Source organism: Pogoniulus pusillus, chromosome 3 (assembly GCF_015220805.1).
Source record: "Pogoniulus pusillus isolate bPogPus1 chromosome 3, bPogPus1.pri, whole genome shotgun sequence".
NCBI classification, from domain to species: domain Eukaryota; kingdom Metazoa; phylum Chordata; class Aves; order Piciformes; family Lybiidae; genus Pogoniulus; species Pogoniulus pusillus.
In genome coordinates, this window is record NC_087266.1 from 47,284,249 (window position 1) to 47,347,116 (window position 62,868).

General features: G+C 46.2%; 1 pseudogene; it reads left to right on the top strand.

The window, feature by feature from the left end:
- Nucleotides 1-28,456: 28,456 nt before the first annotated feature.
- LOC135188606 (uncharacterized) lies at nt 28,457-54,889 on the top strand (annotated as a pseudogene).
- Nucleotides 54,890-62,868: the final 7,979 nt, after the last annotated feature.

Below are 62,868 nucleotides of genomic sequence, written 5' to 3' on the forward strand. Positions count from 1 at the left end.
AAGCTTCACTTTGTTTGAGAGCAGGAATATTTACTTTGCTGTATATTACACATTCCCAAAACCATCTGTTTGGGTTTTTTTTTTAACCCAGTGCAGATATTAAGGGCTGAGGGAGATGTTTTTCCACCTACAGGACTAAAGGTGGTGCTTGGATACTCATTTCATTTAATGTTAATGTAACTTTTCTTATCAGGGACCTTTGCATTACCTTGGCAGCTCCTAGCCTGGCTCCTGCCCTTCACAGCCTCTGTGTATAGATCTATTTTTATCAGGTGTTCCTTATGTGTTTGGCCCAAATCAGTGTGAGTGCTTCTTTTCTTCAGTCCTTTCAACTCAGCACCATCCAAGAAATAAAGAAAAGTGATTAATCTCTCATCTTTCTGTTTTACCCTGTGCCACTGGAGAAGCAGCACTGGTGTAGCTTCCTTTGTAATCACTGCCCTGCCATGCCTAAGGGCAGAGACATCCCTCTATAGCTAGAGCAAGGCAGCTATCTGTCATGCTGCACATATAAAAGCAGTGGTGGAGGAGTGGTCAGGTCTCCTTTTGGAGGGACTAAGTGACACCTGCACAGCACGATGCCAGAAACACAGCATCAACTCATGGTGTGCCTCATTGGCTTGCAACCATCACCAGCTCTGAGGAGATCCATCCTGGGTTGGTGAGAACACAATCTTTGTGGAACTCAGTGCCCCAGAGGGACCCTGAGAAGTAGGTGGAAAACATCTCAATTCTCTACCTTGTTGCCTTGCTAGTGTGACTGTGTCCTGAGCTTGTCATGCACCAGGAACTGAGGAGCAGCTGCCTGGTCCCTGCAAGGCTAAGACAGAAGCTCTCAGGCTCCACTTTGTGTGTGAGGAGAACAGATTTCAGCACAAGGACAAATGTAACCTGGAAATGTTGCCATATCTATGCAGCTGCCTTTGAGTTCCAGCTTCTGTCCCTAACCTTTATGTAGCTGGTCATTAGCATTTCATAGGCTCATGTGCTGCTGGGATAATTCAGTCTGGAGTTTCAAAGTGATGGCTCAACACTGTGAGTATGAGGACTAGAAACTGGGAGGACCATCCCAGACAAGCCAGGAAGGTGGCAAGAAGCTATTTTTGTGGTCAGGGGCAAAATCCAGAGTTCCTCAGTAAATAGGACATTTCTCAAAGCCAGCTTTAACAGGTTGGTCCTTGGGACAGTGTACAAAAAAAGTTGTCCAGGGGAAACTTGTAGTAGAAAAAGAAAAAAGACTAACATTAGGAAAAATCTCAGAGTCACACAAGCTGCTGTTAAAATGCTTAAGGAAAGAGGACTTTGGTGCTTTCAAGGGAGCCAAGAGTGGAAAATGGATTGACATTTCTGTGTTTCTTTTTTGACACTGCTGAGGGCTGATTAAGTGATAATTGGCCTAGAGAGTGCAGCAACAGCCACTGCTTCATCCTACTCCTTTGCCCCCTCAGGACTTGTCAGCACTGAATAAAGAGCAGAGGTTATGTTAGAAATGCCTGCAGTTTTGAGACTCTGCAAATTAAGAAGGTTGTGCTTTTTAAATGCTTTTATGGCTGATTGGAGGAAATTCAAAGTTCCAGACTGGTTTTCATCTTTTCCCCTGGAAATGAAAGGAGATTGGGTTGCTCTTTATCAGCAACATCTAGAGCCCACAGAACCAGTGCCTGGACCTTAGTTGTGTCTCCATGTCTACAGGCTCAATAGTAGAGGAAGAGAGATGTTCTCCACAGACAGTGTGCAAAAAAACCCAGGACACACATCAGTGCAGCTGTCCCAGAGAGATGTTGAGGTGCTGGAAGGTGTCCAGTGAGGGGCAACAAGGCTGGTGAGGGGCCTGGAACACAAATCCTATGAGGAGAGGCTGAGGGAGCTGGGGGTGTGCAGCCTGGAGAAGAGGAGGCTCAGGGGGGACCTCATTGCTGTCTACAGCTACCTGAAGGGAGGCTGTAGCCAGGTGAGGTTGGTCTCTTCTGCCAGGCAACCAGCAACAGAACAAGGGGACACAGTCTCAAGTTGTGCCAGGGGAGGTCTAGGCTGGATGTTAGGAGGAAGTTGTTGGCAGAGAGAGTGATTGGCATTGGAATGGGCTGCCCAGGGAGGTGGTGGAGTCACCATCCCTGGAGGTGTTCAAGAAAAGCCTGGCTGAGGCACTTAGTGCCATGGTCTGGTTGAGTGGCTAGGGCTGGGTGCTAGGTTGGACTGGATGATCTTGGAGGTCTCTTCCAACCTGGTTGATTCTATGATTTTGTAATTCTATGAGCTGAACTTGCCTCACCTGATTTCTGGTGTCTACAGTACAAGATTTTTTCTCCAAGGTCACTGGTGAGTTTTCACAGAGCTGATGGAGAGAATTGGGTATATCTGCCATGAGCTTTGGCTCATCCTCTCCTGACCACGTTTAGATTTCTCTCGTCTTAATGTGCTTTGTTCCCCACATAACAAATGTAAACCACAGCTGCATGTACCTCTCTGTAGCTCATCAGAGATGAGTCATATGGTCCCAGTTACAAAGCTTTGTCTCCTACCTCAAACTGTGTTGTCTGGGGTCTTTTTTTTCTGAGAGGTTCTCTGATTTGGTCTCTCATGCATCAGGCAGGACAAGAGCCCACAACCACCCTGAGCATAGTGCTTGCTGTTGCATTCTGCCCCACCAAGTTAGCAAAGCTTCTGAGAGGCAAGGTGAGACATGGTGCTTTAGGAGCTTCCTAACACTGCCTCTGGCTACTGGAGAGTATGCAGAGCACTGGATGCCACTGCCTGCTTTATTTACATGTGATAAGGGCAGGGAGTGTAACTTAACAGGCCACCGGGAGACATTTTCATTTGAGTCCTCAAATCCTTTCAGTTGTAAATTTCAGTGTTAGGCTGAAATGTGAACAACAGAGTCAAGAGCTACCTTTAGCTGCTGTAGTTGTTGGCTCTCACGCTTGGGAGATGCAAGACTGCACAATTTGTCTGATGTTTCTCCTGAGTTAGAAGAACATCATTTCAGAGTCAAAACTCAAGATAGGTTTGTGGTAACAGTGTTGAGATTCCTGAGATAGTTCCGTGCTAGTGCCCTGCCCGTCTGTCTGATGGACCCTGCTAATGTTACTCTTGGCACCCTGTGGCTGGCTGGCGAGTGGGTATAGTCCTCTCGATGAAGCAGAGCTGAAGGGCAAAAGGAACCTGGGGGACACAATTCAGTGGCTGAATGCCTGTGGAATGCAAAAGGAATCCAGACATCTAATTCCCTGGTAGCTTTCAGGAAAATCCCTGCTTTGCTGTGCTGGTAGGTTGAGCACGCAACCCTGAGCAGCTGGCATCTCCCCTGAGCACCAACACAGCTGAGACACCGCAAGCTCACTGGCTATTTCCCTTGCAAATGCTTTGTCACACAGCAGAGATGTTGTTCTGAGGACCTGCTCTTCTCGGGGCAGCCCTGTGGGGAATGCTCTTGGAACTTAGGAAATAATAACAATGAAAATAAAGGAAGGTCGATAAAGTCCTTTGTTTAACAAAAGAAAGAGAAAGAAAGAAAAGAAAGAAGAGAGAGAGAAAGAGAGAGAGAAAAAAGAGAGAGAGAAAGAAAGAAAGAAAGAAAGAAAGAAAGAAAGAAAGAAAGAAAGAAAGAAAGAAAGAAAGAAAGAAAGAAAGAAAGAAAGAAAGAAAGAAAGAGAAAAGAGAGAGAAAGAGAGAAAGAAGGAAAGAAGGAAAGAAGGAAGGAAGGAAGGAAGGAAGGAAGGAAGGAAGGAAGGAAGGAAGGAAGGAAGGAAGGAAGGAAGGAAGGAAGGAAATTAAACAAGAGAGAGAAAGAGAGAGAAAAAGGAGAGAGAGAAGGATGGAAGGAAGGAAGGAAGGAAGGAAGGAAGGAAGGAAGGAAGGAAGGAAGGAAGGAAGGAAGGAAGGAAGGAAGGAAGGAAGGAAAAGAAAGAAGAGAGAAAAAAGAGAAAAAGAGAGAAAGAGAGAAGGAAAGAGAGAAAGAGAGAAAGAAGGGAAGAAGGAAAGAAGGAAAGTAAACAAGAGAGAGAAAGAGAGAGAAAAAGAAAGTAAACAAGAGAGAAAGAGAGAGAAAAAGGAGAGAGAGAAGGAAGGAAGGAAGGAAGGAAGGAAGGAAGGAAGGAAGGAAGGAAGGAAGGAAGGAAGGAAGGAAGGAAGGAAGGAAGGAAGGAAGGAAGGAAGGAAGGAAGGAAGGAAGGAAGGAAGAGAGAGAGAGAGAGAGAAAAAAGAGAGAAAGAGAGAAGGAAAGAGAGAAAGAGGGAAAGAGGGAAAGAGGGAAAGAGGGAAAGAGGGAAAGAGGGAAAGAGGGAAAGAGGGAAAGAGGGAAAGAGGGAAAGAGGGAAAGAGGGAAAGAAAGAAAGAAAGAAAGAAAGAAAGAAAGAAAGAAAGAAAGAAAGAAAGAAAGAAAGAAAGAAAGAAAGAAAGAGAAAGAGAATAAATTGTGGCCATTTTAGACAGTATGGCATGTTGAGTTGTGATCCTGCTGTTGGCAGACGGCAAAGGGGACAAAAGGAATTCGCCTTTCTGAGTAATTCTCTCTCTAACCATGTCGATGAGACCCGTCCTGCAACCCACAGGCATCTCCCAAAAAGCAGTTTACTCCATCTTGGCCTAGTATCTATCTAGGAGAGGCAGACTTAAGTCACTCTCTGTGGGGCCCTGCCTTAGATGCTAACACAGAAGGATCACAGAATCACAGAAGGTTAGGGGCTGGAAGGGACCTTGAAAGATCATTTAGTCCAATCCCCTGCCAGAGCAGAATCCCCTATGCCAGATCACACAGGAATGCATCCAGACAGGTCTTGAATATCTCCAGAGAGGGAGACTCCACACCAGCTGAATTTAAATGACCACCTTTAGGTGAGCTGAACCCACCCCTCATGTGTACAAACGTTTAGCTCACACAGCTAAAGCATATGGAGTGTTGTGTTAACTATTTCAGTGCTCTCTGTACACTAAAGAAGGCAAGTCTGGTTAAAATACACAAAGCAAAAAAAAGGACCTTTTTGTTCATGTCACCATCCCACTGCAAACACCACAGATATCATTACATACAAGTAGCTCAAGTGGCCCCAAGGTGTCACAGATCTACTCTCACCTCTAGCTCCAGAGTGTTCAACCAGCGGCCATGCCTCCAAAGTGAAGCTTAGCCGTCACTCAGCAAGGTGCTGAGGGGTGCTTGGTAGCTCCTAAGCCAACAGCTTCCCTAAAGAGAAAGAGATTCTAGGAACAAGCAACTGATGCTTAGCCAGGGCAGACAGATGCTAATGACTTCCAGCAGGGAGAGAAGTCAGGATCAAAAATCCCCTAAATCTCCTGACCTAGATGAGACCTTGCTCATCCCGGCTGAGAATGGTAGCGCGATTAGCAGCCCAAGACAAGAGTTACTGTAATGAGACAGGTCTGTTGAGTCTGAGTGTGGTTTTTTGTATGAAGCATGGTCGTCAGGGTGCATGTTGTAGGAAATACCTTTTGTATTGAACAGGTTTGCACCAATAACTCCACTAAGTGGGAAAGCATTTTACCCTAACAAGAGTTAATGACTTGCTGGCAGTTCAGCCAAGTCATTATTGGTGATCTCTGCTTGTTATCAGGATGGGAGAGGATGGCCTCTGCCCACCAAAAAAGCCATCATCATCCCTAAAGACACTAGCCTTGGGGCAGGAGTGTGGAAAATGCTTCCTGAATAAATTAATATCAATAATCCTGGGAGCGATTTGAAGTTAAAGAGAAGCTCAGGGGAGCCCAAGGAAGGGGAAGCAAATGAACTGAGGTTTTCTCTCAAGGAGGAGTACTAAAGATGTGAGGCTTAGGTAAGAGGTAGATCCTTAGGTACGGCTCATTAGGTGAGAGTGAAAGTCTTCCTGGAGGTGATCTTAAGATAAGCAAATAAGTGCTTCAGCTTCTGTCTTCCCCCCCTCTTTGTAAGTCCTTTCAGGGTTTTGTTTGCACTTAAGGCTCTGTAAATAAGCAGACGTTTCTGCTGTGTGTTAGACTGATGTTTTAAGGATGATGAGTCTGTGTCTGAGGCACCTGGCAAACAGCAAGCTGCTCCCTGATGCATGGCTGCTACGATCTAACTTAACCTTAAACACCGCTGCCCCAGCTGTGTGCTGAGATTAATTTCTGTGGGCAGTTAGGTGGAAATAGGGGGTGTGATGGTTTGGGTGTTCCCCCACACACACACACTTTTGGAAATCACCCAGACTAGACTCAGCCAGCTCTGGAAATTGAATGAAGCTTATTAGTGACAGCTTAGCACAATATACAAGCAGATGTTTACAGTATATAGAGAAATAGAGAAGGGAAAAGGTAATACAGAAACACAACAGCCCTCCCAGAAACCTGAGTCCCCAGGAGGGGCTCCCAACCACCCCTTCACCTTCCCCCTACCCCTCTCAACCTTACCCCAGTGCCAAGGAAGAATGGAGGTTAGGAAGCAAAGTGGATTAGGAAAGAAAATGCAGGGTGAGGTTAGAGAGAGATGCAGCTCAGAGCTCGCCAGCAGCAGAAGAGAAGAGAACCTTATCTATGTTTTGCTTTTATTCTTATACATCTCAGCAAGCCTATGAGTGAAGTAGCCATCACCACTGTTTTCCTTTCACAGCCTGTAATCTAGTTCTTCTCACCAAAACATTCTAGCTAGCTTCAAGCTAGCACAGAGGGCTCTCCTATGTAAGTGCAGAGGATGCACATATAGGAACGAGCAGGTGAAGGATCTGTTCAGAAGAAAACATTCCCATGGTCTGTATCATCCAGCAAAACAGTAACAGGGGCTCCACATTCCCAGGGTTTTACTAAGAGATGCATGTTAGTAACAATCATTATCATAGAACCACAGAATCACCCAGGTTGGAAGAGACTCCACTGAAATGAGTGATCACGTACAAGTATAAAATGATCTGATTTTCTTTCTCTGCAGCAGTTTCACAAACAGCAATGCTTTGTGGTGTCATGGTTTAGCTCATCAAGCATATCTTGCTGTCTTTAAGGTGGCCATGACTTCCTGAGTCTGCAAGAATGTCTCTATATGATAGGCCACACCTTGAGTGCTGTGTCCAGTTCTGGGCTCCTCAATTCAAGAGAGATGTTGAGGTGCTGGAAGGTGTCCAGAGAAGGGTGATGAAGCTGGGCAATGAGGTCAGGAACACAAACCCTGTAAGGAGAGGCTGAGGGAGCTGGGGGTGTTTAGCCTGGAGAAGAGAAGGCTCAGGGCAGACCTCATTGCTGTCTACGACTATCTGAAGGGAGGCTGTAGCCAGGTGGGGTTGGTCTCTTCCGCCAGGCAACCACCAATAGAACAAAGGGACAAAGTCTCAGGTTGTGCCAGGGGAGGTCTAGGCTGGATGTTAGGAGGAAGTTGTTGGCATTGAGAGTGACTGGCATTGGAATGGGCTGTCCAGGGAGGTGGTGGAGTCACCATCCCTGGAGGTGTTGAAGAAAAGCCTGGATGAGGCACTTGGTACCACGGTCTGGTTGACTGGACAGGGCTGGGTGCTAGGTTGGAGTGGATGATCTTGGAGGTCTCTTCCAACCTGGTTGATTCTATGATTCTACTCTAATTTACAGACACAGGGAATGTATACAGCTCATATGAGAACACCTCTGGAAAAGTACCATTGTTCATGTCTGTGTTGTGAGTTTGTGTGTGCTGTGTGATTTTACACCCACATCACGATCCCAGCCAGACAGAGCTTCAAATTAATCCTAGTTCCTTTCTGTCTCTTTTGGCAGGGACATATCAACACATGTCAGATGGAGTTGTCCCACATGATGTAACTGGTGAGTTTCAAATCCACGTCTGCAAAAGGTAACTGGATTCATCTTCTTAAAAGGCAGCAGAAACAGTGAGGGGGTTCATCTCTGATCTCAGCCCTCATGTCTCAGGCTCACTGTGGTGTGGTGAGTCACTTGAACACGTACAGCCTTAGAGTAATTAAGTGGGTGTGAGAGTGTCTGAGGCTCCTGAGCACCTGTTGGTTTCAAAGTCAGAAGCAGAAAAGGTTTATTAAAAGACATGACATAGTCCATTTATTTTGGTCGAGAGTTTTCAGCTGTGCAGTTTGATTTGCCTGTGGGTGACAGGTTAGACTGGACAGTTCCTTACACAGCCTCGGTTTTCCAGTAAGGTATTGTTTGTTACACAGCTCTGCTCCCACTTCAACCTCCTGCACCAGCACACAGTTGCTTTATTTTCCATTATTAACCTCTTCTTTTGCCAGCAGTAGACAAAATGCAGGGCTTTGTAATTCATGTGCTGCTGTCTCTCTGACTTCCCTAACAAACACATCCCACCCCAGGAGCTGTCAGGCAATCCTAGGGATGGAGTCTCAGCCTGAATCCACAGCACAGAGCTGACTTATTATTTACCCTGAGTAGGAACACAGGAGAAATTGATTAAATGAATGATTGTTATTACTCAGGACTGACTGGAATTCAGATACAGGATGAAGAAAAGCCTGGATGAGGCACTTAGTGCCATGGTCTAGTTGATTGGATAGGGCTGGGTGCTAGGTTGGACTGGATGCTCTTGGAGGTCTCTTCCAACCTGGTGGATTCTATGATTCTCAGCAGCACTTTGTGGACATTGTGTCTGTCAAGTCACATTCCCACTGCTACTCATGGGACAGGTTTGCTACATTGCCCAGGGATTCTGGCTGTCCATCTGAGTGGGTTATCTCTGCTACTGGCAGTGACATTTAGGGCCTAATTCTGTATAAAACACCTAGGAGCTACCCCAGGTTTTTCAGGATCAGTCCCTGGGTTTATGAACTGGTCCTATTTTGCCTTTGCTCGGTTCCTCTTTGTGCAGCCCTGCAGTCAGAACTAATCCAAGAAAGTAGCACAATATGTCAGGTTTCGTTATCACCTCAATGCCTGATAAAAGGTGAGGATTTAGCATCCCAGTACTCACAGTTTTCAGCTTTCATCAGCCTTTGTACACAAAGCAGTTTCCAAAATGTTGCTGTCACTCTCCCCTGCAAATAAGAGAAGCCTCCAGCAAAAGTTATAAAGTTTGTTCAGGGAAAGATGGCAATCACAAATGTTAGGCTGGGTTTAAAAGACATGGAGTTTATTAAGGAAACTGCCTTCAGTTTAATTGGAAAGAAGGAGAGGGATGGAGGAGGTGAGAGGAATGAGAAGGAAATTTTAAACACAAGTGTTTCAAGACCTCTTGTTCACGGGTTTAGCTTTTGCCTGTTGAGCTTAAACAACTTTCCATTAACATTCCTTATTGAGTGCTGTAAATGGAAAAAGCAAATAAACATTATTCCCTGGCCTGATGTGTTGTCAGGAATGTTTTTCAGTGCTTTTAGTTGATATTTTTCTTTGCTGTCAGTGAGAGGAAAGGTGCCAGCAGCACTGCTAGTGGCCAGCCTGATAGGACTCTGTGCTGCACCCCTGTGAAAAGCAGGCAGGAGGAAAAGCTTTATTTCACCTCCATGTGCCTCAGGCTGGGGACTGATGTATAGGCTTCTCAACTACATCCTACAGTAAATCAAAGGTTTTCAAAGGCAAGCCTTCTATCATCACATCCTGCACTCCCTTTCCTGAGCTGATCACTCTGATTTGCAAAGTCAGCAGGATTTTCTGGAGTCCACCATTCTCATCATGCAAATATTTGTGAGTGATGGATTATGAGTCAGATGCATTTCAATTAAAAGACAGCATAGACAAAGGTAATCTGCTAGGTAGGAGGTTGAAAGACAGAGCTTTGATAATTTGGAGGAACTAATAAACAAAGACAGTTGATCTCAGGATTTGAATGTGTGTGTGTGTGTGAAATGTAACCAACCACAGGAAACACTGGAGACTTCTATTCCAAGAAAGTAGAAGGAAAAAAACAAGAAAAGAAGGACTACAAACACAGGGGTAAAGAATTCTAAGAACAAACAAGAACAGATAAAGAAAACTGGAAAAAATTAACCAAGGAAACTCTCTTAGTAGTTACAGAGATTAAAGCAAAAATTTGCAAGGTCCAAGTGAGCTACAGGCTCCAAAGATCATGACAAAAGGGTGAAAAGTTCACTGGTTATAGGAAAAAAAATGGGGAAGTAAGAAAGGTGATCACTATGGAGTGAACATAGAAGTCTTATAGCTTTCTTTCCAAAACCTAAATTAATGTGTTGCCTTAGGTGTCAAGAATGTGGGGAGAGAAGCAGTGGTTAATGCAAATGAGAACTCATGGAGCTCTGGTGCTCATGAAATGATGAGCAGGTAACCTTCATCACAGGACTTTGATAAGAACTCTCAAATGACACCCATCTGACATGAGAGAAAGGCCAGAATGACCAGAAGCCATTGAAGTGAAGAACCTATGAAAAAGACAAATGTAATCTTAAAAATATCAGTATGTCCAACAAAAAAATAGGGAATCACAGAAACATTCCATTTGGAAAAGACCCCCAGGATTATCAAGTCCAACCATTGTCCTGACTCTACAAAGGTCAACCTTAAACCATATCCTCAAGCACCACATCCAGACAACTTTTAAACACATCCAGGGTTGGTGACTCAACCACCTCCCTGGGCAGCACATCCCAATGCCTGACCACTCTTGCACTGAAAAAATGTTTCCCAATGTCCAGTCTAAACTTACCCAGTTGCAGCTTGAGGCCATTCCCTCTTGTTCTATCACTATGTACCTGTGAGAAAAGAGACAGCAGCAGCCTCTCTACAGTATCCTTTCAGGTAACTGTAAATGGGGATGAGATCTCCCCTTAGCCTCCTCTTCTTCAAACCAAACAGCCCCCAGCTCCCTCAATTGCTCTTTGTAAGATTTCTTCTCCAGGCCCTTCACCAGCTGCTTTGCCCTCCTCTGCACTTGCCCCAGCACCTCCACATCCCTCTTGTAATGAGGTGCCCAAAACTGAACACAATTCTTGAGGTGTGACCTCACCACAAGGGGAGCACAAGGGGACAATCACCTCCCTACTCCTGCTGGACACAGCATTTCTAATACAAGGCAGGATGCCATCAAATCAAATATGGCACTGTAAAAGACAAGGATTGGTAATTATGTTGTTGTTGTTGTCGTTAGAGCAGGTGACCAGCAGTGATCTTACCTCAAGTATCTTCATATGGCTCAGTTTCTCTCCTTTGCACACATGTCCCAGTAAGTCCTGACACAACCACCTGGCAATTGTTTGTCACCTTTGTTCTGCTTCTGCTGTATGAATGATTTTATGACCAAGATACTAACCATGACTTGCCTGGGTAATGGCTGGTGATAGCCGTGGAGTGACATTTCATGCCTGTAACTGCAGTGAAAATAACTTTAAAAGCATCCCTGCCTCTCCCTATGCATTGCAGATTACAGTGCATCTGAGGCATGCTAGTGACAGTGGGCTTGGCTGGTTACCCCTCAGGCTATTGCCCTTCTCCTTTTCTCCTGCTCACTCATCACACCCTGATATGACATTGCAGGAAACCAAAATCGACCTTGGCTGACTTTGCAGACTGTTTGAGTTGATGACATATTGACATAAAACTCTCCTAAACCCTTTGCTACCAAAGGTTAGCATGAGAATTTGTGTTAGCTCTTCCTTAATAGCTTCATCAGAGCAAAAGACAAAGGGTATTTGCAGACTTTAGACTTTAAATTGAGACACTTGAGAGCAGACCAGGAATAGTTATGAAAGCACTACAGATTAAATTAGTGGCTGGCACAAGGTTTAGGGTAAAGGTAAAGCACAGGACATTTATCTGCAAAGACTGATCTTTCCTGGCATGCCAGGCTTCATAAACCAGCAAGTATTACAATAGAAACCAAGAGTACAATTTGAGTCCATGGAGCTCCACCTGGGGATGTGCAATGGAAAAAAAAAGTGAGCCTATGGGTAAAGGTAAAAGGGAAGGCACAGGAAGGTGACATCGTAGTAGGAGTCTGCTACAGACCTCCTGATCTTCATCCTGAGTGGATGAAGCCCTTTACAAACAAACAGGAGAAGCTTCATGCTCACAGGCCCTGGTTTTCATGGGAGACTTCAACCACCCTAACATCTGTTGGAAGGACAACACAGCAGAGCACCAGCAACCTAAGAGGTTCCTGGAGTGCATTGAGGATAACTTCCTCCTCCAAGTAGTAGAGGAACCCCCAAGAAAAGGTGCTATGCTGGACCTAGTCCTCACCAAAAAGGAGGGGCTGTTTACAAGGTCTTGTAATGGCAGGAAGAGGAGTAATGGGTTTAAACTGGAAGAGGGCAGATTTGGACTAGATCTGAGGAAGAATTTCTTTGCAGTGAGGGTGGTGAAACACTGGCACAGGTTGCCCAGGGAGGTTGTGGATGCTCCCTCCCTGAAGGTGTTCAAGACTAGGTTGGATGAGGCCTTGAGCAACCTGTTCTAGTAGGACGTGTCCCTGCCTATGGCAGGGGGTTGGAACTAAATGATCTTTGAGGTCCCTTCCAAGCTAAACCATTCTATGATTCTCTGAAAATTCAGCTGCAAGAAGCACAGGGCCTCATCTAAGGAACAGAGGACAGTCTTGTGGAAGCAGTGATGAGTTCCCATTGCAGGTGCATGGCAAGAAGAGCTAAAACTGTGATTCTTGCTTGTATAAACAGGCAGATGATGACTAAGAAACATGGTTCACCCCTGTGCAAGTATATCTGGTGCTGGTAGGTACAACCTCAGAGTAGATGTCATAAAGGAGGAGACAATAAAGAAAAGCAATTAAAAAATTGCTCAGAGCCTGGGAAAAATGCCTGCAAATGAGAGGTTGAAAGTTTAGCACAGAGAGGACCAGGAAGTGAGTGGACTAGAGTATACAATTACAGGGAGACAGTAAAAGATGTTTCCATCTAGTTACAACACAAGATGGGAAGAGGTACTTGTAAGAAGCGCAGGTCTCTGACCCCAGTGCATACATGATGCACAAGCATCCCAGCTATATGGTCTAAAGGTACCTTTTAATCCTAAGCTTTGTGAATCTTTGAATCCATACCACAAAGACCTTTCTCCATTCAGGGTCCCCATACCTCACTGGAAGACAGCAAAAGCCCTCTGGAAAGCTTTACACTAACTTCAGGAGCTCTGGGCCAGAGCTGCACCATGGCAGTAAAATACAGAGGGAGGTAGTAGCTCTTTGGAGAAATACTAAGTAGTGGCCTTAAAAGTATCTGTGCTTCTAGGACTGCAAAATGAAGATCCTGAAAGACAGACCAGTGATGTTTTTTCCCAACAAGAAAGACTTGGGAGACTTCACCCCACTGCCAGCAACCCTTACACACACTGCATGACATGCTGGGGCTCTGCTGACAAGACTATGAGCTGCTCTGAGCGAGTTAGTTCTTCACGTCAGTTTTCTGGCAGGCAGCTTAGGCCAATGTCTTCTCTACATTACCTTTGATCTTCAGTTTCTTACTTTCATTTTTTCCTTTTGCCAGGATTTAGCTTGCTGCATTGCCATTTCCTCAGGTAAAACCATGTGGGCTCTGCTGTACTGCACAGCCAGGGAGATGCGTTTTCCTTCTCGGATCTTGCACAAAGCCTGAAGGTCAGAGGAGTTGTGAGCTCCTTGCTGGGACTGCCTTGCTAATTATCAACTGCAATTTCATGCACTGTTTTTATCCATTTAACTTCTGGAGAAAGACTTTCACGCTGTATTTAAGAGGAAAATTCCAGTTCATGCTCACCAGCTCTTTAAATCTCCCTTGCTAAAAGAGAAGAGATGTGTTTTTTCATGAGACTGAGAGATCTCTCTGCTGAGCTGTTAGGTTCACTGTTGGGTGCTACAGCAGCATAAGTGCATTGCACCTTTCACTGTCAGGGCTTTAGAGCAGTGCTTACCTCTACCTGCTACAATACCTGCATGTGCCACAACAGAAAAAGAGGGTGAGGAAAGATGCAGGTGCAGATTTCTCTACCCAAGCTGTACATGAAAGGTGGGTGAAGTGGAACACGGCTCCTGCTGTGGCCAGTGGTGGGAGCTGACAGAGGAAGGATGCCTTCTGGAGTTCTCTCACACTCCACAACCGTTGTGGTTTTCAATGACCTGTTAAATGTAGGCAATTGAACGAGGTGTTAGAGGTGAGTGGTAAATCACGCAAGGACAAGAACTGCATTAGGAGTCTAGTGCATCCCCAGCCTATAAACTACACCAGAATTTCAATAGACTTGGTTCTTTGCAGAGTTTCTTCTTAAGACTATGCATATGGCAGGACAGGCTTCTTTAATCCTGAGTATTAAGATGTTTTGGGTGTGTTGCCTGGGTGCACTCTGTAGAGGGAACTGATTCCCTGAAGCATTCTGGTGGATGTGGCCCAAAAAGATTACGAACAACCTGTATCTGGCAGTGATCACCACCCAGGCTTGTGACCCTGATTTTCCTCCATTATGTCATCAGAATGATTATTTTTCCCCCCATTCTGCCTGAAGACACATTTCAATTTCATTCTGTCCCAGCTGAAACAGCTTGGCTTGGTCTGACAAAAAGCAGTCAGAGGATTTTGTTACACTGGATGTTTAGCTCTGATGCAGAGTGTCTGAATGAACCCTTTCTTTCTCTTTATGTCTGCAGACATAATGTAATCTCATTAATATCATCCTCCTCTACCTTCTCATCATATCACTGCAAAAAGAGCCCGTGCTGACAGCATCAGCAGCCAATAGTAGGAAAATCTCCATGGGATTTCTCCAAATCAAGAATACAAAGGGACAGAGGAGCTCTTGCTCCACCCAGAAGGAGCTCCTGCATCTGAAGGCTGAGATGTCCAAGTGCCAGTGAGCAATGGACCTAGGCTTGGAGATGGGTTGTGTCTCCACATATGGCACAATGATGCTGCCTCTCTGTGGGAGGTGGTCTTTACCAGGGGTTCTTCCCAAGGAAACCTCAAACAGTGATTTTGGCCCTTTTTGTCCCTCTCTGAAGAGAAAAGGATCAAGCAGCACAGAGAGATGAATTACTTCAGTCTTAAGGCCTCTATGATTTCTTTTTCTTTTTAACCAAACTTTTTGAGGCTTTAGTAAACCCTCCTACTTCAGCATCGTTTCAAAGCAAAAGTAAAAGTCCTAGAGCTTACCTATGACCTAACTGCTCAGAAGTGCAGTTTCATTTCACTTACTCTTCAGACTAAACAGTTTCAATCCTCCAGAGAATTCATCTGAGCTTTGCCAGACTCTCAGTTAATCATGTTAAAATGTATATATATATCTTCAGTAAAATGACTTCCCATCTTGGTGCCTGAATCACAGAAACATCCAGGTTGGAAAAGACCCTCAGGATCACCAAGTCCAACCTATAAGAATGAGAGGTGTAACCAGGGGTAGCTAGAAGTAGAGGCATAATCTCCTTGGGGTAATACTCCCTCGACATATCATGGAGTGCTTTTTCCTGCTGAAGAGTTTGTTGTGTTCTCGTTTTCTGTGTACTGGAGAATAAAGGGTGAAGGAGATGTAAAATGTGATGCTCCACTGCTGAGGAGTACAGTTGAAAACTGCAGTCAGTCTGCTGTAGCCCACCTTCCACTCAGACCTACAGCAAGGGTTAACGAAATCAGAGTCGATCACAACAGCCCTCTGGAGCACTGTGCCTGTGTGCTGCTGTTCAGCAGCTGTGGCCTCTGAAAGAAAGGTTTGGAGATTTAACTGCAGAAAGAAATTCTCCCTTGCAGAGAAAACACAGAATCAAAAAGGTGAGAGCTTAAACTCTGACAGCAGTGACTCCTAGCCATGTCTCAATAAGGAAGGCAGATTGTGTGGCCAGCATGCAATTCAGTGGTGATATCAAGTATTGATTTATTTCCAAGAAACCTTAATTACATGGTTCAAAGTCTAGAAAAAGAAGGACAGTCTTGGAGTGAGCAGTAATTCGAGTCTAGGCAGTAGATAACAAAACCCATCAGGGATTCTGAGCTGTTTCAATACACTTCTTGATGTGTTTCTCAGGGGAAAAAAAAATCAGAAGACAATCATCATCAGATATGGCCTTTTAATCTAACTAACCAGTGCTGTATGCTGGCATCAACTTGTTCCATTGCCCCCTCACATTGTGGAGGCTTTGTGCTTGCACCTATCTGAACAGATAATCTCTGCTTCCAGAGCATCCCTTGTATCTTTAGAGTGTTTTGAATTAGTGATGCAAATCTAATTCTGCTGAAGCAGACCCAGGCTCCGTTACTGAAGGAGCACTTTCTACTTGAATTAACAAGGCTGCATTGTGTCGCTTGCCTGATGGAAGGTGTAGAGGTGCCCAATTCATCAGAGTGTTCAACTCGAGGGCCTGTTGTGGTTTCTCTCTAGCCTACAGAATGTACATTTGCAGGTCTGCAGCTGAACTGCCTTCATCAAACACCTCATTACGTTGGCATAGTGAAGGGAAATAGCAACTTAAATGCTTCAGAAATATACTGGTTATACATTAACCCACGAGTCTGTAACCATAGGAATCAGACAAGCACCACAGCATATCTTTTGTTCAACTGAAAAGCCAACCAGACAAAAAAATACATATTCCTGTTGACTTTGGTATGTTCCTCCTGAAATGAGCACGAGGAGGAATGCTGTTGGTAAGGAATACAACCTGTGTGTATACTGGAGCAGAGGCCAATGGGGTGAGATTTAACAAGGCCAAGTGCAGGGTCCTGCACTTTGGCCACAACAACCCCAAGCAGTGCTACAGGCTGGGGACAGAGAGGCTGGAGAGCAGCCAGGAAGAAAGGGACCTGAGGGTACTGGTAGAAAGTAGGCTGAAGATGAGGCAGCAGTGTGCCCAGGTGGCCAAGAGAGCCAATGGCATCCTGGCCTGCATCAGGAACAGTGTGGCCTGTAGGACAAGGGAGGTTATTCTGCCCCTGTACTCAGCACTGGTCAGGCCACACCTTGAGTGCTGTGTCCAGTACTGAGCCCCTCAATTCAAGAGAGATGTTGAGGTGCTGGAAGGTGTCCAGAGAAGGGCAACAAAGCTGGTGAGGGGCCTGGAACACAAACCCCATGAGGAGAGGCTGAGGGAGCTGGGGGTGTTTAGCCTGGAGAAGAGAAGGCTCAGGGGGGACCTCATTGCTGTCTACAACTTCCTGAAGGGAGGCTGTAGCCAGGTGGGGTTGGTCTCTTCCGCCAGGCAACCAGCAACAGAACAAGGGGATACAGGCTCAAGTTGTGCTGGGGGAAGTCTAGGCTGGATGTTAGGAGGAAGTTGTTGGCAGAGAGAGTGATTGGCATTGGAATGGGCTGCCCAGGGAGGTGGTGGAGTCACCATCCCTGGAGGTGTTCAGGAAAAGCCTGGCTGAGGCACTTAGTGCCATGGTCTAGTTGATTGGCTAGGGCTGGGTGCTAGGTTGGAGTGGATGATCTTGGAGGTCTCTTCCAACCTGGTTGATTCTATGATTCTATGGGAGTATCCAAGAGCATTTTTGAAGTGTCTGCTCCCACTCCATGTTGAAATTAAACACAGGCATGTGGCACCTGCCCCCTCCAGAATTTGTTGTCTCCAGTGGGTGTGTGGACTGGACAAAAGCTCTGTCATAGTTTGAAAAGCCTCTCAACTGCACTGCCAAGGGACCATGATCCCACAGTATTCCACACACTACCCCAGTGGCCAATTCAAACAGAGATTGAGAATTTAAGGTTTTCCTTCTGAGTAAAAAGTGTTCTGAGTGACCTTGCAGAGTTGCTTGCTCCATTGTGGTTGCATATCCTGTATAAATAAATGTGGATAATTTTTATCTACTTAGCAAATGTGTCTGAGTAAACATTGGAGATTACAGATGGATGCTCCAATAGGAAGGAAGCACCGAAGTACACAGGAGCAATCTCTGGGGTCTCACAAATCAACCTATCACCCCTGGTGAGGCTCTGTCCATTTGCAGTGGGACTGCCAAAGAGAGGACTTAGTGCAGTGGGGAAAATGCATGATTCCCTTGGCACAGGGACAACAAGGAACAGGATACAGGCCTTTTGAGGCTTCAGACTGATGCTTTAGCTGTAAATCCCTCCTCCTCCCCCCCAAGCAAAGTTCTTCACATCTCAAACCAGCAAATGCTCCCTAATTAATCTGGAAAGCTTTTGACATTGTTAACATTACAGCAGTGACCAACAGGCAGCGGTTGCCAAGAATCAGCTGAGCAGATGAAGAATGAGATAGGATGGCAAACTTCTGAGTTTGTGGGTGATGCCCTCTAATGCTCTGTTGTGTTCAGGGTTGATATACCTGCCACAACATATAGGAAACAGCAATGCAGGGGACTGCTGAGTGCTAACCCAGAGTTGTGATGCAAGACCTACATTTCCAGAGGACCATAAACCTTGGTGAACTGTGTATCTCCTCTGTCCGTTGTTGTTTATGTGCCTATTGATTTATCTATCCATCCAAAAGTAACTCACAGCTAGAGACATCTCAAACACTGCAGAACTCTTTCCGTGTCCCCATTTCCATTCTCCCAGGAGTTGTTATTCTGGCAGCTCACAAAACTCTTTGTTAGTCTCTATAAAGTAAAGAACTTCATTGTGCAGATCCGATAGTTATTTGCTGGTGGCACTCTGCCTACCAGTTATGAAGATGGCCAAAAACTGCCATCAACTTACTTGAGGGGTAACACACACTGTGGGGGTTTATTTCACTGGAACAAAAATTACTGCATTTTCAAAATGGGACTTCATTTATGTGTACTACTAATCTCCTGTGTAACCAGAGGGGAGAGCTACTGCAGCAAACCATATGAGGCTATAAACAACAGGAAGGAAAAGGGGTTTTGTGCTACAGAAGTGAAGGGAGAAGGTAAAATCCTTTCTTGCTTCTAGTCTATAGGGAGACTGGGAGCAGAGGGCATCCTCAGAGATATCCCAGATGCCATTTCAAATTCCTCACCAGTGCAGAAACTTCTGAGCATCCCAGGAAGTCCTGCACCAGTGAGCTTTGAAGACTTGACCTTGATGGTTCTTGACACCAATTGTTAGATACGTGTGACTTCCACTGAAATGAGAGTAAACAGGGGTTAGTGAGGTGACAAAGTGAGTCTCTTCATCTTTACCAACTCAAAAAGGTATGGGGGCATAAAATCGGGGCATTACCAACTGAAAATCATTATCTGAGATCGATGTTGGAGGCCAGGCCTAAGGGAGGCAGTTCTAATCACAGAATCAACCAGGTTGGAAGAGACCTCCAAGATCATCCAGTCCAACCTAGCACCCAGCCCTAGCCACTCAACCAGACCATGGCACTAAGTGCCTCAGCCAGGCTTTTCTTCAACACCTCCAGGGATGGTGACTCCACCACCTCCCTGGGCAGCCCATTCCAATGGCAAATCACTTTCATTACTCAAAGAGAGTGGTCAATAAAATATTCTTGAGCTTTGCAGATATTATATTCTTATACACTTGCATTAAAGAGTGTCTTAAAGGAGGTTCATCTGCACGTGTGCAAGTTGTATTTCTGCCAGTGCTTCAGATCTTTCAAAATAGTATCTCTTTGGCCTTCATTTATTTGGTCTAAATACAAATGACTGCATGATGTAAAAAGTCAGAAGAGTTAGGCCATATATCACATTGTGTTCCCAGTCTTAAGGCTCTCAAGAATAAATACAGAAATGTGCTTTCTGAAACCCTGACTCTTATCTCTAACGCCAAAGATTAATTTCTCTGTTCTCTTCCTTCCTCCCCTCCAGCCTCTTGGGCTCGGCTGCCTGAAATGTTTCTTATCTCTGTTCCTAAAATGGACCTTCTCTTCCCCCCTCCTCTTTCTCACCAGAGCTCACACAGCCATCCCTCTTCACGGCAGGAAACCCCAGAGAGGTCTGGTCTCACGATGATTGGCAGAAGAATCCAGTTGTTTAATTTCTGGTCTGAACTCACTGATGACCCTGCTTTGATGATCTCTTGAGGTCACTTCCAACCTGTCTCTGAGCTGATGATTCACATACTACAAGAGAAGACCTGAGCTGCTCACCAATCAGTCTGGAGGGAAGCAGACACTTCTGTCACAAGTCATCTGCAGTCACAGAAATGTGCATGCAGATCATTGCACACAGAAAGTGCAGGCAGAGGCACAGCTGCCTAAAATCTGCCTTTTGGAAGGACAATAGTGTCAGCCTGGAGAGAAATGTGGCCTAGCACCATGTTCTTGTCAGTTCTTTAAACACTGGGAGAGCTGCCTCCACTGCAGTCCTGGGAGAGCTGCAAGGTGGAAAGACAGAGCACTTCTCTGAAGGCAGCTATGTGTGGATTGCATAGACTCATAGAATCAACCAGGTTGGAAGAGACCTCTGAGATCATCCAGTCCAACCTATCCCCCAGCCCTAGCCAATCATCCAATATCATAGCAATACCAAAACCTGTGAGTTGTTGGGTGCTCTACTATGCATGCTAGGAAAGTGGCTGAGGGAAACAGTCCACTTGTAAACATTCATAATGCCCTTGTGTCCAAAGCAGACAGGAATACAGGCACAGAAACCACTTATGCTGTGGGAAGGAAAGAAAACAAACAGCCTCAGGGCTTGCTTTCATACACTTCAGAAGCAGACTTCCTGTGTGATAAAGAAAACTACTGCAGAGTTTATGGTTTGGCCCTGACCTCCTCATACCTCCAGGTTCCCCAGACCTTCATTTGCAGAAGGGACCAACTCCTCTGTTGTAGCCCAGGCGCCTATGTACTCATTATGTTACTTAAGGCATTTGACACAGAGACATTTTTCAATCACCTCTTCTGCTGCTATCAATGTTAAGTCAGAAGGGGAGAGGCACAAACGAGCCAAGTGATTCCCTTCGTTTGAGGATGACCTCCCATTCCTGAGAGAAAACAGCATTCTGCAGAAGACTGAGAGAAATAAGATCACAGCAAGCCATCTGCTAAAATCCTTTTCAACTCTTCCCAAGATTTGGAACTGGGCAGCCAATTTAAATTCATCTCATTTCACTCACTGCTAATTCAATTTATGCTTCAATAAATTGAATTGATATTTAACTGGCACCCAAGCAATAGATGTGTAGGTGGTAGGTGAGTGGAAGGACAATTTTATGGCTACAATCTAGCTTCACCAGTTGTAAACGATGCTGTGTGTGTTTCAGACCTTTGACACGTTAAACTCTAGTTAACATACATGATGCTTTAACCCACAAACCAATTCTACCTCAAAACAATGCATTGCCTTCATTAAAAGGCTTCTTAAAGGATTACTAAATGTATCATGTAACAGCAAAATGCTTTTTCTAGCAAATAATAGCAGGTTTCCCAAACTCTGCCAAACCAAGGCTGCACAGGCATTCCCATATCTGCTTTCTCCCTTTTGAACTAAGGTTTTCTAAAGTAATAATAAAGTATTGAAAATGCAAACAGTGCATGGAATAAAATTATCCAAGCCTCTCTTGACAAGACTGAGAGGGCATCTGATCAATGTCTTTATCTCAGAGGTGGTTGTCAAGTGGATGGGACCAGTCTTCTTTTGGTGGCCCACAGCAATAAGACAAGGAGCAATGGCTACAAACTGGAACACAGAAGATTTCATCTCAATGTGAGCAGAAACTTCTTTACAGTAAGGGTGACTGAGCACTGGAACAGGCTGCCCAGAGAGGTTGTGGAGCCTCCTTCTCTGGAGGCTTTCAAAACCTGCCTGGATGCATTCTTGTGCTACTACCCAAGGTGATCCTACCTAGGCAAGGGTGTTTGATTCAATGACCTCTGGAGGTCCCTTCCAACCTCTAACACTGTGCAGTTCTGTGGTTCTTGGAACATCATAACGACTGTGTAGATAGTTGGATGTATTTTCAGGTGTGTGGATGCATGCCATTATTTCATGGAAACCAGGATGTGTAGCATTAGAATGGGAATGCAAGATGTTTTCTGTGCTGGGTGTTCTCAGACTGTGGGACTTTCATCCCTAATGGCATACAAAGCCATTTCTAGGATGTTCACACAGACAGCTCACCTATTTCTTGAGATAAAGATACCCAACTTGTATTGCAGATACAACTGCAATAAAATCAGTAGATGATGCTGAAAAATTGGGCAACATTGAAGATATCAGGAGGGTAGGGAAATGGTGGGAAACTTAAGAACTTAAGAGCAGTGGGAGCCTAGTTTGAATTGGGAACGTATTTGTGATTAGAGCTCAGTAAAAGAGTCATAGAATCATAGAATCAACCAGGTTGGAAGAGACCTCCAAGATCCCCCAGGCCAACCTAGCACCCAGCCCTAGCCACTCAACCAGACCATGGCACTAAGTGCCTCAGCCAGGCTTCTCTTGAACACCTCCAGGGATGATGATTCCACCACCTCCCTGGGCAGCCCATTCCAATGCCAATCACTCTCTCTGCCAACAACTTCCTCCTAATATCCAGCCTGTACTTCCCCCAGCACAACTTGAGACTGTGTCCCCTTGTTCTGTTGCTGGTTGCCTGGCAAATGAGACCAACCCCACATGGCTACAACCTCCCTTCAGATAGTTGTATGCAGCAATGAGGTTCCCCCTAAGCCTTCTCTTCTCCAGGCTGCACACCCCCAGCTCCCTCAGCCTCTCCTCACAGGGTTTGTGTTCCAGGCCCCTCACCAGCTTTGTTGCCCTTCTCTGGACACCTTCCAGCACTTCAGCATCTCTCTTGAATTGAGGGGCCCAGAACTGGACACAGCACTCAAGGTGTGGCCTGACCAGTGCTGAGTACAGGGGCAGAATAACCTCCCTCATCCTACTGGCCACACTGTTCCCAATGCAGGCCAGGATGCCATGGGCTCTCTTGGCCACCTGGGCACACTGCTGGCTCATGTTCAGCTACTAACAGCACAACTTAACTCGTTAGCACCTGAGATTGTGTGTGTTCCAAAACAGCAGGGGAGTAGAGCTTCTCAGAAGATGCTCAGGGAATTCAGACATTATTTGGAGCAGTCTTTTGTAAACACACACACACACACACACTATTTCCAATCAGTCTAGGTGCCATGAAGGCTTTACCTAATTTTACACTGTGCAGCACCCATTATTTTATTCAGACCCACACACTTTCAAGAAGCCCCATTCACAGAAATCCAGGGATAGGGATGCAGAGATTGGTGCTTAGTGCTCCTTGGATCCAAAGGAGGTCAGCAGCAGCTCTCTCCATGAGTCAGCCTTGATGGAAATTATGTCTGGCCTCTTCTCTTGTCCTTCCCATGACACAGCAATCCTAGAGGCAGAAAAGACAGTATCCCTCATAGACCCATGTTCACTCTGCCCATCCTCAAGTAGTTGGCAGAGATGAAATTGCTCAGCTCAGCAGCTGCTTGTTTTTTTCCTGCCAAGTGGAAATAGGCTTTTGTGCAGGCAGGCTTTACCTTGGTTATGTCCCTTTAAATCAAAGCATTTGCAGTTCAGTAAAAGTAAAGTCCAATGAAAGCCAGGAGTTCCTTTCAATATGGAAATACTTCCCCAAGTGACTCAAATTAAATTTCATAGGAAGAAATCCATGGTTCCATAAAATTTATGGATGCATTATAAAAAAAAGAAGTATATTGCAGGTTACTTGATTTACTGTTGATTCTTTGGGCAGCACTCCACAGAGTAAAGGAGGAATGTGATTTGGAAATGTACTGGAGGGGATTCAGCAGTATGCTGGCAGCATCAAGTTTCATCCAATTTGAGGGGATTTTCACTCTCCTTGGATACTGTAACTTGCTGGGCTTACTATCAAGTTGCATTTTGCTGGATCTCCTTTGAATCTGAGAACTAGTGAAAGTAAATGCAAATACAGTGCCTCTTGTCTCATTTATGCTCTCATTAAGCTTTCTGTTATTCTGACCAAGTGCAGCTTTCTGTTATTCTGGCCAAGTGCAAGGTTCTGCACTTTGGCCACAATAACCCCAAGCAGCGCTACAGGCTGGGGACAGAGTGGCTGGAGAGCAGCCAGGAAGAAAGGGACCTGGGGGTACTGGTAGATAGTAGGCTGAAGATGAGGCAGCAGTGTGCCCAGGTGGCCAAGAGAGCCAATGGCATCCTGGCCTGCATCGGGAACAGTGTGGCCAGTAGGATGAGGGAGGTTATTCTGCCCCTGTACTCAGCACTGCTCAGGCCACATCTTGAGTGCTGTGTCCAGTTCTGGGCTCCTCAATTCAAGAGAGATGCTGAGGTGCTGGAAAGTGTCCAGAGAAGGGCAACAAAGCTGGTGAGGGGCCTGGAACACAAATCCTATGAGGAGAGGCTGAGGGAGCTGGGGGTGTGCAGCCTGGAGAAGGCTCAGGGGGTGAGCTCATTGCTGTCTACAACTACCTGAAGGGAGGTTGTAGCCAGGTGGGGGTTGGTCTCTTCTGCCAGGCAAGCAGCAACAGAACAAGGGGACACAGTCTCAAGTTGTGCCAGGGCAGGTCTAGGCTGGATGTTAGGAGGAAGTTGTTGTCAGAGAGAGTGATTGCCATTGGAATGGGCTGCCCAGGGAGGTGGTGGAGTCACCGTCCCTGGAGGTGTTCAGGAAAAGCCTGGCTGAGGCACTTAGTGCCATGGTCTGGTTGAGTGGCTAGGGCTGGGTGCTAGGTTGGAGTGGATGATCTTGGAGGTCTCTTCCAACCTGGTTGATTCTGTGGTTCTATGATCACCCCTGTCTGAAGGAGAAGCCTCCATTCCTGACATCTCTTTCAAAGGTGGTTTCTAAAAGCAGCTGCATGTAACGAAGCCAGGAGTACTATTTTTAGGTTATGGCAGCAGGAATTCTGCTGGGTTTGTTTAATAAGGAACAGTCATTTCCTTTAGAAGTCCCTGCACACTTTACAGTCTGACTGCTCATCCATCCCTCAGCTCATGTGCTGATCTTTTCCATGACTCCCATCTTTTCTGGTTGTTGTGGCGATAGCGATACAAACACCTCCAAGGGACGAGCTGCTTCCATTGCAAGAAAAACATCTTAATGCATGCACCAGAACTGCAGAAATGTTTAATGTACCTTTGACCACATGGTAAGCTAGTTTGGTTGGTCATAAAGCAGAAAACACCATCTGGGGCCAAGGTCACGTCAGTTCCATCAGCAGAACATTTGATTTTATTCACTTCCATTCCGAAGAGTAGATTTTGTTTCTCACTCAGTCCAAATCAGAAGTATAACTCATGAAGTGTGTTTTGTAGTCTAAATGGCTATTTAGAGATTAAGGGGAGCATTTACTGCCAGAAGCAGTTTCTCCTCAAATTCACATCTAAATCACCTTGATTATATGCCGTCAGAAACATGTGCCAGCCCTTTATCCTCCTGTTCATAGTGTGTTGCTCACAGGAGGGTGAACAGAACATCACAGCACCTCCACATAAGACTGATAGCTACTAGCACACACCATAAATGCAATTCCTGCTCTGGTGATGCTGGGGGAGACTGTGCATATAACTTGATCACATTTGAGGTGAGTGTGAGAGGGCCTCTGCACAGACCACATGGTAGGCAAGCCCATGCTCAGACTCTTTGAACACAACACTCTTTGACAGCAAACCTATCATACAAAATGCTGGTCTCCAAAACAGCTCTGTCATGTTCAACAAAGATCTTACAATGTCCCTGGCTGGGAATAGCATGTCAGTAGTAGATCCTGGAAGGTATATCATAGAATCACAGAATAATAGAATCAACCAGGTTGGAAGAGACCTCCAAGATCATCCACTCCAACCTAGCACCCAGCCCTAGCCACTCAACCAGACCATGGCACTAAGTGCCTCAGACAGGCTTTTCTTGAACACCTCCAGGGATGGTGCCTCCACCATCTCCCTGGGCAGCCCATTCCAATGCCAATCACTCTCTCTGACAACAACTTCCTCCTAACATCCAGCCTAGACCTGCCCTGGCACAACTTGAGACTGTGTCCCCTTGTTCTATTGCTGGTTGCCTAAGAGAAGAGGCCAACCCCCACCTGGCTACAACCTCCCTTCAGGTAGTTGTAGACAGCAATGAGGTCCCCCCTGAGCCTCCTCTTCTCCAGGCTGCACACCCCCAGCTCCCTCAGCCTCTCCTCACAGGGCTGTGCTCCAGGACTCAAAAATGTCATACATCAGTTCCACCTCAGAGAGAGGAGAATTTGTGCTTTGCAGCTAGATCTCACTTCAGCTTCTGCAGGAGACAAGGCCTTGGTGTCCCAGGTTCATTGATGTATTTTTAGCCCCAGACGCTGAAAGGTGGGGCCTGAATATAAATCTCATTGTGCTTGGGCAGCAAACAGGAAGCAAAGGATACCTTACAGAGGTCAGGCTCGAGTGCTCTGCAAGGCTGGGGTCTGTTTGGTTTGTATTTCCCAGACATTACAGTTTTCCCATTACCTCCCTTCACAGGAAGTTCTTAATAGCTCTTCATGTGGGCATTCTGGTAGCCACAGTGTGGAAGGGTTTGGAAGCTTCAAGTGACTTTTTGGAAGAGCATCAAAGTTGGGTTAAACAACCACTTGGTTATTTTAACCTGTTACTTAGAATCATAGAATCAAGCAGGTTGGAAGAGACCTCCAAGATCACCCAGTCCAACCTAGCACCCAGCCCTAGCCACTCAACCAGACCATGGCACTAAGTGCCTCAGCCAGGCTTCTCTTGAACACCTCCAGGGATGCTGACTCCACCACCTCCCTGGGCAGCCCATTCCAATGCCAATCACTCTCTCTGCCAACAACTTCCTCCTAACATCCATCCTGTACTTCCCCTGGCACAACTTGAGACTGTGTCCCCTTGTTCTATTGCTGGTTGCCTCTGGCTATCTAAGCAGCCAGGTTTGTGAAGGGATATTGTGTTTTCCTGTGCCCCTAGGATCCCACCAGGAACCACCCTCTTTCCAGTTCCTAGTTTCATTTACCCATTTTTAATGTCTGAGCTTACAAGAGGCCCTCCAGCTTCCCGTGCATGAAAAGTGGCCACCATCATGTAGTGTTGATATGTTTGGAGTGCTACCTGCTGCTTGAGCTGAAAGGATTCACAGGGATAGATTATTTTCCACACCCCCACAGATAATAGCACCTCTCCTGGGACAGCACAATCTACTTGTGGCAGAATGCAGGGAGGTCCAAAGCACATTGCATTAGTAGCATCTGAATGGGGTGCTCTGTCTCATCATTTTTGGGGAGAGGAGGAAAGGCAAAAAAAACCCCCAAGCCTACAAGAAACACCTGACAGGAAAAAGGAAAAGCATGTGCAGTGATTGCTGAAAACCAGCACAGACATAATCAAGGACAACAATGTAGCAGCAAGCTGCTGCAATCGATTGGCATTCTCTTGTTCCACTGCACATGATAACGGATTTTCCCCAAGGGATGGTTTTGGAGGTGCAAAAGTTCACCTGCAGCCTGGTAATTCACTTTGAGGCACGACTGTGAGCACTTAATGGACTGTTCTGGTGCTGGCTGCTATAGTAACTGCTGCATCACGCTGGCTGTAGGCTTGGTTTTGGATGGGACTGTAAATTCTGAGAGCAAATCTCAAATGGGTTTGTTACTGGAATTGAAATCCCAGGGTGGAAATGGAAGTGTACACATGGTCTTGGCCCACTCTGAGCTCCTTTTATGGACACGTTTTCTCATTTGGCTTAATTCTAAACCAAAGCTTTCATCTTTGTGTGCTCAAAAACACTTAGAATTGAAGCCTTTTGGATTTGGGCTGCTTTGGAGGCATATATCTTAAAAAAACAAACCCAAAACAAAACTCACAGAGAAAATCCTAAAGGATGAGACAAGCAGAGGTTGGGTTAGACACTCAGCCTATCTGGGCTGGTCATTGAACTCAAAGGCTGCAGAAACAAAGTCCTCTCAAAAAGCAAGAAATGTCCTCAGGAGCCAGGAAAAAGGGTGGTCAAGTGTTAATTAAATATAATGAAAGTAGGGATGTACAGGAAAACAGTATAGAACAAGGATGCAGAGGCCTGGGAGTGGAGATTTCTTACCTGTCTCCTTGGTGAGAGCCTTACCATGAAAGGTGACATTTGCCATCTCCTGGATGGTCTGTCTGCAGAGAAGGGCCAGGCTGCATGTCAGGTCATGGGGTAGAATGATCACAGCAGGAGTGAAGAGGTAAAGTTCAGGGGAAAAGGAAGGAAAAAAAAGGCAATTAGGAAAGGGACATCAGAAAAAAGAAGCAGCAGAAAATTTCAGGTGGATTTCAGTGATCTGCTAGAAGCTGGCAAGCATGTTCCTGCAGAAGGATGAGTGATTCTGGGCTGAGATTAGACCAAGGCAGACATGCAGGGCATGAATGAAGGTTCACATCTAGGCGAGAGGCAGACCTAAGAACTAGAAGGGCTCTCAAGAAATCAAGAAGGCTACTCCTCTCCCCACAGCAGGACCTTCTGTCTCAGGGTCATTTCTCACAGCTGCATGCCTGACCCATTCTAAAAGACCGCCAGCATCAGATGCTCCAAGGCTTTCTCAGACCTTCTAGTGTTTCATTCATCTTAATTAATGATTTTCTCACTGTGCTAGTTTGAGCCTAGCTGGGATATTTTAGTGAGAGCAATTGGATTACAGGCTGTGAAAAAGAAACAATGGTGATGTCTACTTCACTCATAGGCTTGCTGAGATGTATAGAAACAGGAACATAAACAGTCACACAGTGGCTCTCTGTTGCAGCTGGTGTGGAACATGCAATCTGCATCTGCAAATCACTCCAGTTACAGGTCCACAGGACAAGCTCAAGGAGAAGGCAGCATGGTAGGATGAAGCACCCAGAAGAGCAGAGGGCAGAAGAGAGAATGATTGAAAGTCGCCTGATAATAACCACGGGCAGAAAATGCTAGAGAGCTGCTTTGCTCCTGACTGATGCATCTCTGCAACCTGCTGTGTATAAAAGCAAGTACTTCAGTCTATATACCCCCTGGGAATTCAGGCAACAGAGAATGACAGAGTGGTGCAGTGTACATGGTGCCATCCTCTGCTGCCCCTTTCTCAACTGAGCCTCTCGCCCTCTGGTTCTGCTGTGGGTTTAAACATCAAGCCTTAGTTAAGCTGCAGTAGCTAGGATGTCCTAACTGTCCTCACCACGTGGCATGAGTTGTTTAGGCTTTCCACCTTCTCTCCTGTGTGAAGCCTAGAGCAGCCAAGGTTGGGATGAAGGGCTGGCAGAGAAGGACCATCACAATGAGGTCTTCCTGGGGTGTGTCACCACATCTGTCACTGGAAGGGTGCAATGACAGGTCATCAGGCAGGCATTAAGGTGGGGAAATTACCATCTCAGTGTTCCCAGAAATGCACACCTGCTCCTGACTGTCCCAAAAATTCTGATAACTCATCAAGAACAGATGTCAGGCACTTGGAGTTGGCTCCACACTATGGTCACAGATGGCAACTCACATGCTGAGCATCTCTTGCTCACCACGCACATGGATCTTGTTCTGATGCACTACCCAAAATAGGAAGAATTCTTTAGCAACATGACTGGTTGCCTCTGGAGTTATGTTTGGGTCTCACTCAGCTCCTGAGACAGTAGACTTATCATCCTTGGAGACACAGAGTTCCTCTTCCTCATCCTACAGGCATTGCCAGCATCCAAGAAAGCTTTTAACCATTCAGAACATCCAAGCTGTGGTAACACTCCCTTCCCATTTATTTTGCCAAGCAGCAGCTCTTCCCAGGTGCCACTGGTAATGAGTTTACTGTCATGACATCCCTTTGTGGAAATTCTCCAGGTAGGACTCATCAAGAGAGCTGCCTGGATCCTGGTCTGCAGCTGCAGAGCAGCCCACGGATGCAAAGAGATGGTACACAAGGGTGAGGAACATGAGAACAGTGCTGAGCAGCCACCTTCTGTGGCAGTCAAAGATATCACCTTGGTGTTGCAGTCCTCGGGGGACTCTGCTGCTTTATGTTCTTCCAGGTGAACATACAGAGAAGACCCCCTTCACTCTGGCTTATGCTGGGAACTGCTCACCACCAAAAAGAAACCTCATGCTCGTTGTTTTAGAGACCTCAAACTTTCTATCATCCACTGTCCTCCCCAGAACACATCTAATTATGCAAACAAACAAGGACTAGGCTTTTTCAGCCTATGTTTCATGATTTTATGCAAGAGCTATACCTCAGTGTGCCAAAAAAAGAAAGAAAGAGACAAATCAGCTTGAAGCATCCATTTTTTCCCAAGCCTTCTCTTCAAGAATAATGTGAGCCAAAAGCCATCTGTTATTTCCTGTGGGCTATCTCCCCTCTGCTTCTTACTTCCTTTACACAAGCAGAGAGAGGGAAAAAAATAAGGGAGAGGGGAGAGGTAGCTCATGGCCACCCTCCCTGTCAGCTCTGTTTACTGATCTCCCAGCTTCCTCAGGAGGCTCTGCCAGCAAGGCAGTTTAGCTGACTGCAGGCAGTTCTCATTAATCCCCTCCAGCTAAACAAGATGCAGAAGGGCAAACTGCAAAGCAGGCAAGGCAGCGAATTGCATCAAAGCAGCATTTGAGGAAGCCTAAGGGAGGCGCTTTCTGCAGCACGCCCCCGTCGATGAGCAGCTGCTGCTAACGCTGCTTTTAGCCAGCCCAAAGCACTCCCACTGGTGTGCCTGGAAGGCTGGGGATGGGCACCTCCTCCCTCCGCTGTCCCTGCTGAGTGTTGCTGGACTCGTTAATTAGCTGGCCGAGGGCACTAACCCTTCCACTTTCTGCCTGATTCAAATTGTTTGCGTTTCAGAGGAGCTGCTAAAAGGCTGCACGGGCAGGACTGAAGTCATGACATTGCTACTGCGCTTAATGCCTGCTTTGGGCTGCTCTATTGTCTGAGAGCATGGCAAGAGGGATGGGAGGGTCCTTTTCATCTGCCTTCTGCTTAGCCAGTGCTGCTGGGGGGGAACCATCTGAGCCAGCTGTGCAGGCAGTTCGTTCACCTGTTGGAACAGCTTATTGCGTGAGCTGGCATGCTGTGGCTGCTGCGTTGCACAGGCAGCCCGGAGAGTAAGCTGCATTTCTGCCCTCTGGGAGGTGGAGGAAAAGGCAGACCCCTTGGCAGGTGCTCCTGACACGGCCCCACGCTTTGCTGCCTCCCACGGAAAGTGGGAATCTTCCCTCTGCAGAGAGCGACAGAAAAGCATGAGGTGTGCAAGTTAGGGTCTGGGCATGAGGTGTGCAAGTTAGGGTCTGGATCCTTTTCATGGGACCACAGGATAATGGCTGAGGCTGAGAGGGACCATTGCTCAGAACAGGGTCACCTCAGGGCAGCATCAAGTCAGGTTTTAGAACCAAAGCTGGAAACACTGCAGTCATTCTGGGCAGCCTGTGCCAGTGTTCAACCACCTCCACGGTGGAAAATAAAAGCCCACAGGAGTTTCCTGTGTATTGGTTTGTGCCCATTGCCTTTTGTCCTGTCACTAGGCACTGCTAAGGATCACCTTCTTCATAGCCCTTCATGAGGCATTGCTAAAGAGGATGCTGGTGACTGGTACTGCAGAGCTGTCTGTTTTCTGCATCCTGATCAGCTTCTCTTTTGCTGTAACTACACTGTCAGGCTGGAGAAGTCCAGCAGAAAATTGCTCATCTGCTGATGCCTGTGTGAAAGACATCTCCATGTGCACGACGCTTCCCTGACAGAATGCCAGAGTCAGATCACTCAGCCTGCTTTTTGTTTTCCTTTCTCTGCCAAGCTCTCAGACTCAGCAGCCACAGAATATAACCTCCAAGTCAGATTGTTTGCAATGACACAGGAATCAGCATTCATGTCTTTATCCTTTTTCCACCAAGTGTTTTTACCCATTGCTCATGTCCCCTGTTGCCTGTCTCCACTGGCAGTACAGTGAGCATGGAGCTGTCTCCTTACCTGTTTAGAAACACATTCCCTCCCCCCCCCCTCTGTTTTTTGAGCTGAAGGATCTAAATCACTGATCCATCTAAGTCAGATAGTCCTTGTAGATGGCCTGGATGCTTTATTTTGGTAGATGCAATCATATTTCTTTATCTTTCTCCCTCTTTCTAGGCTGTAGTTTCCTCAGAACATCTGTCTTCTACTCAGTGTTACCCTACTATAAGCATCCATGGTGATGTGATATTACAGGATATGTGCAGTGCGTTGGAAGCAGGGACAGATAGTTACATAATTACATACACAGACACCATGAAGACTGGCAAATAAAATACAGGTTCTTTTTCTCTTGAGACAGTCCTTTTAGGGGCATCCAGAATGACTTTTTCCTGACTTTCAGCTGCAGATGGGTAAAAAGTTGTATGCCTTAGGGGTCCATACTGGGGACAGTGCTGTTTGATATCTTCGTCAATGATATAGACAGCAAGATCAAGTGCACCCTCAGCAAGTTTACAGATGATACCAAGGTGAGTGGTGGGAGTCCAGCAGCATGAGATTTAACAAGTCCAAGTTCCATGTCCTACACTTTGGCCACAACAGCCCTGGAAAGTGTTTAAAAAGAGACTGGACATGACACTTGATGTCTTAATTCAGTTGATTAGATAATGTTGGGTAATAGGTTGGTCTTGATGATCTTGAAGGTCTTTTCCAACCTGATTGAATCTGTGATTCTGTGGTTGATAAGACTGAAGGACATGATGTCATACAGAGAGACCTAGACAGGCTAGAGAGGTGGGCTAAGGAGAATATCATGAGGTTCAACAAGGCAAAGTGCGAGGTCCTGCACCTAGGTCAGGGCAACCTTTGATATCAGTGCAGGCTAGGGGATTATGAGATTGAGAGCTGTGCTGCAGAAAAGGACTTGGAGTTACTGGTGGATGAGAAGCTGAACATTGAGCCAACAAAGAACACTTGCAGCCCAGAAGGCAAATCACATCCTGGGCTTCATCAAAAGAGGTGTGGCCAGCAGGTCAAGAGAGGTGACACTAACACTCTGCTCTGATGAGACTTCATCTGGAGTACTGTGTCAAGCCCTGAAGCCTCCAATACTAGAAGACATGGACCTGCTGGAGCAGGTCCAGAGGAAAGCCATGAAGGTTATTAGAGAGTCGTAGCACTTCTCCTATGAACACAGGCTGGAAGAGTTGGGGCTGTTCAGCCTGGAGGAGAGAAGGTTCTGGGGAGACCTTATAGCAGCATTTCAAAATCTGAAGGGTAGCTGCAGGAAGGCTGGGGAAGGACTGCTTAGAAGAGCCTGTAGTGATAGGGCAAGGGGTAATGGTTTTAGCCTGAAGGAGGGTAAATGTAGGTTAGATGTAAGGAAGAAATTCTATACAATGAGAGGCAGACCTGTTCCAGTGAAGTACTGGAACAGGTCTGCCTGGGGATGTGCACAGCCTAATCCAGTTGGAGCTGTCCCTGCTCACTGTAGGGGATTGGACAAGGTGATCTTGGAGGGTTCCTTCCAATTGGATACAACCTGTGAACCTTCCAGGCTTTCTGTAAACTATGTCTGCCCTGACTGCAGCAGCATCCATTAATACAGGTGTCAAGGGAAAGAGGTGAGATGTAGTTGCACATTACTGAAAGTCCAAACAGAGGCAAGCCAAGACTGATCTTCAAATGGGATACAACCTCATGGCATTTGTGTTTCAGAGTTTTCAGACAGCAAAAGCTTGGTGGTTTGGTAAATAGCATGGCAGCTCTATCAAACCCTGGCCTATTTTCCCAGGCTGAGGAGAAACTGGGAAATCAGAATGGTTAGTTCAAGGAGAAAGTAAATCCCTTACTAGTCAATCTTTCTGATGGGAAAGGAAATCATTCTATAGACCTGGCCAGAGACTGTCTCATATTCCACCAGAACCATTTCTGTGGGCAGAGACTAACAAACCTACAGTGTGAAGGGGCAGATGACAAGACCACCATGCCCACTGGAGGGATTACATTCCACTGCTTTGTAGCCTGTGCTGCTTTGCCAACTCAGCTGCAGTTCCAGCGTTTCTGTAACCCATGCAATGTTCTGAAGAGCTGTTAAACCAGAGTAAACCAAGCAGCAGAGGGTGTGACAGCCATGTGGAAAGTGCTTAGAATCATAGAATCAAACAATCAACCAGGTTGGAAGAGACCTCCAAGATCATCCAGTCCAACCTAGCACCCAGCCCTATCCAATTAACTAGACCATGGCACCAAGTGCCTCATCCAGGCTTTGCTTGAACACTTCCAGGGATGGTGACTCCACCACTCCCTGCTTGACTCAGATGTCTACCAAGCTTCTCATACATTTCTGTCCTCCTTAGCGAGGACCAGCAAGGTTGGAACTTACTGGTCAAGGGCTCAGTGAGGCTGACTTAAAACTCATCCTGACTGTGGCACCAATCCTTGACTAATCTCTCCATGCCTGAGGGTTTGGTCTTTCCAATTGCTTTGTTCTGGCTCACAGCAGGAGAAGATTAGTGCTGTTTCTGGAATAATTCCCCTAAGCTTCAATTGATCCAAGATTCAGCTAAATGTGTTGTAAGTGATAGAGCAATACAAAAACATGAGGAAAAGTGGGAAGTTGGTTAAATTTGCTACAAACAACTGCTGGCTGCAGCCTGAGTGTGATGACAGGATGTGGAACAGCTTCTGACAGGCTGGATTGGATGCTTACTCTCATTCTGCAGATCCAGGTCAATGAGTCTTATAGCATAAAGTCACACATATGTTTAGTTGTTTTCAGGAGCTAGATCTTAGCTGTGACACTGGAAATGCTTAGATGACTGCACTGTTATGTGCAGCCATATAAATAATGAGCTTCATGAAAGAGTCCAGAAGACAGAGGGAGCATAGCACAAAAGCAGTCTTGGATGTCCTGCTGCTTATAGTCTGTCCATTCAAGCACAGCAAAACCTTTCTCTCTGCAGCAACTGTTACTCTGTAAGCTCTCTGCTGTTACTTAGCTTTAATAATTAACTCCAGTTATTGAGATAGCTATTTTGCTTTATTTACTTTGAAAACTGGGGATTTTCCAGATGCTTCTTGGAATAGCAGACCTCTGCTCAGTAAAGCATAACATAGTTGGCAGCTTCAGCTGAACGGGCTCTGAGCTTTGACCAACTTTTCAAGTGCAGTTTGCCATGCAAGCAGCAGCAGAATTTATGCCCTGTTTGTGGGCTCACCAGTCTTCATTTTATGGTATGAAGGATTCTTGGCTAATGATTCTAAGGCTGTGGCAGTAGGAGAAAAAAAAGCATAAACATGACCCTTGTTTTGTTGTGATGGCATCTTCAGTAAATTATGACCCAAATTCAGCTGTTACAGTACACAAGAGAAATCCTGAAGTCTCATTCTTCTGACCAGAAGAGAGGCTCTTGAGCCAAAGAAATCTTTCCAAGTGGAAATTTTCTTAACACAAGACATGACCACACTCTATAAGCATTTTTTGTCTGTGTTTTTTGAGCATCACAGGTACAGCTGTGTCATAAATTCTTGTGTCAGGTGGATGGGGCCAAGCTCTTTTTGGTGGTCAGCAGCAATAAGACAAGGAGCAATGGCTACAAACAGGAACAGAGAGGATTTCACCTCAATGTGAGGAGAAACTTCTTTACAGTGAGGGTGACAGAGCACTGGAACAGGCTGCCCAGAGAGGTTGTGGAGTTTCCTTCTCTGGAGACTTTCAAAACCCACCTGGATGTGTTCCTGTGCATACTACCCTAGGGGATCCTGCCTTGGCAGGGGCGTTGGACTGGATGATCTCTCAAGGTCTCTTCCAACCTCTAGCATTCTGTGATTCTCTGTTGATTTAAGTCTTGAACTAAGATGCAGATGCTGGAGTGATTTGAATGTTAACTAACACAGGGGATGTCTCATAATGCACTAATGCCTGCCAGCAGCAGCAGTTACTGAGTCATCCATATCGTTATCTGTGAGGAACTTGCAGTAAGTAACTAGAAAGGGGATTTAAGTCCTTGGCTAGGGTTTGTTTCGTTGTTATAGTCTTCAGGTTTTTGATTCTCCTCCACTCTTACAAATACCAGCTATAAGCACTCTGTCAGTTGCCCATTTCTTTGCAATATCTTTCATCTCACCTCTCACACTGTAGAGTAGGGTCTGTGGTTGAACTTGATGATCCATGGGGTCATTTCCAACCTGAATGATTCTGTGATTTGGGAATGATGGGATTGAAAACCAGCAGTTGTATGGGGGGGAACTGTTATGCTGACTTTGTTCTTAAGAATTATTTAATTGTTTTAAATATGATATGAAGAAATATTAAAATAAGAAGCAAAACTATCCAGAATACATTTTTGTCTCCCTAGATTCCCCCTGCAATGCAGGAATCATAGAATCATAGAATCAAGCAGGTTGGAAGAGACCTCCAAGATCATCCAATCCAACCTAGCACCCAGCCCTAGCCACTCAACCAGACCATGGCACTAAGTGCCTCATCCAGGCTTTGCTTGAACACCTCCAGGGACGGTGCCTCCACCACCTCCCTGGGCAGCCCATTCCAATGCCAATCACTCTCTCTGTGAAGAACTTCCTCCTAACATCCAGCCTAGACCTACCCTGGCACAACTTGAGAGCTGTGTCCCTTTGTTCTGTTGCTGGTTGCCTGGCAGAAGAGGCCACCCCTGGCCTGGCTACAGCCTCCCTTCAGGTAGTTGTAGACAGCAATGAGGTCCCCCCTGAGCCTCCTCTTCTGCAGGCTGCACACCCCCAGCTCCCTCAGCCTCTCCTCACAGGGCTGTGCTCCAGGAATGCAGAGAAGACAGAGTTTGGGCCATCAGGCACCACTGCACTCATCTGTTATGCGAGAAAATGATTGTGAGGCATGTTCCTAAGGAGATCATCATTATACAATTCCAGTGAAACTAAGCTGGTGTTTGGGAGCATTTAAGCTGCCATTAGAAGCTGAAGCCCAAGTTAATATCATCTTTCAGCAATGTTCTGCCACAAGCCCTGATGAAAATTACCTTAAGGGAGTTTTGTCTGCATCTGTATGCTGAGACATCCAATAGCTCTGATTCCTGGATGCAATAGCATCCACAGATACTTCTGTTATTTGAGCCCCCCCAGGCCTATTCAACCTACCTTGCAACAACTTCCAGCCTAGGCTGGATCACACACAAGCAAGAGAACTTTCTGTTTTCACTTGCTTGAACCAAAGAACCTTTTTTTCCCCCTAAACCAAATCCAATCTTGATTTGGAAATTCCCAGGGATGGAATAATCAACCACATGCCTGGGAAAAAAAACATTTCCAATGGTTAATTATCTCTGTGGTTGAAAAATACTCCTTGCTTCTTGTCTGAATTTGCCCAGCTTCCACTTTCAACCACTGGATCTCATTATGTTGTTATCAACTATGTTTTAAAAGAGTCCATTTTCATATTTCTCTTACTCATGTGAGCATTCACAGTCAAGATTCAATTTATACAGCTTTAACTGTCAAGCACTGACTGTTCAATCCAAATGAATTTGATAGGTCCCTTTGTACTCTGCAGAGAGACAACCACCCCTCACCCACACTCCTTACTGCTGTCAGGCACATCTGCTTTATGTGAAGCAGTAGGGCACTGCTGCACCTTCCCTCTTCTCCTGTTTGACATTCTGTGTGGGTCTTGTGACCAGGTGCTTCTTGTTGTGACCCTTCCATGTTGACCATGCACACAAAGAAAGAGGTTTTGTACTGATAATGTTTCTGATAGGGCAAATAAACCTCCAGATTCTTGACAAGCCTCCTTGAGATGCCAAATCTATTCTTGGATTATGTGATTATTGTGGCTCAACATTTATTCCATGTCACAGTATCACAGTCACAGTATCACCAAGGTTGGAAGAGACCTCACAGATCATCAAGTCCAACCCTTTACCACAGAGCTCAAGGCTAGACCATGGCACCAAGTGCCACGTCCAGTCCTGCCTTGAACAGCCCCAGGGACGGCAACTCCACCACCTCCCCAGGCAGCCCATTCCAGTGTCCAATGACTCTCTCAGGGAAGAACTTTCTCCTCACCTCCAGCCTAAATTTCCCCTGGCGCAGCCTGAGGCTGTGTCCTCTTGTTCTGGTGCTGGCCACCTGAGAGAAGAGAGCAACCTCCTCCTGGCCACAACCTCCCCTCAGGTAGCTGTAGACAGCAATAAGGTCTCCCCTGAGCCTCCTCTTCTCCAGGCTAACCAATCCCAGCTCCCTCAGCCTCTCCTCGTAGGGCTGTGCTCAAGGCCTCTCCCCAGCCTCATCGCCCTTCTCTGGACACGCTCAAGCATCTCAATGTCCCTCCTAAACTGGGGGGCCCAGAGCTGAACACAGCACTCAAGGTGTGGTCTAACCAGTGCAGAGTACAGGGGCAGAATGACCTCCCTGCTCCTGCTGGCCACACCATTCCTGATGCAGGCCAGGATGCCACTGGCTCTCTTGGCCACCTGGGCACACTGCTGGCTCATGTTCAGGTGGGTATCAATCAGCACCCCCAGATCCCTCTCTGTTTGGCTGCTCTCAGCCACTCCGACCCCAGCCTGTATCTCTGCATGGGGTTGCTGTGGCCAAAGTGCAGCACCCTGCACTTTGGAGCTATTGAACCCCATCCCCTTGGACTCTGCCCATCTGTCCAGGAGGTCAAGGTCCAGCTGCAGAGCCCTTCTGTCCCTCTGTCAGGTGTTCTCATACTTGTGCAAGTCTTGTCACAACAACCAAACTGTTCCCCACATTATGGTCTGTTGGGAACCTCCCTCTCCCCACCAGTTGAAGCTTACCAGACCAGCTCAGATGGCTTAGAAGTAAGCTGAAGCTATATTTTACAGCAAGTTAAGTTTACAAGCACATACTCAAGATGCAGTTACATCTATTTACAATTACATGCAATTAATCCCAATTCAGAAACAATACAGAGATCTAACCCTCCCCCCTGAACAAAGAAAGCCCAGAAGGGGCCAAAGCCAACTTCTTCTCTCCCCACAGACAGAAAACCAGCAAGATCTCCTGTGTCATCAGGTCAGCCAAGGTTAGTATGCAATCCTGCACAGAGAAGCAGTAGAGGAGGTGGAAGGCAGAAGACAAAGTGAACAAAGAGTGAGAGATTGTTTACTCATTGCCCTTTTATCCCTCTTAGCAAATCAGTGAATGATACTATCACTATTACTCTGTTACAACCAATGCCCCTGCCCATTCAGCCTGTACTCAGAACAATGTCCAGAAAGTTCCTCTCTCTTGTTTGTAATTCAGAACCAAAATGGAAGGTTAGCTCTTAGACTGCCACACACATCCTTGCTGGTTTTTCTGCTCCAGATTGCTCCAGGCCGTTTAGTAATGACAGGTCTGCTGCTCCTGTGTAATGTCCCTCTTTTCCTTATGATTATCCAATGAAATGATTGATGATATGAGCTAATCTGGCAAATTTCAGGGCAGGCATTCAGGGCTATTGCAGAAAGTGTGCCTGAGCTGCCTCTTGAGGAAAGGAGCACAATTCCTTCTAGGGGAGTCCTCAACCCCACAGTTCCCCAAAGCTCTCATTTTCAAAGCACATCAAGAACTCTTGGAAGAATTTCCTTCTCTTCCCATCCCACTCTGTTCAGCTCAGTACCCAAACCACTTCCATGGTCTGCTTGTCTCCTGTACTGAGAAAGCAGGATGTTTTCTGGACTTGTTTGCTTCCATCTTACAATTTCTTGCAGAGCTAAGGGGAAAAGGATGGTGTCATTCCTTGACAACTTGAGCAGGCATTGTGCTGTTTTATTGTTGCTCTTGCAGATTCAGAACAATTCCACTGAATCAGGTCACTAACCCAGGGAATATCTGCAATAAGGATCTGAATTACTCTGCAAATTTGGGTGGTGTTCTGCAAAAATAGAACCTGAAAGGTGAAAACAGCAAATGGAAAACAGCAAACAGTAGTATCACAACGAGAAGAAACAGCTCAGTGATGAGTACCTGGAGGTTTCTCCAGCCTATATTCTTAGACAGATGTGAATGATTCATGCTTTTAGAGATGTGGCAGATACTGAAGTTAAAACCTCTTTATGCAGGGAAGTATATCCAGCTCAGGAGTGCTGGGAAAGATCAGCTGAGGTCTGAGTCCTTATGAGTAAACAGAGTATAGAATCACAGAATCATATAATCAAGCAGGTTGGAAGAGACCTCCAAGATCATCCAGTCCAACCTAGCACCCAGCCCTAGCCACTCAACCAGACCATGGCACTAAGTGCCTCAGCCAGGCTTTGCTTCAACACCTCCAGGGATGGTGACTCCACCGCCTCCCTGGACAGCCCATTCCAATGCCAATCACTCTCTCTGCCAACAACTTCCTCCTAACATCCAGCCTAGACTTTCCCCAGCACAACTTGAGACTGTGTCCCCTTGTTCTGTTGCTGGTTGCCTGGGAGAAGAGACCAACCCCACCTGGCTACAACCTCCCTCCAGGTACTTGTAGACAGCAGTGTGCCCAGGTGGCCAAGAGAGCCAATGGCATCCTGGCCTGCATCAGGAACAGTGTGGCCAGCAGGACAAGGGAGGTTATTTTGCCCCTGTACTCAGCACTGGTCAGGCCACACCTTGAGTGCTGTGTCCAGTTCTGGGCTCTTCAATTCAAGAGAGATGTTGAGGTGCTGGAAGGTGTCCAGAGAAGGGCAACAAAGCTGGTGAGGGGCCTGGAACACAAAGCCTATGAAGAGAGGCTGAGGGAGCTGGGGGTGTGCAGCCTGGAGAAGACAGATAAATCCCAACCACACTTCTCTAGGAAGCACAAAAAAATTCCAGTCAGGATTTTCAGGACAGATTTCTTTCTGTGCCATGAAACCTTTACATAGCTACCATCAATGCTCCCATGAAAACAGCAACACTGTAAGAGTTCAAACTCATGTTTATGAGCAGGAGCTTACAAACTTATGGTAGCTTACAAGCTTATGGCTCAGCCAACTCCAGTGATTCACCAGCACTGCTGTTTTGGTTAATTTTCCTGGAAAAGCACATTATTGCAGCAATTCCTCCTTGTTTCTTTTTGTCATCACAGTGTTTGTTTCTCTATCGTTTGTTTTTACTGCCAGACCTTAGTTTGGTGCAGACATCCTTGTAGCTAAACCTGGTTTTAAAAGTCATCAGCATTTCGAAACATGCATGGATTGCCAGGGGATTTTCTGTGTGGCTTTTTGACTGACACTGTGTTTTCAGACCTTTTAACAGCAATGAGCAATCCTCCTCCTCCTCCTCCTCCTCAAAGAGCTGCGTTTTTGAGTGACGTCTCAACTTTCGTGGCTGTGGTCCACTCTTTTACAACGTGGGAACTGCCCTGCCCCTGAACTGTGTGAGCCTTGTGTCACATTCTCTGCAAGTCTGCTTCTTTAGCAGAAGAGTAAACACCTCTGAAGTCCTGAGGATGTGTTTTTAAACCAGTGCCCAATACTTGCAAGGATTGCAATAAGAGTAGCTGTGGAGTTAGTAGAGGAAAAACCACCCTGTCGAGGGAGAATTGCTGAGGACAGGGCAAGAGGAGCAAATTGTAGTAACAGCATAAAATGGAGCAAAGGAAAATTACAGCTTAATTGCCCAGAAGCTGCAAGGCTGCCGACTAAGCCTCCCTGGGGAAAATGCTGAGAGTCCCAGAAGATGAGCAGTAAACACACAGCCCTGGCCAAAGCACTGGGAAATGTGTTTCTCACTGGCAACCCTCCTGCTACAGGATGGAGATAGAATAGATGGCCTAAAGTACCTCCAAAATAATCTGCAAAACATCTCTTAGAATCATAGAATCACAGAATCACAGAATGGTTTAGGTTGGAAGGGACCTCAAAGATCATCCAGTTCCAACCCCCTGCCATAGGCAGGGACATCTCCCACTAGAACAGGTCACTCAAGGCCTCCTCCAACCTGCTCTTGAACACTTGGATGTTCTGTGATTCTGTGATCCCATTCCCACGTGCTGAAGAGCTGCCATTTGAACAAGCTTGCAGTTAAGCTGGAGGAATATCTGGCTTGGTCTGGAAAACACAAGTTTAAGGCAAGCACAGGAGGTGACATAGTACCACAGCTACACTAAAAGCTACATCAGTAAGGCAGAGTGATTCCCTGTGGACACAGTTAGCAGATAAGCTGAGTGCAGTCTCACAACCTGTTTCCCACTCTCAGGCCAGGAACCACTGCAAACAGAAGTTCTTCTCATCATTTTCATGTTTCCTCAATCTCATACAAACACTTAGATAGCTTCAAATACCTTGTCAGGTCTTGCTAACCCTCCTGACCAAAACCCAGCTTCAAAAGCAAATAGCATTTTCATCTTCTCCAATGACTTCTGGAGCCTACCCCAAACATCATATTGCCACAGCTAAAGTGGTGGAGCAGTAACAAAGCCAGATGGTACCTCCAATTAATCTGCCTGCACTTCAGTTATAACCACATGGACATTGAGTCACAGAATTAACCAGGTTGGAAAAGACCTCTAAGGTCATTGAATCCAACCTATCACCTAACCCTTCTAATTAACTAAACTGTGGCACTAAGTGCCTCATCCAGCCTCGTCTTAAACATCTTCAGGGATGGTGACTCTACAGCTTGCCTGGGCAAGTCTTCCTTTGTTTCCACACACCCCTGTCATCATGTGTTTTAGCTGACTGGATGATCTTGGAGGTCTCTTCCAACCTGGTTGATTCTATGATTCTATGATTCTATTCCAGTGAAGATTTAGTTGAGTGGCTAGGGCTGGGTGCTAGGTTGGACTGGATGATCTTGGAGGTCTCTTCCAGCCTGGTTGATTCTTTGATTCTATGATTCTATTCCAGTGAAGATTTAGTTGAGTGGCTAGGGCTGGGTGCTAGGTTGGACTGGATGATCTTGGAGGTGGCTTCCAACCTGCTTGATTCTATGATTCTATTCCAGTGGAGATTTAGTTGATTGGATGGGGCTGGGTGCTAGGTTGGACTGGATGATCTTGGAGATCTCTTCCAACCTGCTTGATTCTATGATTCTATGATTTAATGAGTACTTTTTCTATGACAATAGAAACTTGATAATGTGAAGAAAATATTTTCTTTGCTTTTCCATCTCCATCAGGGACCTCCAAGACCTGTTAGGTGTCCAGACCATAGGCTAGGCACATAAAAAAAATCTCACACTTAAAGTTCTCTTCAGTCACCAAGACCAGGAGACTTTTCTGAACATGTTCTAACTCACTTCTAGCATATTCTCAGCTTCTTTCCATGGAAACACCTTTGCTGATTCACATCCTTGTGATGAGCTGGGATTTGGTCGGGAGACACACCCAGAAACATGAGCTGAGAAACATGCAAGGAGAGTGACACAGCTTTATCAGGGTCTACATTTGCTCTGGCACCCTGTAATGCTGTCAGGTGGTTGTACTACACTTACTCCTTAGGCAGGTACCTAAAGTTGTTACATTTCATTCTGCCTTAAGGTCCAGCCTGGCCTGTCCATTTCTGCAAGCTAAGGAGTAAGGTTCTGGCACTGTTCCACAGAGGGTGACCTCTGTGGAGGCGAAGTTGTGCTGGTTGTGTGTGTGTAATGATGTGTAATGTCCTTCATGTGACGTCAGTGCTTGACTGACAGGGAGTCACACTGCCACATACCATAGCTCTCTCTGTGCTGCTGCCTTGAGCTGCGTGGCACAGCATGCACAACCTTCACCAAGCTGTGCCACAGCCTTCCGAGGCTCAGATGACATGGAAATACTGAATGTGTTGTCTTTCTGCAGTGGCCACGCTGCAGAGAGGAAGTCATCACCCTGAGGGAAACAAAAGCCTTGGGGCTGACTGAGACAAAGGGGAGGCAGGCTTTGTCCTTATGCATCAGGGCATAGGCATCCTTGAATGGGTTAAGTGGAGCTGATCCACACTAAAAGAACTCACACAACATCTGAAGCTAATGAGCTCTAAAGATCCCAGCGGCACACTCCTTCATACTGCATTTCCCTGAGTGTCACCTCCTGCATGGAGGTCTGAAGCTGGAGAAGTAAAAATGGGATGTGCTTCTGCCACGTGCAAAGCCAAACCCAGCATAGCCCACACTCATGGACCTGGGCAGGCTCAGTCAGTGTTGTAAGGATGAACTCTTCCAGCAGGACTGGCAACGGAATGTCCTCTCTGAAAGAGATGTAACACAGCTTCAGGAGAGGTAGAAGGAGAGGGGAGGAGTGACTAGGGAGTTAGCTAAGCCAGGTAAGTAGAGTGAGGCGGTGAATTAATGTCATTCCCTGGTCAACCACAAGACAACTCCCCAAGTGGCTGCCATTCCAAGACATGAGTATGTGTCTGCACAGTGCATGTGGCTGGCTGCTGGGAGGAAATCCCCTCTCAGGACCCAGTGGATGAGTCAGAACTTACTCACATCTTTGCAACACTCCTTGCTTGCGTGGTCCTGGGTAGGAGTGGCAAATTAAGAAGCCTGTTTGTATTTTTGCTGTGTGCCTGGTAATAGTTGATTGGTTAGGGCTGGGTGCTAGGTTGGACTGGATGATCTTGGAGGTCTCTTCCAACCTGGCTGATTCTATGATTCTATGATTCTATGATTGCCATAAACTGCAAGAACTGCACAAAGCCTTTTTTTTTTTGCTGGACACATTTGCCTGCTGGGTGCATGGATTAGGCTCTAAATCCAGTCTTTCACAGGAGTCCCATGAAGTGATTATTTGTGAGGGAGGCCATTCTCCTGCCCATGTATTGAGGTATCTAGGAAGCAGTATGCAGCTCTTTCAGGCCCTATTATCCATTTGAATTTATTGAGTGCTGACAGATGTGCTTGGTGCTTTATGGTCACATAAGGGAACCTTTGTGACTGCACTGTTTCAGGAGAAAACTCATGTTATAGAATCATAGAATTAACCAGGTTGGAAGAGACCTCCAAGATCATTCAGTCCAACCTAGCACCCAGCCCTATCCCATCAACTGGACCATGGCACTAAGTGACTCTTCCCATCTTTTCTTGAACACCTCCAGAGACATCAACCCCACCACCTCCCTGGGCAGCCCATTCCAATGCCAATCACTCTCTCTGCCAACAACTTCCTCCTAACATCCAGCCTATGCCTTCCCCAGCACAACTTGAGACTGTGTCCCCTTGCTCTGTTGCTGGTTGCCTGGGAGAAGAGACCAACCCCCACCTGGCTACAACCTCCCTTCAGGTAGTTGCAGACAGCAATGAGGTCCCCCCTGAGCCTCCTCTTCTGCAGGCTAAACACCCCCAGCTCCCTCAGCTGTCAGAAGGTGGAAGCCCTTTTTTGGTTTAAGAAAGCTGAAAGACACTGATCTGGTTTTTGAAATGCTGGCCTCAGTGGCACTCCACTCTGAAGTGCTGATAAACCCAAAGGGGAATGAACAAGGGTTCTGTGACTGCCAGAGTGACATTTGCTGTACTGATTCTGCCTGAGAAACACAAAGATAGAAATAGAATTTGGGTTGTAACCCTCAGAAGACTTCAAATTCTTGTTCTGAAGCCAATTTGTGGGTTGCAGGTTGAGGTTTGGTTTCTTTTTTTGGTCTTCTGCACTGAGTTCTCTCATCATCCTGTCCTGCCAATGTGAATGGCATCTTCCATGAGAGTCTGTGCTTGCTAAAAATGGTGTAGTTATAGAAGTAAAACTTATTCCCACACTATTTTGTCTTTAGTGATGAATCTAAAACTCTTTTTTATCAATGATGAGCTGCAGTTTAGTTGGTGGAGGGACATTTGATCCGAAATTTTAGGTCTGGGCTTGACATGACAGAACATGGATGAGAAGAAATGTAATTCATGCAGACTCACACAATGTGACACTATTTTTCTTCAGAACAAGCCTACTCTGCATGAGTAGCTGTGTTTGGGTTTCCAGGCTGTTCATGGGACATTTTTGGTAGCTTCACAAAGTACAACCTTGCCAAACTCCCAGGTGACAAAAGCCTTGAGATGCTGACAACCCTTAAACCAGTGTAGAAGCAAAGAGCAAAAGGCATGCTCTCTTCCTGCTGCTCCTGGCAGGAGAGGTGGGCTCCAATGGTCCACACAAACATATACTCTTTGAAACTAGTGAGTCAGTGACATGTGAGATGGAGCCTGGGAAAACATTCCACTAACCTTTTCCAGATCCTTAAGCTTATTGTGAGGATGATAATGATTAAAAGGAGGAGCTGTTGCATTTCGGGAGGTGACACGGCCAAACACTGTCTCTCTCTTTCCCCTCCTGCAGGTTAGATTACACTACAGAGAAAGAGTTTGCCCAAAGGCAGATAATGCATAAACCATTCAGAAATGATTAATAGACATTAGAGTCACTGCATGCTGCAGAAAACTGTCAGCCTCACCTCCATCCCTGGAAAAATGATGGAGTGGCTCCTGTTGGAGGGCATCTTGAGGCACTTGGAAGAGAAGAAGGTTATCAGGAGTAGGCAGCATGGATTTACCAAGGGGAAGTCATGCTTAACTAACCTGATAGCACTTTATGATGCCATAACTGAATGGGTAGATTCAGGGAGAGCAGTGGATGTAGTCTACCTTGACCTTAGCAAGGCTTTTGACACCACCTCCCATGACATTTGAGTGAGCAAGCTGAGGAAGTGTGGGATGGAAGAGTGGACAGTGAGGTGGGTTAGGAACTGGTTGCAAGATAGAGTTCAGAGGGTGGTGAACAATGGTGCCAGGTCCAGCTGGAGAGCTGTGACTAGTGGTGTCCCCCAGGAATCAGTGCTGGGGCCAGTCCTGTTCAACATCTTCATCAGTGTCATTGATGAGGGCACAGAGTGTCTGCCCAGCAGGTTTGCTGACGACACCAAGCTGGGAGAGGAGGAAAATTCAACCCCAAACATCAAATACCTGGACAGCTTACAAACCTTCTCTATAGCTTAAATAGAGGCTTGCTCCAATACCTCTAACAGACTGGAGCAGCTCTTAGCATTTCCCAGACAGTTGGTGAGACTAACTGCCTGTTGTGCTGCATTTCTTCCTTTCTGGCTGACATGGAGCAATGAAATTACCAGGACACTGAAGCAAGAGCATGAATGTTAAAGGCAATTCATAGCCTACTCATTTTTGGAGCAACACAGAAGTCCTAGAAACCCCAATGTGGTGTTTGTTAATTAAAATAATAATAATAATAATAATTATTATTATTATTATTATTATTATTATTATTATTATATGATTCTATTTGAGGTCACATCAGTCAGAATTTGAATGTACATATACATTTGTGCCCAAATGGGGCCCTGGCTTTTTCCTTGGACCCTGGGACTGTGGTTACCTGTGACTCTGACATGTCACTTAACATCTCTCTGTGACTAAAGTCTCCACCTGTGAAATAAAATTGACATACTTTATTGAGTTCTGGCTGTTTAGACTATTAGACTCTGTCATGAATGCATTTCTACTTCTCTAAGGTATCCAACAGAATGACTTCCAAGCTTGTTTCAGGTCTCTGAGGGAAAATGTAATACAAAGAATCACAGAATGTTAGAGATGGAGTCCACCTGCCCTGCCAAGGCAGGATTCCCTAGGGTAGATACTTAATGCCATGGTCTAGTTGACTGGCTAGGGCTGGGTGCTAGGTTGGACTGGATGATCTTGGAGCTGCACCTATCCATCTCACTCAGAGCAAGTCCCTTTCCTTCAGCATCTCCAGGGAGCGATTCAGATCTCTGAGCCACTCTTCAAATGTTCCTGTCTGACCTTTTGAGTATGTAGGTGATATGGGAAGCTATCACCTTGGCTTCTCAGCTAGGTGATATTGCAGCAGAAAATCTTCCTTTCCCTTTCCCTTTCCCTTTCCCTTTCCCTTTCCCTTTCCCTTTCCCTCTCCCTCTCCCTCTCCCTCTCTCTCTCTCTTTCCTTTTCCCTTCCCTTCCCTTCCCTTCCCTTCCCTTCCCTTCCCTTCCCTTCCCTTCCCTTCCCTTCCCTTCCCTTCCCTTCCCTTCCCTTCCCTTCCCTTCCCTTCCCTTCCCTTCCCTTCCCTTCCCTTCCCTTCCCTTCCCTTCCCTTCCCTTCCCTTCCCTTCCCTTCCCTTCCCTTCCCTTCCCTCATTGTAATGATGTACTGGTGTTCACCCTGTCCCACTGGTTTCTTTTCTACTTATTTATGGCATTTATTTACTGAACTCTGCATTTAAATGAGAAACAGCAGAAGACTGCCAACAGTTCATAGCAGAAGCTTACATGAAGAGCTTCTACCTACAGCATTTTAGCATTCCTTAAGGGAGACCAGCTTTCTGTTTCTCATGCTTGTGTAGCATGTCAGCTATGTTTACAGCCTCCTGCATCTTGTAATGAAAACATCTGATCTCAGGGCATCAGGCTGCCTATTTTCTTTCAGCCTGGCCCTTTAGTTACAGACCCAAAATGCTCCCTTTCTCAGCACCCTTCCAAATTACTACCCCTTTGAACAACCTCTCCTCTCCTTGGCCATCCAGCTAATTGCCACTGATTTACCAACCAGTTTCTAGAGCACGTAGATGGGTTCAAGTGGCTTTTCACAGTGAAGGATGGAGTCCTAGTCCCACTCCCCATGCCCCTCAGAGTACACTGGCATCTTTTCCCATCTTGCTGCATCCTGGGCAAGAGCCTAGACTAAATACTTGCCTGGCCAAGGAAACAGCTGGGGAATCTGTCATCTGCTGCTTGTCCAGAGCAGTCATGCTTGTGCACTGGCTCCTGTTCCCTGCCCCTCTGTCCCTCCTACATCTTCATTCTCTCCTTCAGAGCTTTTGAAAGTGGAAAACAAAGATTCATGCTGTCTTGGGTGCAGGCATGGGAGCACAACAGGATGACATTTATAAACATCCAGAAAATAATGGTGGCATTTAGCTTTCAGCAGAAGGCTTATTTATCTCTGAAGAGATTACACCAAACGTTTCCATGCAGAGCAGAGCAACGGAGGAGATATAAAACCATGACAGGAAACTTTATATACACGAAAGGGAATTGTAAATTCCTGGTGTAAAGCCATGGATTACATTCATGAGACAGTCACTCAGATGGTTCTGCTTTACATCCACTAGAGATTTGCCCTTTACAACCGTTTGTAGTAGTGATGCTTAAGTGGACTGGTAATAGAAAGTTAAGGAAAGCAGCTGACCTGGGTTAGGAACTTGGACACACACACACACTATTGGAATTTATCAGGCCAGCTTAGAAGGCTTGGAAGCAAGATAAAGCTGTATTCACAGCACAGCAAAGCTCACAAGCTTATACACACTATGTGTTTACAATTATATACCAATTAGAAATAATGCAGAAGTCCAAACTCCCTCCCAGACAAAGCAAACTGCCCAGAAGGGCTTCAGAACTGCCCCTCTATTTCTCCCTCTGCTTTCCCAGACAGACAAACCAAACAAGCAGCAAAGCTGATGTTGTTTTCTGTTAGCCAAGATTAATGGAAAGATATTAGAGCAGAGTTAAGAGGAAGCAAATACATCCAGCAACACAGACCAGAGTGGGAGAGATTATTGGCATTTTGGCTTTTTACCCTTCTCAGCAAGCCAATGAATGATACAGACATCATCATTATTTTCTTCTCACAACCAGTGATATCATTTCTCTCATTAAAATATTCCAGTTAGCCTCAAACCACCACAGCAGCATTCTCCAGCTCAGCAAGAATTGATCTTTGTCAAGGGCACACTGCAGAGGAGCCTGCCCTGCCCAGCTTGTCATCCCAGCTGCACCCCTGACTGAGCACACCACCTCAGGACAGAGAATGATGTGGCTGCACTGTGTGAGCTGCTGTGGGCTCTGCAGCCAACTCTGTGTGACAAAATAAAAAGCAGATTTGAGAGAAAGCCTAAATTCATTGAGCCTGAGGCTACAGTTAGCACTCTGGTGTGTGCATGCATGCCAGGCACGTGGAGGGTCAGCTTGGAGAGTGTCCCAAGCCAGTGAGAAACCTGTCCCTCAGCCTCCTGCTCCCACACAGATATTGGATGTGTGGCAGTGACTACTGTGTTTCTCAAACCATGTAAGAGGTGCACCAGGGCAACTCTATTATCAACAATTAATCAGACAGCAGCTTGATCAGAGGATAATCAAAATGCCCCAAGCACAGAAATGGACAAAAGAGAAGTGTGTTGCAAGCAACTGCTGCTCTTCTCCCTGATGTGACTTCCATTTCCATCTAGTAGCAGCACAATCCCATCTCCTGACATTGGTGTCAATTTATACTTATTGAGACACTTGAGCTGAAACCACCCCATCTCTGTGTTTGAGGTGGCAAAAAAAACCCCAACCATAAACCAAACCCAAAGCCCAAACCAAATACCCCAAAAATCCAACCAACAACCCCAAAAATCCAACCAACAAACAAACCACTCCTAAACCTCCCCAAAGCAGCGATGTGCTGTGGGGCAGAAAAAGGGTGATGTGAGAAGCACTTTCTGGGTGTAAGGTGAGTGGATAAAGCTTCAGGTACTTCTGCTGAGCCATCCTGGCATTGAGGGTCCTGTGGGGGGAGGACAGATGTACTTCACTTGAGACACTCTGGAGTCCAGATGGGTGAAAGCCCCAAACTTCACTCCTTGGGTGGAGAAGAGATAGGGAGACAGAGGCCTGGACAAGAGTATATCCCATGGAGTTTAGAAAGCATATACAAGAAAACACATGCTTTGGGTTCCTTCAGTGGATGTGCTCAGTGCTTTTGTTTAAGAAGAGCAACTAAGCAAAGTAGAATGGAAACTCACAGTTATTGTAAGGAATGCTCACCAGCCTACTTTGACTTAGAGCCAAACATGCACATGAGCAGGCAATGAGGCTTATCCCCTGTCCTGAAGAAGCTGTGGTCCAAGCACACACAGCAGAGTAAGAGCAAGAAGAGCAATGAAGGTCAGGTGAACCTTGTGCCCAGCCAGACAGTGGATGTGGTATAGCTGGGCTAGAAGAGACTCCTGCTGCTCTCTTAGTGCTGGTGCATAGTTTCCTTGCCAGCTCCTTGGAAAAGCCCATGGCTGAAGCAACATCTGGTCTCAGAAGTCCTCTGCAGCAGATGAGGTGTCTGGAGTCACAACTTCACACACCTCTGTCCAGGCAGTTTTAGTATGTTTATTGGGGGGAAATGGGTGTAGATAACTGCTTTAATTGAGGTACTTCTGGCACATGGAAACTGTACATCTGCAGAACCCCTGCTCCCCTATCACTGCTGTACCCAAGCAAGGCAAGTGACTTGAGGCTTCCAGAGCCACTTTAATTTAGGGTTAATTTAGGGTTATCAGCTCTGAATTACTGTGTGGGAAGTGAAGCACCTTGAGGGAAAGTGAATATTTTATTAAGCCATTTAAAGCAAAGCAGAATCCTTCTCTTGTCTATTCTGCACTTGGGATTAGCTCCCCAGGCCCTTAGAATCATAGAAAGACATTAGAAAATCATAGAATCATAGAAAGACATTAGAAAATCATAGAATCATAGAAAGACATTAGAAAATCATAGAATCATAGAATCAACCAGGTTGGAAGAGACCTCCAAGATCACCCACTCCAACCTAGCACCCAGCCCCATACAGTCACAAGCCCATTTCAGGACAGGGCAAAATCAATCTTTTCCATTCTCCCAGTGAAGCTAAGCTCTGTAGAGCTTAGGGACTACAACCCTTGCTTATGCAGGTGCCAGCCAGTGCAGTCACAGGGAAGTGACCTGGGTCTTGGTGCTGCTGCAGTTTGCCCTGCTGTGCAAGTGGGATCCCAGTACACAGCAGGCTTCCCACTCCTTATTCACTTAGTGGTTTGTCCTGAGCTGACCTGGATGTAGCAAGTGAGAAAAACACCAGATGAAGCCTCATTTAATCTTAGGTTCTCTTTCAATTACTCACCAAGCTGCCTCTGTGCTAGCATGTCACATTGAGAGGATGTGGACAAATATATCTGTGCTGAGGAGTGGCAGAGGCTGCTGTCTGCATTTGGAAATGCTGAGCAGTGTGTTTTTCTAAGATGGCTAATTAGTAAAGGCTTGAAACTAACGGCTGCATTTAACTGACAAGGCAATATGCCCTTCATCCATCCCTGGAGATGGCAGGAGAATGATTCCTTTTGAAAAGCATGCCTGTTAACTCCTGCCTCTCTAGCCACTTTGATCTTTCCAATAGAAGCCTTTCCCTCTGTACTTTTTCTCTCCCTCTGGAGGAGATCATGAAAGCAAATCGTCCTGATTTGCAAATGGCTTTTCCTCCCTTGCTTGCTGAGTTGCATGCCTGGGTCTTCTGTGTGGAACCACTCTGCCACGTTGGTCTGGCATGAGGAGCTGGGGGAAAGGTAACAGTGTGGTCTCAAAATGTTATCACTGATGTGATCACGAGAGGATGCTGTTAGGGAAATGGAACTGCCACAGATGCCTCTGTCATAGAATCATAGAATCACAGAATCAACCAGGTTGGAAGAGCCCTCCAAGATCATCCAGTCCAACCTAGCACCCAGCCCTAGCCACTCAACCAGACCATGGCACTGACTGCCTCATCCAGGCTTTGCTTGAACACCTGCAGGGACAGTGCCTCCACCACCTCCCTGGGCAGCCCATTCCAATGCCAATCACTCTCTCTGTGAAGAACTTCTCCAGGGCATCAGAGAGAGCAGAAAGAAGCAATGATTCAGCAAGTCACGATTTTCCTCCTAGGTTGTTTACCCTCGAGATCTGGATAGAGCTAAAACTGGATGACCTGGCCTTTAAATGAGAAGGAGAACAGAGTTTTCTGACAAATCTCCCAGTGTGATCTGCTCTAGGTGATCCTGCTCTGGCAGGGCAGCTGGACCAGATCTTTCCAGGTCTCTTCCAACCCCTGACATTCTATGATTCAATGGTTTCATTCAAATCCAAGTGCCATGCAACACTGATGCATACACATCCAGATACTTGTAGTCTCTCCCCACACAAAGGTGCTCATTAATACTTGACAGAAGCAATTCAGAGTCGAAAGGTAAATGGCATTTGGGGTGAAAGAGAAGAAAGTAACATAGAAATAAACATACACTGATGTTTAGGGCCAGATTTGAAACAAGGGTAGGAAATGTTTTTTTTTTTCATGTATATCCAAAATAACTGAGAAGTTAATTGCCAAATTGGCAAACACACTGCATTTCTCCAAGCTGGTAACAGTGGCAAACGAGGTCTTACATAGGAATAGGAGAGATTTCTGTGTTTGGGTTGCCCTTGAGGTACAAGAAGTATCATTTTGCAAGAGAAATGTTTATCTTTTGTACCTCCAGAAATATGCTTGAAGAGAAATGTGCTTGAAGGGAGTCTCTTTGCTCACAAAAAGGTCTGTTTGGCATCAGGAGCAGTGTGGCCAGTAGGACAAGGGAGGTTATTCTGCCCCTGTACTCAGCACTGCTCAGGCCACACCTTGAGTGCTGTGTCCAGTTTTGGGCCCCTCAATTCAAGAAAGATGTTGAGGTGCTGGAAGGTGTCCAGAGAAGGGCAACAAAGCTGGTGAGGGGCCTGGAGCACAAATCCTATGAGGAGAGGTTGAGGGAGCTGGGGGTGTTTAGCCTGGAGAAGAGGAGGCTCAGGGGTGATCTTATTACTGTCTACAACTACCTGAAGGGAGGTTGTAGCCAGGTGGGGGGTGGTCTCTTCTGCCAGGCAACCAGCAATAGAACAAGGGGACACAGTCTCAAGTTGTGCCAGGGTAGGTATAGGCTGGATGTTAGGAAGAAGTTCTTCACAGAGAGAGTGATTGGCATTGGAATGGGCTGCCCAGGGAGGTGGTGGAGTCACCATCCCTGGAGGTGTTCAAGCAAAGCCTGGCTGAGGCACTTAGTGCCCTGGTCTGGTTGAGTGGCTAGGGCTGGGTGCTAGGTTGGACTGGATGATCTTGGAGGTCTCTTCTAACCTGGCTGATTCTATGATTCTATGAAGAGGTTCACTAGCCTTTCCAAATAGGGATGTCTCCATTTTGGCTTCCTCATTCAGGGAACAGGCTGAGAGATGCTGCACTCCAAGAGTGCCAAGCACTTCTCCACATCATTTACAGTTACTGCAAGCTCCAGATCTTTAGGACTTTACAAGGCCAAATCACCAGGACTCAAAACAATGCAGCATGGAATTACAGACCTATTTTGAGCCACCAACACTTAAAACTTTTGCTTCAAGCCTGCAACCCCCAACCACAACCAACCAACCAACAAAAAAGGAGGCAGAAAAAGGCTGAGGGAGTAAGAGCCTTTTGGCTGTGGATATCATCATTACACATTGTGCACCAAAAGGAGATGACTTCAAGGATAAATGGCCCTCGTGACAGACTTCCTCAGATCACAGGATGTCAGTTTCTGTTTTAAAGGCACCTACTATAAGTGGCAAAGGATCAGTGTGGAAAAGTGCATGTTGTCCCCAGGCTAAATAAGTGTTGCTTTGTTTTCAACTTAGAATTCTAAGACAGAAAGAAAGAGGGAAAGGAAGGGAGGGAGAGAGAAAGGGGAGAGAAAAAGCATGCCACAGATGAAAGCATGCTGTCAAAGGTCATGCCACAGTGTCCTTACCTCAGCTCTGGCTTAACTTCATAACCAAACAATCCTGCTATCTGACACCACCTAAGAAATAAATAGTGGTGGTCCTCAAAGCTCTTGCCCATTTCACAGCACTTCCCTGCCACACCGCAATAAAGTAGGTTGCAGCAAGTATCCTGCATGCTATGCCTCCAAATGTACCAGTTAATTACTGAGCTTTTTAAACCTACTCACAAGACAAGCCTTGTTCTTTCAACCTAGTGCTTTTTTTGCCAAAACAAAAACAAAACAAAAAACAAGGAAAAAAAGGAAGAAAAAAGAAGTCTGTTGGGCAAATAAATCTTTCCAGAGAAAACAGATTTGTTTCCAAATCAGTCAACTGTGCTGAACTGGAAAGGAAGAAATGTTGTTTTTTCCAGGATGAAAGCAAAACAAGATCTCTCTCTCTGTTTGCCCTGTCTCACCAGTTTCTAAAGAAGGTTGGTTTAAGTCCTGCATTCATTTTTCCTGCTGTCTTATTTATCTTCAAGTCTTCTAGGCTTTTTCAGTGTCATTGGCAAAGCCCATCCTAGTTGCTCCAACACAGAAGTGCTCTGTGCTTGGCTCTTCACAGCCATGTGGAGATGCTGAACAGAGCTGAGTGAGCTGCAAGCACCCAAAGTTGTTATTTTTTCCCCCATTGCTTTCTTCATGCTCCTGAAAAAAAAAACAAACACCACCAAACCAGAAATCTCAAATGCTTATTGTTGATTTGGTTTTCTTGTAACATCTCTCTCGTAGAGAGAGTGGTCAGGCGCTGGAATGAGCTGCCCAGGGAGGTGGTTGAGTCACCCATCCTGGATGTGTTTAAGGGTCATCTGGATGTGGTGCTTAGGGACATTGTAGCCAGGTGGGGGGTGGCCTCTTCTGCCAGGCAACCAGCAATAGAACAAGGGGACACAGTCTCAGGTTGTGCAGGGGTAGGTCTAGGCTGGATGTGAGGAGGAAGTTGTTGTCAGAGAGAGTGATTGGCATTGGAATGGGCTGTCCAGGGAGGTGGTGGAGTCACCATCCCTGGAGGTGTTCAATAAAAGCCTGGCTGAGGCACTTAGTGCCATGGTCTGGTTGAGTGGCTAGGGCTGGGTGCTAGGTTGGACTGGATGATCTTGGAGGTCTCTTCCAACCTGGTTGATTCTATGATTCTATGGTTTAAGGTGAATCTTGTAGGGTAGGGTTATAGGTTGGACTTGGTGATCCTGAGGGTCCTTTCCAACCTGGACATGTCTGTGATTCTGTGATTCTGTGATCTCTTCCATTAGAGATGCTCCTAAGCTCGTGACAGCAATCACAAATTCAGGCTCCCCTAGCCCTGTGTGTGTTGTGCCATGCTGAAATACAATCCCTTACAGAATCTTTTAGTACTGCTGCCTGAAACTGAGTCTGGAAGGCAGCGGTGACAGCAGAAATATGAAGCAATATAGTAAGCTGGAGAAAAGCACTTCACTCTCTTCATAACAGGTAGCTTTTAAGCTTTAATTCAGAAGGAGGTTTGGACAACCCTGACAGAGGACTGCAGTTCAGCTGCAGTCAGTAGAAGGCACCAGGTTGGCTTACTAGCAAGCAGGTGTGCTTTGCATGCTGCAGAACCAAAAGGTGGAAGTAGATGTACGTTGCTTTAAGAGTCATGGTCTGTAAGAGAGGGTCATTTGACCCATTCGTATGATGGCATCTTAACTAAAGGAAAATGCACCTTGCTGAATTCTTCTCTAAGTGCTCTTATTGTGCTGGGTTAGTTACACCAGTTTAACCTCTTCTGCCCTCACGTACGAGTGAGCACTTCAGAGCATCAGCTGCAACAAAACTGCCTGCAGGGAGATGCATGTTACCTGCTGATAAACAGGTTTTAGTGTAAAAGGCCCAGACACATGATGGAGTGCCCATGCCTTATCTTCAGCCTCTCCTGTTGAATAACTTCACTCTTGCCTCAGGTGAGGAGCATGCAGGCTCAGCTAGGGCAACTTCTCTGGAACAAGGGGAGCTGTGAAGCAATGACTCAGGCACAGTGATCTGATCAGCTGACTGTGCCCTGAATGTGGCTGGGCAAGTCTAGAGGCAATCCAGGTAGATGTAGTGTACTCAGCAAAGAAGCTCTAAAAGCCACCATGGCTAAAGACTTTGTGCAAAACTCTCCAGTGGCATGTTGAACCCATAGCTGGACCCAGTTCTCAAGGTGACTTCTGCACCTGAGGTCACAGACCTCTTGCACTTAACCTGGACACGATGGGATACGATGGTATGGCAATGCCTGCATGGTTTCAGAGCTTTACTAGCAAAATGAGAACTAAATGCACATCTTCCAACAATGTTAAGTGCAGCAGCCCTTGCAAAAAGCCCCAGTGTTCCCTCATGCTCTCCTTTGACTACTAGTCAGACTTTATCCACTGTCCTGGAGAGGCCTGTGGTTTTATTTCCCTGTGTCATCCTTCCTCTGCCTAGACACTAGAAGATTAGTCAAGCATTTTGCAGTCTTGTGTCTTTGGTGGCGTGTGAGGCAGATCTTCCAACATCCAGTGTCCTACCCATCATTCTTCCCCTGTTATTCTGCCCCTGTACTCAGCACTGGTCAGGCCACACCTCAAGTACTGTGTCCAGTTCTGGGCTCCTCAATTCAAGAGAGATGTTGAGGTGCTGGAAGGTGTCCAGAGAAGGGCAACAAAGCTGGTGAGGGGCCTGGAACACAAAGCCTATGAGGAGAGGCTGAGGGAGCTGGGGGTGTTTAGGCTGGAGAAGAGGAGGCTCAGGGAGGACCTCATTGCTGTCTACAACTACCTGAAGGGAGGTTGTAGCCAGATGGGGGTTGGTCTGTTCTCCCAGACAAACAGCAACAGAACAAGGGGACACAGTTTCAAGTTGTGCCAGGGGAAGTCTAGGCTGGATGTTAGGAGGAAGTTGTTGGCAGAGAGAGTGATTGGCATTGGAATGGGCTGCCCAGGGAGGTGGTGGAGTCACCATCCCTGGAGGTGTTCAAGCAAAGCCTGGCTAAGGCACTTAGTGCCATGGTCTAGTTGAGTGGCTAGGGCTGGGTGCCAGGTTGGACTGGATGATCTTGGAGGTCTCTTCCAACCTGGTTGATTCTATTCTAGGTAGCTATTGTCACTGCGCTAGGTGGACCTTGGGATGCTGAGGCAAGTCCAGCTGTCCTTAAGCAGAGTGGCAGCTGTTTTTGTGAATCATGGAATCAATATTGTATCAGGAATGTTTTCCTTGTTTCAGTGTTTGTCCCTGTCAGAGGTGACGTAGGGCTGGCTAAGTTGCCTGGGTGCTCCCACTGGAAGGATAGCCTTACAGTATGAGGTTATTTCCAGGCAGACAGTCTTTCCTAAGGGGGAACACTACATTTCCTAAGGGACAGCACCTCTGACAGGGAGACACCTGTTTCTACACATCTGTGGCAAATGGATTTCTGCTGGAAGTAATTGCCTTGGTGGCAGCTTCTTCATACTGGATCCTGTGATGAAAGTGACTGGTCCCACAGTATGAAAGCCCTTTAGAACATGCTACCTACCTTATCTTACCTTAGGCACCCACTGCTGGGTTATGCAAATGGCTCTTAAATGCCAGCTGGCCGATTTGCCTGACTTCTGTAGGAATTAATCCATGCTCCATCGTGGATGTTTTCAGTTCTCCAACCCCTTCAGACTTCTGGGAGTTGTCATTTCGAGTCATTGTTAATCCTAAAGAAAAGCAAATAGAGTGGCTGTGAAAATCATCACACTCCCATTGAAGTCAACAGGAGTTATTTGAGTGGGAGCAGATGGCACCTGCTTTTATTCTGTAACCAGTGTTTATCCACTCACTCTGGATGCTCCTAAAACCTTTACACTGTCAGCCTTTCTCTGCATAGCTTTAGCCCAGCCTGGATGAAAGCAACACTTGCCAGCTGTGCTTTCAAGAAATTACACTGTGCTAATAATTACTCTAGAGGGGAATAGCCTTGGCAGCAACTACCTGAGTCCTGGAGAAATGCAAGTAGGCAAAGGGCAAGGCTTTGGAGAGCACTGCCATAAACTATCTGGTGGAACATATCAGGGAGACATACAGCAAATGTGTCTGAGACCTCTGATTCTCTGCCAGCTGTCAGGTTTGGAATTACAGTCATAACAGTTAGCCATGATTACTTCCCCATGTTGTTAAGTACAGTGCAAAGATCACCACTTGGAGTAGTTTCTTTCTGTGATATGTAAGTGTGGTGCCAACTAAGAGTATCAGATCTCAGGGTTGGAGACACGTGATAGATTGGCAGGTGTGCCCAGGGGAGAGGCAGAAGGATCAATATTTTCTGTTTATGCTTAACAAGTCTCCCTCCAGACATGTCCTGGCAGTGTCTGTTAAAGCACAGACATTATTCAATAGATAAATAAAGATAAGAACAGTCTCAAGTAGTGCTGTAGAGATTGCAGAGTCATAGACTCATAGAATCAGCCAGGTTGGAAGAGACCTCCAAGCTCATCCAGTCCAACCTAGCACCCAGCCCTAGCCACTCAACCAGACCATGGCACTAAGTGCCTCAGCCAGGCTTTTCTTGAAGACTTCCAGGGATGGTGCCTCCACCACCTCCCTGTTGCCCTCTATTTTGTCCTAGCCAGCCTTAAGATATTCCCTGATTGAAAGCATGAAGAAAAGGTCTATTTTCTTGGATATCCAAAAGGATCAAATATTGATAACAGGTTGAGCTTTATCTAGAATACATGCTCAACATTGAAAGGTCACTGATTCGTTCTCCTAAGACCTCACTGACAAAGCAATGAGCAAAAGGCAGAGTTGTATGAAGCATCCTTAGTGCCAGTTAATCAAAAGAAGTGTTTCCAGCTGAGCTCCTCTGGTGTTTGTAGCCAACCATGGGACAGAGCACCTCTCTAGGCAGGTTGGGATGCCAGTTTTTAACTGCACTTGAGTGGTTGAGTGCACAGCCCATGGAAAGGTATTGTGGTTTGGAGTCACCATCCCTGGAGGTGTTCAAGAAAAGCCTGGATGAGGCACTTAGTGCCATGGTCTGGTTGAGTGGCTAGGGCTGGGTGCTAGGTTGGACTGAATGATCTTGGAGGTCTCTTCCAACCTGCTTGATTCTATGATTCTATGATTAAGCACAACATTCAAAGCTTCATTTGTGTTTCAGGTTTATACTTTCAGCAAATACAAGCTGAGGACTTTTTACTCTGAAGGAAATGGATAAGCTTACCACAGTCACACTTTTCTTTCCTCATTTGAACTCTCCCATATTCCTACCCCATACCCTCAAAGCCTTCCTGAAGATTTTGGAGAGTGGAATGAAGATAGGGTTTGAGTGGAGAGATGAATCAGTTGAGCGGAGAGATGAATCAGTTCAACAGACCAGCATGGAACGTTTCCTTATCCTTGTTGATCTCCAAACCTGGCATGATGTCACAGGGTTCACCTAGAAATGTCACTACTTTAGTAATGCCTAGCTTGCAAAGCATGAAGTTGATATGTTTGAGCCTAAGACAATGTGGTCTGTAGAAACAGCTGATATGTAGAGAATTACTGTTTTTAAGATCCAGCCAAACAATCAGTAACTGATTCAATGTCTTCTTGAGTGCCTACACTCCAATCATCAGGACCTACTCAGGGTTTAATTCCTGTCTTACTGCTGGGTGTTTCCCAAGAGGTACAACGTGGAGCTGGTGAATTAAAAGTGATCATGGGAGGCAAAACCATTACTTACCTTCCCCAACAGAACAAATAGAATCATAGAATCAAGCAGGTTGGAAGGGACCTCCAAGATCATCCAGTCCAACCTAGCACCCAGCCCTAGCCACTCAACCAGACCATGGCACCAAGTGCCTCATCCAGTCTTTGCTTGAACACCTCCAGGGATGGTGACTCCACCACCTCCCTGGGCAGCCCATTCCAATGGCAATCACTCTCTCTGCCAACAACTTCCTCCTAACATCCAGCCTAGACCTACCCCGGCACAACTTGAGACTGTGTCCCCTTAAATGTGACCCTTGTAATCAGACTTTGGTTAAATGCTTAAGGAAAGAGCATTTCTACCAGACCAAACAAACACCCATGGAAAGCCAACCAGGGCAGAAATTAGTTTAGTTAAGCACTTTAATTAACTCTCTCTCAAATTATTCTGACATTATTTATTTAGTTGTAATTGTTTGGTGAGCACACAACAGTTCAAATGGGGCCTTAGAATCTCCAGTTCATTTGATACAATTTAATTTGACCACTTGAGAGGCATAAACATTCTGAACACGTGAATAAAATGTGTTTCTGGAGGGCATTCAACCTTTCACCAAACCTTGTTGAGAATTAGACAGAGACCAAACAGAAGACTGTTATGCAGAGTTGGTAATCTGATATTCTGCTATCATTGCCATGAAGTTCTGTTTTTTCCCCAGTAAAAACACCTTAGACTTGAAATTCCAGGGAGAGGTGACTTTTTTTAGTGTGAAAGAGTAGATGTTTTGTTCTTCCATAATTAAAGGAGGAAAAATTCTTGCTCAAGTTTGCAGGAAGTTAAGTTATACAAGCTTTGGAGTTTTGCTGCTCCCTTACAGGGCACAAGCTGGTAAGTTATTGTTCCCAGCGTTGCTAAAAACTGTGCAGTAGTGTAAGGTTAGTAAGCATACAGCAAACTGATTTTCTGCCTTCTCTGGAGACAGTGGAAAAACAGTAGGTTAAAAAAAAATAACCCTCAAATATTCCCTCAGGTCAAAAAAGAAACCCCACTTTTAATTCTACATCAAGGTGAAGGCTCAAATTTCCATTAAGTTCTTCACAGAGAGAGTGATTGGCATTGGAATGGGCTGCCCAGGGAGGTGGTGGAGGCACCGTCCTTGGAGGTGTTCAAGCAAAGCCTGGATGAGGCACTTAGTGCCATGGTCTGGTTGACTGGACAGGGCTGGGTGCTAGGTTGGACTGGATGATCTTGGAGGTCCCTTCCAACCTGCTTGATTCTATGATTCTATGATAAGTTATAATGAAGTCAAAGGCTTAAAAGACCTCTCTGATGCTTTACTGTAAATGGTGGTCTGTGGCTGGCCAGCAAAATATGTCCTCAGAATGGAGTGGGCATGCACAGCTTAGGGCAAACCCCTTGTGCACATATCAGGAAGCAGCACACCACTTCATGAGGAAATTAGATAAATCTTAGGAGGAGTGACTGAGGGAGCTGGGGCTGTTTAGTTTGAAAAAGAGGAGGCTGAGGGGAGGTCTCTTCACTGTCTTCAGCTACCTGTAGTATAGGAAGTATAGGCTGAATGTTAGAAGTCTAGGCTGGATGTTAGGAGGAAGTTGTTGGCAGAGAGAGTGATTGGCATTGGAATGGGCTGCCCAGGGAGGTGGTGGAGTCACCATCCCTGGAGGTGTTGAAGAAAAGCCTGGCTGAGGCACTTAGTGCCATGGTCTAGTTGAGTGGCTAGGGCTGGGTGCTAGGTTGGCCTGGACGATATTGGAGGTCTCTTCCAACCTGATTGATTCTATAATCCTATTTTTATCCACACTGAGTTTGGGAGGGCTCTACAGGATTTATTTCAGAGCAATACCTCTGTGAGAGGACCTTGGGTGTGACCACTGCTCAGTTGATACAGGCCATCACTAACACCAGATGACACATCTTGCTTGAAACGAGTCACTGGCATTGCTGTCCCCAGCCTTCTTATTGCAGTCAGTTCCACTAGACAAGCACTCAGTTGTTTGGCCAGTTGGCTAGCCAAAAAGAAAGCAAAACAGGGAAAAAAGAGCTACTGCTTTGCAAGGGCTTGGGATTTCCACTGCTTTTTGCTGGTCAGCAAAACTTGCTAAGCAGAACCAGAAGGCTGTGGCCCCTGTGCACCGCTGTTAGTTTGGGTTGGAGCGTGCTGCCTCGGCGTGCACAGCCAAACCGTGAGAACAAGCTCACTGCCCTGCAAACCTAAGCTAATGCTTGATGTAATTCTTGGCTCACTCCCATTCTGGCAGCACTTGGGCTGCAGACTTCAGTTTAATACAATTCTTAAGTGTAAGATGGTTATCATGTAGGATACATCAGCCATCAGATCATAGGCCAGAGATCTGCATCTCAAGAGGTGATGCTGCAAGTCCTGATGCTCAGAGAGTCAAATGCACCCCGTGCTACCCCAAGTGATGTTTGCTCAGCTCACTCTTAAAAGCCTCCAGACACAGAAGGAGGTTTGGTAGCTGTGTGCAACCCAGGCCCACAGATATGACACAGTGAGGCTCAGTGCTGTTGTGCTTGTGAGGTGTTTATCTGGGAAGCAGGAAGATTAGTTGTTAGAATCAGAGAATCATAGAATCAAGCAGTTTGGAAGAGGCCTCCAAGATCATCCAGTCCAACCTAGCACCCAGCCCTGGCCAATCAACCAGACCATGGCACTAAGTGCCTCAGCCAGGCTTTGCTTGAACACCTCCAGGCATGGTGCCTCCACCACCTCCCTGGGCAGCCCATTCCAATGGGAAGTCATGCTCTCTGTGAAGAACTTCTTCCTAACATCACTCTAACAGCACTCAAGATGACCTTTTCCATCACCTTGCCTTGGTTCCCAGTTCTCTTGCTGACATATTTGGTGACCTTTCTCAAACTGACAAAAGACTCAGGTGAAAAGCACTTTTGAGACAGCTCTACAGGCTAAAAAGCTCTCAATGCTATTAGCATCTATTAGTATTACTAATAAATTAGCATAATTTCTGAATGGTGAGGGAGGCAAAGTTCTGCTCTTTAGTGATTTGTATAGGACTTGAGTGGGAAAGCAAATGGCTCTGTTAATCAGCTTACTAAACTCCCTCTCTGAGGGAGAGACTGTAGTAAATTGCCTCCAGGTAAGAGCTGGTAAGCAGGGTGGTAGGGAGC